Genomic DNA, 72,089 nt, shown 5'->3' with positions numbered 1-72,089 from the left:
ACATCAAGTTCAAAAAACTAAGGTAGCGTGTCTCTTATGTTTTCCATAATCCAGAACTTCTCCTAATTTGTGTGGTCCTTTATCCTTGTTACGTGCGAAAATGTGGGTTTTTAGTTTGCTGCATCTGCTATTACTACTGCAGTAGCTACCACCACTACTGCTATTGAGTTGCCTTTATTGAGGGTCTGCTGTGTGCTAGGCACTGTGAAGAATACTTTATAGGTTATCAGTCACGTCAGTTAGGAAAACAGACCTTATTCTGAGTATTCTGTAAAGAGAGGGATTTAAAATAAGAAATTAGGTTATTAATCTTAAGAAATAAGGTTACAAAATTATTGAATGGGCTTAAAGAGTGAAGGTCAGGAAAAGTCACTGGCTTTCTATTGGCTATAGATTTTCAGAGGATAAAGAAGTTTCTGCTTTTGCCATGTTAAAAAAAAAGATAGAAAACTTGTAGCATGAAGGTAGGTAATACTGGGATGGGAGATGGTGGGGGATACTTAGAGGTCGCTGTGAAGCACTGTCTGCCAAATGACAGACACAAAAGTCTGCCACCTGACTATCTGATGCTACCAAAGCAAGAGTAACGTGCTATACCTGTCTTCTTCTTCCAAAACCCTCACTCAGATTGTGTAAACTAGACTATATCTAGAATCATGTTGGCAAAGGAGTCTGATAAATATAGTTCTTAAAATTCTAGCTTCTGTTATAAAAGGAAAAGACTGAAGGGGGTAAAAACTCTGCCCAATCTCGATGTTTAACATGTAACAGAATAGTTGTTGTCTCCTTTAATTCTTTAAAAATTGTTGTTCAGTCTCTAAGTTCTATCTGAATCTTTGGGACCCCCATGCACTGCAGCACTCCAGGCTTCCCTGACCTGCACTGTCTCCCGGAGTTTGCTCAATGTCCATTAAGTCGGTAATGCCATCCAACCATCTCATCCTCTGTTGCCCTCTTCTCCTCCTACCTTCAACCTTTCCCAGCATCAGAGTCTTTTCTAATGAGTTGGCTATTCGCATTAGGTGGCCAAAGTATTGGAGCTTCAGCTTCAGCATCAGTCCTTCCAATGAATATTCAGGACTGATTTCCTTTAGAATTAATAGGTTTGATCCCCTTGCAGTCCAAGAGACTCTCAAAAGTCTTCTCCACACCACAATTTGAAATCATCAACTCTTTGGTGCTCAGCCTTCCTGATGTTCCAACTCTCAGATCCATACACAACTACTGGAAAAACCATAGATTTGATTATATGAACCTTTGTCAGCAAAGTGATATCTTTGATTTTTAATATGCTGTATAGGTTTATCATAGCTTTTCTTCAAGGAGCAAGCATATTTTAATTTTGTGGCTGCAGTCACCATCTGGAGTGATTTTGGAGCCTAAGAAAATAAAGTCTCTCACTATTTCCACCTTTTCCCCTTCTATTTGTCATGAGGTGATGGGACCAGATGCCAGATCTTAGTTTTCTGAATATTGAGTTTTAAGGTAATTTTTTCACTCTTCTCTTTCACCTTCATCAAGAGGCTTTTTAGTTCCTCTTCACTTTCTGCCATTAGAAAGGCATCATCTGCATATCTCAGGTTGTTGATATTTCTCCTAGCCATCTTGATTCCAGCTTGTGATTGATCCAGCCTGGCATCTCTCATGATGTACTCTGCATGTAAGTTAAATAAGCAGGGTGACCACATACAGCCTTGACGTACTCCTTTCCCAAGTTGAACCAGTCTGTTGTTCCATGTCCAGTTCTAACTGTTGCCCCTTGACCCTGAATACAGCTTTCTCAAGAGGCAGGTCAGGTGGTCTGGTAATCCCATCTCTTTAAGAATTTTCCACAGTTTGTTGTGATCCACACAGTCAAAAGCATTAGCATAGTCAATGAAGCAGAATTAGGTATTTTTCTGGAATTCTCTTGCTTTTTCTATAATCCAGCCAATGTTGGCATTTTGACCTCTGGTTCCTCTGCCTTTTTTAGATTCAGCTTGTACATCTGGAATTTCTCAGTTGACATACTGCTGAAGCCTAGCTTCAAGGATTTTGAACATTACTTTGCTAGCATATGAAATGAGCACAATCGTATGGTAGTTTGAACATTTTTTGACATTGCTCTTCTGTGGGATTGGAATGAAAACAGACATTTTCCAGTCCTGCAGCCACTGCTGAATTTTCCAAATTTGTTGGCATATTGAGTGCAGCACTTTCACAGCATCATCTTTTAGGATTTGAAATAGCTCAGCTGAAATTCTATCAACTCTACTAGCTTTGTTATCTGGGTCATTAAGACCTTTTTTGTATAGTTCTTCTGTGTATTCTTGTCACCCCTTCTTAATCTCTTCTACTTCTGTTAGGTCCTTGCCATTTCTGTCCTTTATTTTGCCCATCATTACATGAAATGTTTCCTTGGTATCTCCAGTTTTCTTGAAACGATCTCTAGTTTTTCCCATTCTACTGTTTTGCTCTATTTCTCTTCATTGTTCACTTAAGTAGGCTTTCTTATCTCTCTTTGCTATTCTCTGTAACTCTGCATTCAGATGGGTATATCTTTCCCTTTCACCTTTGCCTTTTGCTTCTCTTCTTTTCTCAGCTATTTGTAACATCTCCTCAGACAAGCATTTTGCCTTTTTGCATTTCTTTTTCTTGGAGATGGGTTTGGTCACTGCCTCCTGTACAATTTTAAGAACATCTGTCCATAGTTCTTCAGGCAGTCAGTCTGTCTACCATATCTAATCCATTGAATCTATTGTCACCTCCACTGTATAAGCATAAGGGACTGTGACTCAGATCATGAGTTCCTTTACGGATTATAGATGAGGAACTTGACACTTAGGACTTTTAAAGAACTTATATAAGTACCCCTGGATTACATAATAGTCTGGCTGACATGTGTTTAACACAGTAGAGATAACCCCTCAAATATAAGTGTCATGAAATAATATGATATTTGATATTTTAAAAAGAAGCACTGAGGCAGTAATCCAGGGATTTATATATGTGTATATATTTTATATATAATTATATATTTTTCCAATTTTAAGTATATAAATATATGCATATTTATCTTCTTTTTTCCTCAACTATGAAACTGGTGAGGATGTTGTAAGAAGAGCATCAAGCCTAAAGTCACACAGTCCATCAGTGGGAGAAGCAGGATGTAAAGTCTCTGGAAGTCTGACTCCAGTGCCTGCCTCTTTGCCACGAACCAACTGTGTTGAGTCACTGAGGGGAGCTCCAATTTAGTATGATTATTCTTTAACTAACATACACTTTAATGTCTTATCTTTTGCTCATCCTGGATCTGAAAGATATATTTTACTTACTGTCACCATATTTTAGAAGGAAAAGAATAGAGGAGGTATTATATTTTAGACCCACTGCTTTAAGCTGGAAAGCAAACAGTCAAGTCTTGTGCTCTGTGAGGAAATAAGGATCCCAAAGTAAATAGTTTTGACTTTTCAGGGTGAAGAGGAACCAAGAAAACACAGATGAGGATGAGGGAGTCCAGGTTTCTCATTATATAAGCTGGGCAGCTACTCAGATCTTGAGAGGAACCTGAGAAGGCTACATGTTTATGGGAAGGGCTGGCATGCCCTGAGTGAGCAGGCAGCACACTGAGGTCTTAATCCTTGTTCTTTCTGGAAATTAACTCAGACTCTGTAAGTATGTTGAACAAATGTGAAACACAGAATTTAGGTGGTTGCTTAGATTTTTTTCTGCTCTGAAATTCAGACTTTGCAGTTTGCAAAGCATTAGGACTGGTGGCTCAGACTGTAAAGAATCTGCCCTCAATGCAGGAGACCCGGGTTCAATCTCCTGGAAAAGGGAATGGCAACCCACTCCAGTATTCTTGCCTGGAGAATTCCATAGACAGAGGAGCCTGGCAGGCCTGAGTCCATGGGGTTCCAAAGACTCGGACATGACTTAGGTACTAACACTTTCACTTTTCATCATAGTATAAGGTGTACTCTTATTTGCCAGTAACTGCTGATGTTTTCCTTACACCTTTGAGATTTTGAAAGTTTAATAATTTTGAAATTCTTGGGCACATGATGTGATTAAGAGTTAACTTATGTAAGCCCAGATTTTTCACATTTATAAGTATATTTTCATCTGGTAAATTTTTCATTTTTAAGCATTTCTCTATCTGTTGCTCATATTTTTAGTCCCAAGAGACAACTCTCAAGTTATTTAAAGGAAAAGATTTTTACAGATAATTGCTAAATTTGCAAGTTTATTGGATGCATATCAGCCTCAGACCAAAGAAAACTAATTAGAACCTAAGTTGGAAATATAGCTGTGTCTGCTCAATATTTGATTATTTTGAATTTCAAAGCTTCAAAGTACTTTTATTTAAACTGAACTGCTTTTGTGTTTTTCTCTATTTTAGTTTTAAAATTGATAGGCTAGGAAACCTAACGATTTTAACCAGCTCCCATTGTAATGATTATTTGAGGTATAGCTTATTCTCATACAAATTAAATTAATGTAGTAGAAGAAGTGGATCACATTTTTGTTGATTACTTTTGATTGGTTTCACTTTAATAAGCAAACATTACTTTAATGAAGTTTTGGGGCTGATTATGATAGGAGGCTGTTCAGTACAGTTCCAGTATTAACTTGTCACCTTAGGGTATAGCTGCTTTATATTAATAAACTTTCTTGTCTTTCAGGGATAGAGTGGAAGTTTACTCACGTGTCAATTCTTATCCTGGGTAGAGGATGCATTGGGTACAACATAAAGAACTATTTGCATCTCTGAATTGGCTCAGTGAGTATGTGTACTGTGACAAACATTTGTCTAGCCCACGAGAGGGAGGGAAAGAGAGTGTACTGGGGAAGTAAGTGGCTATAAAAAGTAATAGGTAGCAGCCATTTGCCATCACTAGTGTTAGACACTGGGAAAAGCATGGCCCTGGAGGTAGAGGGAGCTTGGTTCTCGAATCCTTAGTTACCAGCTACACTTGTTTTATAGGACAGACACCTCATTTCTCTGCATCTCTGCCTCTCACATAAAAAAATAAGGGGTTGACCCTGGTGGTTTTCCCAGCTCTGAGAGTCGATGATCCTGTTCTGTTCAATTGTTTTGAAAATTGACCACAGTCCATTCAGTCCTTGGCAGTGCATTTCAAGCTCATCTTTTTGAAAGTTTTGGTAAGAAAAATAGGAAAGAAGTCTTCCTAGGAATTGACAGAGAGTCATTCAGGGAGACAATCATATTCTTTAATAATACCACTTCCATCCACTTCAGAAAGATCAAATTAGTTTGTCCTGAAACTCTTTGCTTGAGTTCTTCATTTTTTTCAAAAGTCCTACTTCTTGGTATTTGCTAAGAAGTTCCTCTATTCTTGTACTATCATTATATATTGAGAAAAGTGTCCTTCTTTTCCATGTACAAGTTTTTAAGGCACTTAACCACTTAATATTTGGAGGTATATCTTCACAGGATGCTATTTTTCTTTTTAAAAAATTCATAAATGTAAAAATATTCAATTTTGATTCTTACATTCTTTAAATTCTTTTTATTTCTTGTGATGGCTATTTCTGTTTCACAGACTTAAATTTTGCAATAGTTTTAGATTTACACCAAAGTTGTGAAGATAGTACAGAGTTCCTATAATACCTCATACTTGGTTTCCTCTATTATTAATATATACATAATACATTTAGCTCAACTGATGGACCAACATTGATACATTCTTACCAACTAAAGTCCAGATTTTACTCAGATTTCTTTAACTTCCGTGCCATTTTGACACACCCTCACCAATTTTGATTATATTTAAAATTCTTAGGAACAAAATACTCCATACTCATCTTGAATAACTTCTTCCCCAGTCCTAGAATCAGACATTTCTCCAGGTGGCTTTGATTTCTTTATTGAGCATGATATTAGAAATCAAGATTTGGGCTTTATGTGAGCTTGCTGCTACTGGCATATACATTTTTTAAGCCTTCACAAATGACAGAACAAGAAAATAGATGCGTGTACACTATCCTATCCATATACACATATCTGTAACTATTTCTATACATTTCCATCTATATTTTTATCAAGTTAAACATGAGTTTGTACTGCTGTCTCTTACTCTAATCCATTACCATATGATCATTCTGTCTTGTCCCCTTGCTTCTCTGTTATTTTCCACTCAAAAAATGAGAAACCTGTTCCCACCATCCACCATCCATTTACTTCATTATTCAATTCCAATATACATGTAAAGTTGTTAAGAATTGTTAATCTAAGCCTGAAAACAACTTTATCAGCTAGAATACTGCTTATGTAAAGTTTTTTTTTTTGCCTTCTTTTGGTCACAGTCTGCATTTTACATTTGAATGCTTTTTTAAAAATTGGGGCATTATAACTGTAATTGACATATATCATTATGTTAATTGCAGGTGTATAGCAAAATGATTTGCTATTTGTATATATGGCAAAATGATTAGCACAATAAATCTAGTTAACATCCATCACCATCACCATACATAGTTACAAATTTTTTTCTTATGATAGGACTTTTTAAAAATTTATTTTTAATTGAAGGATAATTGCTTTACACTGTAGTATTGGTTTCTGCCATACAACATTGTGTATCAGGTATAAGTAGTATACTTTATCCTCTCCCTCTAGAGCCTCCCTCCCACCCCCACCAATGATAGGACTTTTAAGACCTACTCTCTTAGCAATTTCCAACCTTGCAACACAGTATTATTAACTTTATTCATCATGCTGTACATTATCTCCCCATGAAATTTATTTTATAACTGAAAATCTGTGCATTTTTAACCCTTTATCCTTTTTCTTTCTCCTACTTCTCACCTCTGGCAACCACCAACCTATTTTCTGTATCTATGAACTAGGTTTTTTGTTTGTTTATTGTTTTTAAAAATTTCACATGCAAGTTATATCATACAGTGTTCGTCTTTCTCTGTTATGACATTTCACTTAGCATAATGCGCACAAGTTATATCCATGTTGTTGAAAATGGCAAGATTTCATTCTTTTTTTCTGATTGAATAGCATTCCATTGTGTGTGTATGTGTGTGTGAGTGTATAATCATGTCTTCTTTATCCATTCATTTGTTGATGGACACTTAGGTTGTTTTATATCTTGGCTATTGTAAAAATATACTGCAGTGAACATAGAGGTGCATATATTTTTTTGAATTAGTGTTTTTATTTTCTTCAGTTAAGTACCCAAGAGTGGAATTTTTGGATCACATGGTAGTTAAAATATTTTTTAATGTTTTCAAGAACCTCCATACTGTTTTCCATTGAGGCTATACGAATTTACATCCCCACTAACATACACTCATAATACACTCAAGTTCTGTCCACATTGTTGCAAATGGCAAGATTTCATCCTTTTGAAAAAGGAGCACAAGGGCTCCTTTTTTCCCACATCCTTGTCTTTTTGATAATGGTCATTTTAGCAGATATGAAGTAATATCTCATTGTGTTTTTTGTTTTTATACTTCCCTGTTGATTAATGATATTGAGAACTTTTTCATGTACCTGTTGGCTATTTGTATGTCCTCTATTCAAGTCTTCTGCCCTTTTTTAAATTAGATTTTTTTTCTATTGAGTTGTATGAATTCCTTATATATTTTGTATATTAACTCCTGATCAACTATATGGTTTACATAAATCCATTTCATAGATTGCCTTTTCATTTTGTTGTTTCTTTTGCTGTGCAGAAGCTGTTTCATTTGATGTAATCCCACTTGGTGATTTTACTTTTTGTTCATGTTTTTAGGTTCATATCCATAAAAAATCATTGCCCAAGACCAATTGCAAGGAATTTTTCTTCTATATGTTCTTTTTGGAGTTTTATTGATTTGTATCTTACATTTAAGTCTTTAATACATTGCATCTTTGTGAGTGGTATAATATCATGAGCCAGTTTCATTCTATTGCATGTGATTATTCATTTTTTCCCCCAACATCATTTATTGAAGAGACTATTCTTTCCACATTGAGTATTCTTGCCTCCTTTGTCAAAAATTAGTTGAACACATATGCAAGGGTTTATATCTGCACCTTTGATTCTATCCCTTTGGTCTATGTGTCTATTTTATACGCCAGTATCACAGTGAAAAAACGGGCTTAAAACTCAGCATTCAAAAAACTAAGATCATGGCAACCAATCCCATCACTTCACAGCAAATAGTTGGGGAAACAATGGTTACAGTAATAGACTTTATTTTCTTGGGCTCCAAAATCACTGCAGATGGTGACTGCAGCCTTGGAATTAAAAAGGCGCTTGCTCCTTGGAAGAAAAGCTATGACCAACCTAGACAGCATATTAAAAAGCAGAGACATTACTCTGCCAACAAAGGTCCATCTAGTCAAAGCTATGGTTTTTCCAGTAGTCATATATGTATGTGAAAGTTGGACCATAAAGAAAGCTGAGCACCAAAGAATTGATGATTTTGAACTGTGGTCTTGGAGAAGACTCTTGAGAGTCCCTTGGACTACAAGGAGATCCAACCAGTACATTCTAAAAGAGATCAGTCCTGTGTGCTCATTGGAAGGACTGATGTTAAAGCTGAAACTCCAATACTTCGACCACCTCGTGCGAAGAGTTGACTCATTGGAAAAGCCCCTGATGCTGGGAGGGATTGGGGGCAGAAGGAGAAGGGGATGAGATGATTGGATGGCACCACTGATTCAATGGACATGAGTTTGAGCAAGCTCTGGGAGTTGGTGAAGGACAGGGAAGCCTGGTGTGCTGCAGTCTGTGGGGTCACAAACAGTTGGATATGACTGAGTGACTGAACTGACTGACTGATCATAGTGTTTTGATTACTATAGTTGTATAATATAGTTTGAAATTAGGAAGTATCTTGCTTGTAGCTTTGTTTTTTTCTCAGGATTGCTTTGGTTCTACAGAGTCTTTTGTGGCTACATAGAATTTTAGAGTTGTTTTCTCCTAGAACTATGAAAACTGCCATTGGAAATTTGTTAGGGATTACGCTGAATCTGTAGATTGCTTTGAGTAGTATAGATATTTTAACAATATTAGCTCTTCTGAGCCACAAAAACAGGATATCTCTCCATTTATTTGTGGCTTCCTCAATTTCTTTCATCAGTGTATTATAGTTTCCAGTGTATAGATTTTTCATTTCCTTGGTGAAATTTAAGTATTTCATTGTTTTTGATTTTGTGGTAAATGGGATTGTTTTCTTTATCTTTTTTCAGACAGTTCACTGTTAGTGTATAGAAATGCAAATTATTTTTGTATGTTGATTTTCTATCCTGAAACATTTTCTGAATTGGTTTCTCAGGTCTCACAGTGTTTTGGCAGCTTCCTTTTCTGTGGCTACACAACACGGCTTGTAGAATCTTAGTTCCCTAACTAGAGATCAGACCTGTGCCCCCTGCATTGGAAGTATGGAGTCTTAACCACTGGACTGCCAAGGAAGTCCTTGTAGCTTCTTTAGGATTTTCTATATACAAGATCATGTCATTAGCAAACTAAGAAAATTTATTCTTCCTTTCTAATACGGATGTATTTTATTCATTTTCTTGCTAAATTGCTCTGGCTAGGACTTTCTTTCACCTAGTGAGACTAGGCAGCCGTGTATTGCTCCTGATATTAGAGGAAAAGCTTTCAACCTTTCCAATTTTCCCTGTTGAGTATAATGTTAGTTGTGGGCTTTTCATAAATGACCTTTATTATGTTGAAGAACATTCCTTCTATACCCAATTTGCTGAGAGTTTTTATCATGAAATGATACTGAGTTTTGTCAAATGCTTTCTCTACATCTACTGAAATTATCATATGATGTTAATCTTTCATTTTATTAATGTGGTATATCACAGTGATTGATTTTCATTTGTTGAGTCATCTTTTCATCTCAGAAATAAATCCTGCTTGATCATGGCATAAAATTCTTTTAATGTGATGCTGAATTTGGTTACCTAGTACTTTTTTTTTTTTTTAAAGAATTTTGGCATCTATATTCATCGGGGATATTGGCCTGTATTTTTATTTTATGGTTATTGTTGTTATAACATAATCTATCTTTGATATCAAGTAATGCTAGCCTAAGAAAATGAGATGGAAATGTTGCCTTCTCTTCAATTTCTGGAAGAGTTTGAGGATTGGCATTCATTTTTATTTAAATATTTGATAGAATTTATTAGGGAAACTCTCTGGTCTTGGGATTTTCCTTGTTGAAGATTTTATATACTGCTTCAGTCTCTTTATGGTTACTGGTCTGTCAGATTTTCTATTTCTTCATGATTCAGACTTAGTAAGTTGTATGTTTCTAAAAATTTAATTAATTTCTTCTAGATTGTCGAATTTGTTGGCATATAGTCATTCATATTAGACTTATGATCCTTTGTGTTTTATCAGTTGTGATGGCACTTTTATAATTAATAATTTTGTTTGTTTTTGTGGTGAGAATAGCTAAAGGTTTTTCAAATTTGTTTATCTTTTCAAAGAATCATCTCTTAGTTTAATTGATCTTTTGTTTTTCTTTCTCCATTTCATTTATTTTTGTTCCTGTCTTTTTTTTTATGTCTTCCCTTCTGCTAAGGCTCAGGTGGTAAAGAATCCACTTGCAATGCGGGATACTTGAGTTCGATCCCTGGGTTGGGAAGATCCCCTGAAGAAGGGAAAGGCTACCTACTCCAGTGTTCTGGCCTAGAGAATTCCATGGACTGTATAGTCCATGAGGTCGCAGAGTCAGACACAACTGAGCGACTTTCACTTCATTGCTAACTTTGGGCTTATTCTTTTCTAGTTTCTTAAAGTGTAAAGGTAGGTTGTTTGAGAGTTTTCTTTTTTCTTAATGTAGGTGTTTATTACTATTAACTTCCCCCTTAGCACTGCTTTTGCTTCATGTCATAAGTTTTAGTATACTTTTTCATTTTTGTTTGTTTTTAGGTATTTTTTTGATTTCCCTTTTGATTTCTTCTGTGACCCATTGGCTGTTCAATAACATCTTATTTAATTTCCACATTTTTATGAATTTTCCAGTTTTCCCCCTATTATTGGTTTCTAGTTTCATTCCATTGTGGTCAGAAAATATATTTGGTATAATTTCAGCCTTTTAAAATTTTCTGATACTTGCTTTGTTATCTAATATATGACTGATCCTGGATAATATGCCATGTGTGTTTGAGGACACTGTGTATTCTGCTACTTTTGGACAGAATGTTTGTATACGTTTGTCAGGTCCAGCTTGTCTATAGTTCAGATCCAATATTTCCCTGTTGATATCCTGTCTGCTTTAATCTATCCATTTTTGAAGTGGGATATTAAAGTTGTCTACTATTATCATTATATTATTGTTTATGACTCCTTCAGATCTGTTAATATTTGCTTAATATACCTAGGTGCTCTGATATTGGGTGCATATATACTTGCAGTTGTTATATTATTATGTTATATTTTTAATTGTTTGTTGTTGTTCAGTTGCTCAGTCTTGTCTGACTCTTTGTAACGCCATGGACTTCAGCATGCCAGGCTTCCCTGTCCTTCACCATCTCCCGGAGCTTATTCAAACTACCATCCGTTGAGTCAGTGATGCCATCCAATCATCTCATCCTCTGTCATCCCCTTCCCCTCTTGCCTTCAATCTTTCCCAGCGTCAGGGCCTGTTCTAATGAGTCAGCTCTTTGCATCAGGTGGCCAAAGTATTGGAGCTTCAGCTTCAGTATCAGTCTTTCCAATGAATATTCAGGACTGATTTCCTATAGGATGGACTGGTTTGATCTCCTTGCAGTCCAAGGGACTCTCAAGAGTCTTCTCCAACACTACAGTTCAAAAGCATCAATTCTGCACTCTTTGGGACCCCATGGACTACATAGTCCATGGAATTCTCCAGACCAGAATATGGGAGTGGGTAGCTGTTCCCTTCTCTAGGGGATCTTCCCAACCCAGGGATCAAACTCAGGTCTCACGCATTGCAGGAGCATTCTTTACTATCTGAGACACCAGGGAAGCCCCAAAGGGTGGTATGGTCACAAGGGGGAGGTTGGAAGGTGGCAGGCAGAGAGGACGAAGAAAGGCTTCCCTAACTGGGAATTCAACCCTGGCTGTGGCAGTGAGAGCACCGAATCCTAACCACTAGACCACCAGGGAGCATCTATTAATTATGGATATATTATCTTAATAAATTGACCCCTTATCATTATATAATGACCTTCTTTGTCTTTAGTTACCATTTTTTACTTGAAGTCTATTAATTTTGCTAAGTATAGCCACCCCTGCTGTTTTTTGTATCCATTTGTCTGGGATATCTTTTTCTATCGCTTCATTTTGGGTTGTACGTGTCCTTGAAGCTGAAGTGAGTCTCTCCTGGACAGTATATGGTTAGATCTTGTTTTGTACCCATTAAGCCACTATGTCTTCTGATTAGAGTATTTAATCCATTTACATTTAAACTAATTATTAATAGGTAAGCACTTACTGTAGCCATTTCATTAATTGTTTTCTTGGCATTTTGTAATTCATTTATTTCTTTGTTCCTCTCTTGCTGTCTTCCTTTGTGAATTAATTATTTTGCAGGGATATATTTTTATTTCTTTCTCTATTTTGTATGTATTTACTAGAGGTTTTTGCTTTGTGATTACCCTGAGGCTTACTTGAAATATAACAGTCTGTTTTAAGCTGATAACAGTTTAACTTCAATCACATATGAAAACTACTGTTTTATTTCCCCTTCCACATTTTATATTTTTGATGTTGCACTTTACATCTTTTTATATTGTGTATCCATTAACAAGTTATTGTAACTATAGTTATTTTTATTATTCTTTTCTTAAACATTTATACCAGAGTTAAGTGGCAAACACAATACTATATTCTTGCATTAGCATGTTCTGAATTTTACTATGTATTGCCTTTACTAGCGTGTTATTTATTTTCATATGTTTTCATGTTACTATTGGTATGCTTCCACTGCATTCTGAAGAATTGCTTTCAGCATTACGTACAAGGCAAATTTCATGGGAAATTCTTTATCTCATTCTCATTCCTGAAGGACAACTTTGCTGGATATAGTTTGAATGGCATTTTTTTTTCTTTCACCACTTTGAATGTATCTCCCCATTCTTTCTAGATCTGTAAGAGCTCTGCTGAGAAATCTTTTAGTAACCTTATGGAGATTTCCTTGTATGAAAGAAATTTTATATATTTTACTGCTTTTTAAACTCTATCTTTGAGTTTGATTTTAGGCAGTTTTATTATGTGTCTTAAAGAAGATCATTTTGAATTGAAATTGTAGCTTGCTTCTTGAATATCCAAATATCTCCCCATATTTGGGAAGTTTTCAGCCATTATTTCTTTCTTATCCTTTTCTTTCTTGCCATTTCCCCCTGCCAGCTTGAGAAAAAAGTGCAGTAATGTTTTGATAAATCTGTAATTTTGGTATTTTAAATGTACATCATAGGATGTCACTTCCTGTATGCATTATGGTTATTTGTTTATATATCTGTCTTATTTCCTGTCTGGCTATAAGCTCTTTTAGAGCTGAAAATAAATTGTCATCTCTCCAGTGCCTGATGTGATGTTTGTGTTCAGTTCAGCTCAGTTCAGTCGCTCAGTCATGTCTGACTCTGCGACCCCATGAATCCCAGCACTCCAGGCATCCCTGTCCATCACTAACTCCCGGAGTTCACTCAAACTGATGTCCATCGAGTCGGTGATGCCATCCAGCCATCTCATCTTCTGTTGTCCCCTTCTCCTTCTGCCCCCAATCCCTCCCAGGATCACAGTCTTTTCCAATGAGTCAACTCTTTGCATGAGGTGGCCAAAGTATTGGAGTTTCAGCTTTAACATCAGTCCTTCCAATGAGCACCCAGGACTCATCTCTTTTAGAATGTACTGGTTGGATCTCCTTGCAGTCCAAGGGACTCTCAAGAGTCTTCTCCAACACCACAGTTCAAAAGCATCAGTTCTTTGGCGCTCAGCTTTCTTCAGAGTCCAACTCTGACATCCATACATGACCACTGGAAAAACCATAGCCTTGACTAGATGGACTTTTGTTGGCAAAGTAATGTCTCTGCTTTTCAATATGCTATCTAGGTTGGTCATAACTTTCCTTCCAAGGAGTAAGCGTCTTTTAATTTCATGGCTGCAGTCACCATCTGCAGTGATTTTGGACCCCCCCCAAAATAAAGTCTGACACTGTTTCCACTGTTTCCCCATCTATGTCCCATGAAGTGATGGGACCAGATGCCATGATCTTCGTTTTCTGAATGTTGAGCTTTAAGCCAACTTTTTCACTCTCCTCTTTCACTTTCATCAAGAGGCTCTTTAGTTCTTATTCCCTTTCTGCCATAAAGGTGGTGTCATCTGCATATCTGAGGTTATTGATATTTCTCCAAGCAATCTTGATTCCAGCTTGTGCTTTTTCCAGCCCAGTGTTATATAGTGCTAATTAAGTGTTTGAATCAATGAAACTTTGAGTTTTATGTGAGCAGAACAACACTGTCATAGTGAACCAGGCTTATATAGATGGGATGCCTTCAAACAGAAAGTTAAGCTGTCTTTTAGGTGTTAACACACAATATTTCAGTTCAGTCACTCAGTCATGTCTGACTCTTTGTGACCCCATGGATTGCAGCACGCCAGGCTTCCTTATTCAACATCAACTCCCAGAGCTTGCTCAAACTCATGTCCATCAAGTCAGTGATGCCATCTGACTATCTCATCCTCTGTCGTCTCCTCCTCCTGCCTTCAATCTTTCCCAGCCTCATGGTCTTTTCCAATTAGTCAGTTCTCTACATCAGGTAGCTAAAGTATTGAAGTTTCAGCTTCATCATCAGTCCTTCCAATGAATATTCAGGACTGATTTCCTTTAGGATTGACTGGCTGGATCTCCTTGCAGTCCAAGGGACTCTCAAGAATCTTCTCCTAAACCACAGTTCAAAAGCATCAGTTTTTTGGCACTCAGCTTTCTTTATAGTCCAACTCTCTGATCCATACAGGATGTTGAGGCTGAAACTTCAATACTTTGGCCACCTGATGCAAAGAGTTGACTCATTGGGAAAGACCTTGATGCTGGGAAAGATTGAGGGCAGGAGGAAAAAGGGATGACAGAGGATGAGATGGTTGGATGGCATCATCAACTCAATGGACATGGGTTTGGGTGAAATCTGGGAGTTGGTGACGGACAGGTCATGCTGCAGTTCATGGGGTCACAAAGAGTCGGATATGACTGAGTGACTGAAATGAACTGGCAAAACCACAGATAGCTTTGACTAGATGGACCTTTGTCGGCAAAGGAATGTCCCTGCTTTTTGATATGCTGTCTAGGTTGGTCATAGCTTTTCTCCCAAGGAGCAAGTGTCTTTTAATTTCATGGCTGCAGTCACTATCTGCAGTGATTTTGGAGCCCAAGAAAATAAAGTCTGTCAATGTTTCCTTTGTTTCCCCATCTATTTCCCATGAAGTGATGAGACCAGTTGCCATGATCTTAGCTTTCTGAATGTTGAGTTTTAAGCTAACGTTTTCACTCTCCTCTTTCACTTTCATTAAGAGGCTCTTTAGTTCTTCTTCACTTTCTGCCATAAGGGTGGTGTCATCTGCATATCTGAAGTTATTGATATTTCTCCCATCAGTCTTGATCCCATCTTGTGCTTCATCCAGCCTGGAATTTCGCATGATGTACTCTGCATATAAGTTAAATAAGCAGGGTGACAATATACAGCCTTGATGTACTCCTTTCTCGATTTGGAACTAGTCTGTTGTTCCATGTCCAGTTCTAACTGTTGCTTCTTGACCTGCATACAGATTTCTCAGGAGGCAGGTCAGGTGGTCTGATATTCCCATCTCTTGAAGAATTTTCCAGTTTGATGTGATCCACACAGTCAAAGGTTTTGGCATAGTCAATAAAGCAGAAGTAGATGTTTTTCTGAAACTCTCTGGCAAACAATATTTAATCTGATACATAGTGGTATAATGTCTAAGGGTAGTGTCTCTGGGATCAGAATGTCTAGCAATGAATCTTGGCTCTATCATCATTAATTGTGTGAGCTTGAGAAAGTTATTTAACTTGTTTATCCCTCAGTTTCATGATCTGTAAAATGTGGGTAATAATAGCATCAAGGTCATAGCATTCCCATGGGTTGAATGAGAATTACTTTTAAAAGGACATGATCTATACACATTCCACTTTAAGAAGGTCAGCATTTTAATTTGATTTAAGTGGCATGTTTAAAATATTCCTTCCCCTTTTCCTTTCCCTCTACTAGAATATTTTTAACCTTAGCTCTCATCCTTAATTAATATAGACTTGATTATTTTTCTCCTAATGTTTGTATGTGTATTTTTTTCCCTGAGCAGTGAGCAGAATCATAGTTTCTCAGAGAGCACACACTAGCTTGGATCCTGGCTTGAGAAATAATTATTTTAGCATTATCTTCCATTGCCCTGAGTTTACCATCTGTTGGCAACATCATTGAAATGATCCAAGTTATCTGTTATCTGCAGTATTAATTTTTTTTAAATTTTCACTCTTACTTAGTTTTGTCTCTCAAAGTGGAGGAATTTGGCTAATATTTGAAGTAGACCTAAATATTTTCAGTTTTTTGGACATCTTGGATAAGGAATTGGCAACCCACTTCAGTATCCTTGCCTGGGAAACCCACTGGGCAAAGAAGCCTGGCAGGCTACAGTCCATGGGGTCACAAAGAGTTGGACATGAGTTAGTGACTGAAACATGTCTTGCGATTTGAAAAGACATCTATTTTACTTTTAAAAATCCTATTGAATATGAAAGAAAAGTGGAGAAGACAATGGCACCCCACTCCAGTACTCTTGCCTGGAAAATCCCATGGATGGAGGAGCCTGGTAAGCTGCAGTCCGTGAGGTCGCTAAGAGTCGGACTCGACTGAACGATTTCACTTTCACTTTTCACTTTCATGCATTGGAGAAGGAAATGGCAGCCCACTACAGTGTTCTTGCGTGAAGAATCCCAGGGATGGGGGAGCCTGGTGGGCTGCCATCTATGGGGTCACACAGAGTCATACACGACTGAAGCGACTTAGCAGCAGCAGCAGCAGCAGCAGCAGCATGAAAGAAAAGAGTAACTTGAAAAGAATGGCAGAATGTTGTTTTAATTTTGGTTTATGTAATTATTTTTATTAATTCATAACTATCCAAAGAATGGCCCATCTTTGTATTATCTACATTGGGAATGGTAGTGATCTCTGAACACTGAGATGCTTTAAAGATAATCTTTGCCTTAGAAATTTTATCATGCAGACTGTCTGGTTTTGGATTCTAAGCCAATTTCCCCATAGGTCTTCCAGTTGCTTTATGTTCTTTTAAATCTGCCATTCTTGAGAACTTTTCAACAGGCTGAGTTTGTAGCCCCAGAATCTCCGCTCCTTGGGGTCTTCCATGTCACATGAAGAATGTCTTCATCATGACCACATCCGTCTTCCCTTTGCACATTTGTATTATCTTTCATGTCGATCTAAGCCAAAGCCTCATGTAAATCTTAGCAGAGTGCCTCTTAACCTCTGAATTCTGTTTATCATTGGGGAAGCAATTCTTGAAAAGATTCCAGGAGGGCAGTTATAATGAGCGATCCTCTCATTTTTCTCATTCTTTCTTTCAGGCCTGCCAGAGAAACTGCTTATTTCACAGACGGATGTTGGGGCTATAGATGCTTTCTTGAAATGGAAGGATTACTGCCTTAGTCAGGTTCCCTTGAAGAATGTATTTTGTTTGTATTTTGATGCCTAGACTTAAAAAGCATGAGCATGGACTATCCTTAATTTGAGGATATTAACTCTGAAACTTTATCTGCATTGCTTCTGTTTGCATTCAGTATAGTGTGTTACGCAGAAACATAGCAATATCAACAAACATTAAATATTTACTTCTGATTATAAATTTCATTTGACTGTTCATTTGATAAAAGCTACACTTATCCTTTTGATAATAAGTAAATAGTAAAGAGACTGATAATGTCTGGTGTTGGTAAAAGTGTGGGAAAACAGTTACAGTCATTCTTATATATTGCAGAGTAGTAATGCTTGCTGCGACATTTAGGGAAGGTAACCTGGAAGCATCTGGCAACAGTTTGAAATCTTTTCCCCTTATTAATTCATTTAATGGAAACCTATTAAGCATAGACTATGAAACAGTCACCATCTAGTTACTAGGGATATGACAGTGGCAAAATAAAGTCCTTAACCTCGGAGATACTTTTATTTGGAGTGGGAATGGAGACAGAAAATAAAGGAGTAAATACAAAGTATGTCAGATGGGGACTAATGCTTGGGGCAAAATAGGGTTAAGGGGATAAGGATACCTGCTTCTTCTGGGGAGGTGTGTGATTTATTTCATGTAAAGTGGTCATGAAAGGCCTGACTGAGAAGGTGACAGCTGAGTATAAACTTGAAGCAAGTGAGAAAAATAAGGGTATCCAGAGCCCTGGGCAAGACAGTTCCAAGTAGGGGCAACAACTAATAAGGATTTCTAAGGTGGAGGCTTCTAATGGGATTAAGGGACTAATGCTGAGGCCAGTGTGTCTTTGGTAAACATTGATGATGGCATTTTATTATTCAAATTTCTAAAATGTTTATGTTTTCAAATCAATCAACCTCTTTCAGTTTTGAACTTTGAAAATATATTTAGAATGACTTTCCATGTGCTCACAATTATGAAAAGAATGTAGTTGGCCCTCTGTATCTTCTGGTTCTGCATCTGTGGATTTAATCTACTGTGTATTAAAAATATATTAAAAAAAAATTCCAGAAAGTTCTAAAAAGCAAAATGTGAATTTGCACCATGCATGCAGCTATTTACATATCATTTACATTGTATTTACAACTATTTACATAGCATTTACATTGTGATAGGTATTACAAGTTATCTAGAGATCATTTAAAGTGTATGGGAGGAGTGCATAGATTTTATGTTCTAATGCTATGCCATTATTATTTTTTTTTTTTAATCAGGGACTTGAGCATCCTCCAATTTTGGTATCTAAGGAGGAACCAGTCCCCACGATACTGAGGGTTGACTGTAGTTTCTTCTTTTAAACTCTGCTGATATGTGTGTTCACAGTTAGAATTTTTTGAAACTAGATGTTAACTATGAAAATAATTATGTAGTGATTGTACATCACTACAGTGTGTAATCTGTTTATGTTGACAAATTCTTTGCTTAACTGACCAAACTTTAATTAGGATCCCAAACTTTTTCCTGTGCTTACCTATACACTTCCTTGTAAAATCCAGTTTTGGCAAGAACCCTGCCAAGTCAGATTAGCAAGAGTCCTCCATCTTCAACATTTGATCACCCTCTATATCTGATCAGGTTCTTCATCCTTCATCATCCTCAGATGAAGTCTGATTACCCCAGCCTGTCTTCAGCAAAGAACTCTGTTAGGTCAGTTTATCTAAAATACTCCTTACCTCTGATGTTCCCTTTAATAATTTTCTATCCAGTGATGGCCCCCATTATACCCCCCACCCCACTCTCTTGGCTGTATATTTCCACTGGCCCTGTATTTGCCATACCTTATTGCAGTAGTCCTAAATAAAATCAATTTTTACCTCTTTAACTACTACCCATCTCTGGTTTTTATTTGAGAATGTTTGGTCTACAATGGAGTATCTGAATCACTCTGGATTTTTTGTATGTTTGTTAATATTTGGAAGGTTACTAGCCATTATAAATTGAGGAATCTGTGTGAGAGTAGATGACTTTTTTTTTCTTACATCAGTACGAATAAGCATTTTAATATGGTTATAATAGCATGTCTTTTTTGAGAAGATATTAATCATTAATTATGATGGATCAGTATTGGATGATATTATTTCCTGTGTTTACCTTCAGTTCAGTTCAGTCGCTCAGTCGTGTCCAACTCTTTGAGACCCTATGAACCACAGCACGCCAGGCCTCCCTGTCCATCACCAACTCCCAGAGTTCACTCAGACTCATGTCCATCGAGTCAGTGATGCCATCCAGCCATCTCATCCTCTGTCGTCCCCTTCTCCTCCTGCCCCCAATCCCTCCCAGCATCAGACTCTTTTCCAATGAGTCAACTCTTCGTATGAGGTGGCCAAAGTACTGGAGTTTCAGCTTTAGCATCATTCCTTCCAAAGAAATCCCAGGGCTGATCTCCTTCAGAATGGACTGGTTGGATCTCTTTGCAGTCCAAGGGACTCTTAAGAGTCTTCTCCAACACCACAGTTCAAAAGCATCAATTCTTCAGTGCTCAGCTTTCTTCACAGTCCAACTCTCACATCCATACATGATCACAGGAAAAACCATAGCCTTGACTAGACGGACCTTTGTTGGCAAAGTAATGTCTCTGCTTTTCAATACGCTATCTAGGTTGGTCATAACTTTGCCTTTAGACCCTTTGAAAGATCTGTTGACAACTTCCTTTTCTAATAGGAATCATGTAATTCATAGGATCTCAGCTCGAGGGACAGTAATATATGTGCATATATGCTAGAGGTGCTTTCAGTGTTGGAATTGTGTGACCTCTGCATGTGTGCTAAGTCACTTCAGTTGTGTCTGACTCTTTGGGACCCTATGGATTGTAGCCCATCAGGCTCCTCTGTCCATGGGATTCTCTAGACAAGAGTACTGGAGTGGGTCACCATTTCCTTCTCCAGGGATCTTCCCCACCCAGGGACCAAACCCAGAACCCAGGTTCTGCATTGGCAAGCAGATTCTTTACCACTAGTGCCACCGGGGAAGCCTGTGACCTCTGATATATAATCATTAAAACCCAGTACTTCTTCATATACTGCCTTAAACTGGATTCTGGGATGTTTCTATGTATACTAGTCTAATTCCTCACTGACATTAGAAGTTCCTTGAGGGGATTACACATGGGAAAATAGCATAACAAGTTTTTAAGTGAAGTAGGGAGACAAATATTATAACTTTCACTCATAATTTCAGATTAATATATCATTATCAGTTAGCTAGCATGTTTTTCCATTTCCAGTAAATTTAGGTCAATTGTTCCTCTAAACTTTTAAATTAAAAAAAAAAAATTCTCTTAACTTTTGTAGAAAATTGGCTCAGTAGTCTGTACATGAATTATTCCCTTGTCTGTTATAGCTAAACATAAAATGGAAAATGTTAATTAAAACAAGTCTGATTATTTAAACAATGCATTATTCAGGAAAAAAATCTCTAATATTTAATGTTAATTTTCTTTTTTTATATGTCAACAATCTCTATTATTTTTTATGTGAGTTAATAAGTGATTAATCAAAAGCACAAATAGGCATAAGAGTCTTAAGATCTAAGATCCTCATTCATAAAAATGCTTTAGTCCAAAGATATCAAATGTTTAATGTTTTACAAAACCTGGTAGTAACATCCTCTGTGTTGCCTAAGGACAGAAATTCTTCAACTGAATGTTTCTATTATGACATTTTTAAATTTCTTGTTGTGATGTAAGGTTAAAATAACTTGTGTTTTTAAAGTAATTCCTCTGAAAGGAAATGTAGTGAGCTAGAAGTTCATCTTCAAACCCAATGGCCAAAAGCAGCTCTTTAAAGTGATTTTTTAAAAGTAATTTATTTACGGTTGCTCTAGGTCTTCATTGCAGTGCTCAGGGTCTTTGTTGCTACACACAGGCTTTCTCTAGTTGCAGCGAGTGGGGCTACTGCTAGTCATGATGCATGGTCTTCTCATTTCGGTGGATTCTCTTGCTGCAGAGCACAGGCTGTAAGTCACAATGGCATCAGTAGTTATTGCCTGTGGACTCAGTAGTTGTGGCAAATGTGGTTAGTTGCCCCATGGTTTGTGGGATCTTAATTCCCAGACCAGGGATCAAACTGTGTCCCCTGCATTGGCAGATGGACTCCCAACCACTGGACCACCAGGGAATTCCCTAAAGTGATTTTATCAATTTCATTCTGATACACTAAAATGTCCATAAATACCTACATAGTTTCTGGGAATGCATGAGTGAAACTTTATAAACATTGTCTTTTGTTAGAATGGAAAACACTGATGTCTTTAAAAACTATTTTGTTTCAATTGGAGATGGCCAACTTTTAATTAAATAAAAATGATAGGGATAATGAATAAAGATGGAGAAATAGGATAAAAATGTACCAACCTGGCAGACCTAGTTGATTTGGCATTAAAGGAATTGTATTTAAGTCTAATTTTAACAACATTCTTTAATAGTGTGACACAGTAAAGAAATATTCTTCTCTTTACTTCTCATTTGCTAAATAATGCATTTCTAATTTGCTAAGATAACAGTCAGTGAAATGTGGAAATAATTCTGCTGTTTAATTTTAAAATAACTCAGAGTGTTTTCATTAGCATCTCCATTCTATGATATATCTCTCTATTTTCAGAACTGCTGCCATGATGTAGAAAATTTAAAAGTTTTTGAGTGAGATTCTTAGTAGTATTAAAATCATTTAAGCACCCATTAAGTTGCAAAACAGTTGTTGTTAAAATAGAAATACTGACCCATCTGAAAAAAGAAAAAAATAAATGATGTCTGTCAGTCAATATTTATTGTCTGGTGGTGGGGGTGGTTTAGTCACCAAGTCATTTTGACTCTTGCAATCCCATGGACTATAGCCAGCCAGGCTTCTCTGTCTATGGGATCCTCCAGGCAAGAACACTGGAGTGGGTTGCCTTTTCTTTCTCCAGGGGATCTTTCCAACACAGGGATCAAACCCATGTCTCCTGCATTACAGGTGGATTCTTCACCACTGAGCCACCAGGGCCCAGAATCTCTTTTTTCCTTAGATAACTATGCTTCTGACTCCCCAAAATATACCATTACTTTTCCACTTGCATTCCATATGCTTCTAAGGTGCTGACATAATCTTGGACTCCAGAAATGGACATGTGTCTCAGGTCTGTCCAGACAGCACATTCCCTTGGCCCCAGTTAGGAAGGGTACTTGTTCCTGTTAGAGCTGATAATAAAATATATAAGGAACTTATTCTATAGGAGGATATTCTTCCCCCTACCCCCCCCACCTCCTCCTCAAACTCCTTCTTTAAGAAAACACCCTTGACTAGGTCCAAGGGTGACTTATGACAGTAACACTAAAAATAGGTCACAACATTGTTAAATGGCATTGTATTATTGAAGTACAATATATGTTTAAAACAAGCATTTTACTAAATACTTAAAATTCTTTGATTACAGTCATTGTGGTGGTTTTAAACTACATCCTCCAAATCTTTGACAAGCCTTTCAGCAAAATATGGAGTCTAATTTCCCTCCTCTTGACTATGGGCTGAAGAAGGTAAAGTTGAACTGTTCTATGAAGACCTACAAGACCTAGAACTAACACTCAAAAAAGATGTCCTTTTCATTATAGAAGACTGGAATGCAAAAGTAGGAAGTCAAGAAACACCTGGAGTAACAGGCAAATTTGACCTTGGAGTACAGAAAGAAGCAGGGCAAAGGCTAATAGAGTTTTTCCAAGAGAACGCACTGGTCATAGCAAACACCCTCTTCAAACAAAACAGGAGAAGACTGTACACATGGACATCACCAGATGGCCAACACTGATATCAGATTAGATTACATTCTCTGCAGCCCAAGATGGAGAAGCTCTATACAGTCAGCAAAAACAAGACCAGGAGCTAACTGTGGCTCAGATCATAAACTCCTTATTGTCAAATTCAGACTTAAATTGAAGAAAATAGGGAAAACCACTAGACCATTCAGGTATGACCTAAATCAAATCCCTTATGACTATACAGTGGAAGTGAGAAATAGATTTACAAGACTAGATCTGATAGACAGAGTGCCTGATGAACTGTGGAAGGAGGTTCATGACATTGTACAGGAGACAAGGAGCAAGACCAACTCAAAGAAAAAGAAATGCAAAAAGTGAAATGGCTGTCTGAGGAGGCCTTACAAATAGCTGAGAAAAGAAAAGAAGTAAAAAGCAAAGGAGAAAAGGAAAGATATACCCATATAAATGCAGAGTTTCAAAGAATAGCAAGGAGAGATAAGAAAGTGTTCCTCAGTGATCAATGCAAAGAAATAGAGACAAAAGAAGATAAAGTGAAATTATATCAAGGCTATGAAAACACAAACCAAAATGGGGAGACGGCATGTCATACAGGGAGCTCTCTTATATGGGGATCAGTGTGAACACAGGGGCCAGCTCAGACTGGCTCTGGAGAACCAATTACATCCATCTCTTTCCAACTCCAGTGATGCAACAAATCAGTGTCTCCCTGCCACCAGAGCCAGTTGTTAAGCCTTTAGGAGCACACCACCAGATGAGGAGGTCTTTCTGAAGAGACACTAAATAGACAAGTCAATCTTGTGACCATCTTGGGTGGGGTCGGGGGGTGGGGGAGGAAGCAAGCCAAGAGACCCCAAAAGCAGAATTCACAGGAAACCAAGCAAGATAAAGCACTGTGTTTTAAAACACGAACAGAATTATTTTGTTAAAATGTTGTAATACATTCCAATTGGTCAAAATAAACACGCAATGTCAAAAGAAAAAAAAAAAAAAAAGAAATAGAGAAAAAGAATAGGATGGGAAAGACTAGAGATCTCTTCGGAAAAATTAGAGATACCAAGGGAACATTTCATGCAAAGATGGGCTCGATAAAGGACAGAAATGGTAGGGACCTAACAGAAGTAGAAGGTATTTAGAACAGGTGGCAAGAATACACAGAAGAATTATAAAAAAAAGATCTTCACAACCCAGGTAATCATGATGGTGTGACCACTCTCCTAGAGCCAGACATCCTGGAATGTGAAGTCAAGTGGGCCTTAGGAAGCATCACTACGAACAAAGCTAGTGGAGGTGATGGAATTCCAGTTAGCTATTTTGAATCCTAAAAGAGGATGCTGTGAATGTGTTGCACTCAATATGCCAGCAAATTTGGAAAACTCAGCAGTGGCCGCAGGACTGGAAAAGATCAGTTTTCATTCCAATCCCAAAGAAAGGCAATGCCAAAGAGTGCTCAAACTACTGCACAATTGCACTCATCTCGCACGCTAGTAAAGTAATGCTCAAAATTCTCCAAGCCAGGCTTCAACAATACATGAACTGTGAACCTCCAGATGTTCAAGCTGGATTTAGAAAAGGTAGAGGAACCCAAGATCAAATTGCCAACATCCGTTGGATCATGGAAAAAACAAGAGAGTTCCAGAAAAACATCCATTTCTGCTTTAATGACTATGCCAAGGCCTTTGACTGTGTGGATCACAAGAAACTGTGGAAAATTCTGAAATAGATGGGAATACCAGACCATCTGACCTGCCTCTTAAGAAATCTGTATGCAGGTCAGAAAGCAACAGTTAGAAGAGGACATGGAACAACAAACTGGTTCTAAATAGGAAAAGGAGTACGTCAAGGCTGTATATTGTCACCCTGCTAATTTAACTTATATACAGAATACATCATGAGAAACCCTGGTTGGATGAAGCACAAGCTGGAATCAAGATTGCCGGGAGAAATATCAATAACCTCAGATATGCAGATGACACCACCTTATGGCAGAAAGTGAAGAACTAAAGAGCCTCTTGATGAAAGTGAAAGAGGAGAATGAAAGAGTTGACCTAAAGCTCAACATTCAGAAAGCTAAGATCATGGCATCTGGTCCCATCACTTTATGGCAAATAGATGGGGAAACAGTGAGAGACTTTATTTTTGGGGGCTCCAAAATCACTGCAGATGGTGATTGCAGCCATTAAATTGAAAGATGCTTACTCCTTGGAAGGAAAGTTATGACCAACCTAGACAGCATATTAAAAAGCAGAGACATTACTTTGCCAACAAAGATCTGTCTAGTCAAGGCTATGGTTTTTCCAGTGGTCATGTATGGCTGTGAGAGTTGGACTATAAAGAAAGCTGAGTGCCAACGAATTGATGGTTTTGAACTTGGTGTTGAAGAAGACTCTTGAGAGTCCCTTGGACTGAAAGGGGATCTAACCAGTCCATCCTAAAGGAAATCAGTCCTGATTATTCATTGAAAGGACCTATGCTGAAGTTGAAACTACAATACTTTGGCCACCTGATGGGGAGAACTGACTCATTTGAAAACACTCTGATGCTGGGAAAGATTGAAGATGTGAGGAAAAGGGATGACAGAGGAATAGATGGTTGGATGGCATCACTGACTCAATGGACATGAGTTTGAGTAAACTCCAGGAGTGGTGATGGACAGGGAAGCCTGGTGTTCTGCAGTCCATGGTGTTGCAAGGAATTGGACAGGACTGAGCTTCTGAACTGAACTGAACTGACTGTTGACTTTCCTCTAATGAATCAAATGTGGTCAGAGTCATGCTTTGTCACTTTCAAGGGTGGTTTTAAAGGACATTGAAGCCTCTGTCTTCCTGTATTTAGGGTCATTTGTTTGGGTGGAATCTGGCTGCCTAGTTGTGAAGACACTGAAGCAGTCCTCAGGAGATCATTGTAATGAGGAACTGAGACCTTCTGCCAGGAAACAGCACTGAGTTGCCAGCTACCTGAATAAACCACCTTGGAAGGAAATCCTCCAGTCTTATTTAAACCTTCAGAAAACTGAATCCTGGCCAACATCATGGCTGCAGCCTTCTGTGACACTGAAACCAAGGATTATTGGGCTAAATAACTCTTACATTTCAATAGATAGAAACTGGTAGGTAATAACATATTTTTTTTTTTTTGCTGCTTTAACCCACTAAGTTTCAAGGTAATTTGTTAGGCGTAACTCTTTAATACTTTGAAATCAGCATGATGGAGAAACTTTTGGTTTAATTGAAGTGTCTTTAAAGATACGTTTCAGGATATTTTTCTTCCAGTAGTTGTAAAAGGCTCTGGACATTATTTTTCAGGTGTTGTTGTTCAGTCGGTAAGTTGTGTCTGACTCTTTGCAACCCCACAGACTGAAGCATGACAGGATTCCCTGTCCTTCACTATCTCCTGGAGTTTGCTCAAACTCATGTCCATTGAGTGGGTGATGCCATCCAACCATCTCATCCTCTGTCACCTCCTTCTCCTGTCACTACTATTTTTCAGTAGTGACTTTAAAAAACTTTTGATTCTCTGTACAACAGGTAATTAAAGGCAAGCAGAAGATACTACTGCTGCTGCTGCTGCTAAGTCGTTTCAGTCGTGTCCGACTCTGTGCGACCTCATAGATGGCCTCCTACCAGGGTCCCCCATCCCTGGGATTCTCCAGGCAAGAACACTGGAGTGGGTTGCCATTTCCTTCTCCAATGCATGAAAGTGAAAAGTGAAAGTGAAGTCGCTCAGTCATGTCCGACTCTTAGCGACCTCATGGACTGCAGCCTACCAGGCTCCTCTGCCCATGGGATTTTCCAGGCAAGAGTACTGGAGTGGGGTGCCATTGCCTTCTCCAAAAGAAGATACTACAAGGTTTTAAAAACAAATTTTGTGAAAGAGTTGGTCATTCAGTCGTGTCCAATGCTTTGCAACCCCATGGACTATAGCCTGCCAGGATCCTCTGTCCATGGTATTCTCCAGACAAGAATACTGGAGTGGGTTGCTATTTCCTTCTTCAGGGAATCTTTCCAACCCAGGGATCAAACCCAGGTCTCTGGCATTGCAGGCACATTCTTTACCATCTGAACCACCATGGAAGCTGTATTTATTTTTGAAATAGTCACTTTTAAGTCTTAGATGTAAACTGGATGTTAACCAGGCTTTTATTGATCTATAAGATTTTGATAAGATTACTAAAAATTTTGTTTTATATGTAACAGTATGACCATCTCTCCAAGATTTGCATAGTTCCCTAGGGGCTTACTTTCTCAGAATCACTGTTGTTTTTCAGATTCTTCAACTGATTCATTCATGCATCCATTTCTTCAACCAACAAATATTTATTCAGCACCTACTATACCCCAGACACTATCTAACATCCTTGAGATGAGTGATGAATAAAGTTGTGATTTTCTGATGAATAAGGTCAGTTAGAGGATGGTCTGTCCATTCTGCCTCTGTGTTTATTTCACACCTCATGGACCCAGAAGCAGAATTTAGCCTTTCCCCTCATTTTTCACCAAACCATTTATTGAAAGGACTTTGTGTCCAGATTTTCCTGAATTTTTGAGTATATGGAAAGGTTTACCATGTAAAAATACATGCAATTTAAAATTCACTGTAAGACATGCCTGTTTTTAGAAGTCCTGTAGCTATTTCCAGAAGTTGAGCTCCAGACTCCCTGCTGGGGTGTCCTGATCCTCTTTGCCCCTCCTCCTCTCTTCTCTGTTCTCCTCCCTTCCCTACTGTTGATTTTCAGTGTATACAACAGGTCATTAAAGGCAAGCACAAAAGGATACTTTATTTCTTCTTTTTTTTAGTGCAGAGAATTTTAAATATTTCTTCTGTTGTCCTGGTTTTTGCCAACCTGTCACCACTTGCACTTTTCCCAAACTCACTTTCTTATCAACGCATTTCCTACGCAAAGTTGTTTCCTTCTGCAAAAAGAAATCTGCTGCCATGTATTAAAGAAGTAATTTGCACACTGCTCCAAGAACTTTTTACCTGAAGTGATACATTGATGAATAACATCCAATAAACTGGTTGAACTAGTGGTAAAGAGGTTGAAAGATTATTTGCTGGCAGCCACATATAAACTCTAAATCTCCATTTACCAGTGACTTAGGGACAACTGGTGGCTCAGATGGTAAAGCGTCTGCCTACAATGAGGGAGACCCGGGTTCAATCCCTGGGTCGGGAAGATCTCCTGGAGAAGGAAATGGCAACCCACTCCAGTATTCTTGCCTGGAAAATCCCATGGACATAAGAGCCTGGTAGGCTACAGTCAATGGGGTCACAAAGAGTCGGACACGACTAAGCGACTTCACTTCACTTCACTTAGGGACAACTAATGATAGTCACACAGTCCAATAAGGCTATTATTTCTAGAGAAATGAAAAAAAAAATTAATCTTTACTTTAAAACCCCACATTGGCGTTTGTCAACATGTTCTGTTAATTGACACAGCAGTTTCATCCAGACCACACTTACACTTAACATTAGAATTGAGTCCATTAAAATTGAGGCTATAAATCATACTTTTATATGAGAAAAATGCCAGTAAGAATAGTTAGATTGAGAAATATATGCTTTGGGAAAAATCATTACAAAATCTTTGCTCATTTTTCTTCTTGCTGTGGATAGGCACAGATTCTTTACTTTTTAGAGGGTACAATTGTGGAATATCTTTGGAAGCTATAAAAACACAATGTTTTAACTTTCAAGTTAGGAGTGCAGAACACAGGTTATTCATACCACTATTGTTATCCCTAAATAAATCAAAAAACTTGTAAAGATGTAGGTTTTATAATGGATTTGTTTTCCCTATTAAGTGAAGAACACACACACACATATATGCATATATATATATTTGTGTATTTATAAGTTAGTTCAGTTGCTTAGTCATATCCAGCTCTTTGCCACCCCATGGACTACAGCACGCCAGACTTCCCTGATGATCACTAACTCCTGGAGCTTGCTCAAACTCATGTCCATCGAGTTGGCGATGACATCCAACCATCTGATCCTCTGTCCTCTTCTCCAACTGCCTTCAATCTTTCCTAGCATAAGGTTCTTTTCTAATGAGTCAGCTCTTTGGAATCAGGAGGGCAAAGTATTAGAGCTTCAGCTTTAGCATCAGTCCTTCCAATGAATATTCAGGGCTGATTTATATTAGGATGGACTAGTTTGATCTCCTTGCAGTCCAAGGAACTCTCAAGAGTCTTCAACACCACAGTTCAAAAGCATCAAGTCTTCAGTGCTCAGCTTTCTCTATGGTCCAACTCTCACATCCATACATGACTACTGGAGAAACCATAGCTTTGACTAGACGGACCATTGTCGACAAAGGAATGTCTCTGCTTTTTAATATGCTATCTAGGTTGGTCATAACTTTTCTTCCAAGGAGCAAGTGTCTTTTGATTTCATGGCTGCAGTCACCACCTGCAGTGATTTTGGAGTCCCAAAAAATAAAGTCTGTCACTATTTCCACTGTTTTCCCATCTACATGCCATGAAGTAATGGGACCGAATGCCATGATCTTAGTTTTCTAAAAGTTGAGTTTTAAGCCACCTTTTTCACTCTCCTCTTTCTCTTTCATCAAGAGGCTCTTTAGTTCTTCTTCACTTTCTGCCATAAAGGTGATGTCATCTGCCTATCTGAGGTTATTTGTATTTCTCCTGGCAATCTTGATTCCAACTTGTGCTTTATCTAGCCTGGCATTCTGCATGATGTACTCTGCATATAAGCTAAATAAGCAGGGTGACAATATACAGCCTTGACATACTCCTTTCCCAAAGTGGAACCAGTCCATTTTTCCATGCCCAGTTCTAAGTGTTGCTTCTTGACCTGCATACAGATTTCTCAGCAGACAGATGAGGCAGTCTGGTACTCCCATCTCTTTTAAGAATTTCCCACAATTTATTGTGATTCACAGTCAAAGACTTTGGTGTAGTCAATAAAGCAGAAGTAGATGTTTTTCTGGAACTCTCTTGCTTTTTCTATGATCTCTTGCTTTTTTGATGATCATAGTATATACGATGATGTTTGTGTATACATATACATTAATCATTGCATATCATGGCATGGTATGGTTTCATATTGCATTGATTTAATATTGCATAGAGTATTACTTCTGGAAATATTCTGCTGTTGATGTTGGCAGAAATAGAATCCAAAACAATATAACATTTTTTTTAAAGTCAGAAAACCTTGAAAGATTTGCCTTTGACAAAATGTGACATCTAGTAATTAGTTATTTCTTTCTCATTCATTCTCTTCCCTTTTCATCCCCTTTCCTGTTTCTTCTTCTCCTTTCTCTTTTCATATATTATAGGCTGAAGAACTTGAAAATATATCAAGCCAGATGACATAGCTATGTGGAATCATAGCATATGTCCAGGCAGATGTACAGACTAATACCTATTTCCTCCCTCAAGCAGGGATCCATCAGTTGTCTTCTCTTAGGAGTAGTTAGAGAATGCAAGTCTAGTTTAAAAATGACTCTGTGTTATATCAGTCTAATTTTCTCTATACAGTTTGAGGTTTGTTTTGTATCATTTTTTGAAGCTCAGTTCACTTCAGTCACTGAAGTTCAGTCACTTCAGTTGTGTCCGACTCTTTGCGACCCCATGGACAGCAGCACGCCAGGCCTCCCTGTCCATCACCAACTCCCAGAGCCTATTCAAACTCATGTCCATTGCATCAGTGATGCCATCCAACCATCTCATCCTCTGTTGTCCCCTTCTCCTTGTGCCTTCAATCTTTCTCAGCATCAGGGTCTTTTCCAATCAGGTGGCCAAAGTATTGGAGTTTCAGCTTCAGCATCTCTCCTTCCAAAGAATATTCAGGACTGATTCCCTTTAGGATGGACTGGTTAGATCTTGCAGTCCAAGGGACTCTCATGAGTCTTATCCAACACTGCAGTTCAAAAACATCAGTTCTTTAGCACTCACCTTTATTTATAATCCAACTCTCACATCCATACAGGGCTACTGGAAAAACCATAGCTTTGACTAGATGGACCTTTTTTGGTAAAGTAATGCCTCTGCTTTTTAATATGCTGTCTAAGTTGGTCTTAGCTGTTCATCCAAGGAGCAAGTGTCTTTTAATTTCATGGCTGCAGTCATCATCTGCAGTGATTTTGGAGTCCAAAAAAATAAAGTCTCTGAGTAGACAGATATGGATTACAGGAAAGGAAATGGCAACCCACTCCAGTATTCTTGGCTGGAAAATCCCATGAACAGAAGAACTAGCGGGCTGCAGTCCATGCAGTCCCAAGAAATTGGACATGACAACAACTAAACCACACCACCCCCACTGCTGCTATTTTACCCTTCAATTCTTTAAACAAACAAGATGTTAGAACCAGTTTAGTGGACATTTTATGATAGCTTCTTTGATTACCCTCTCCTCAATCCCTTTTTAAAACAATTGGCAGTTTCTTTTGTAGGTGAAGGCAAAATCCTAGGTAGACAAAGCCAGTTAGGTCAGTTCATTTCATTGGTTGTATTCTTTGGTTTTGCTTTGGTTCTCATGTCTCCTTAGTCCTAATAGGAGTGAAATTCAGGGTTTTGCTGAGAATTCAGGAGTAATATTCTCTTTTCCTGCTACATATGGATAAGAAAGTGATGGATATGTATTAGCAGCTATATTGGGAATCATAAAATATACTAGTTTTAGGAATATGTAATTATCTTAGCGTGCAGAGTGAAATGTGGAACACACACACACAACTTTTGTGATACAACTGAGCCTAAACTTTTTAGATATTTCTTTTATTGGTGACAAAAGCCAATGTTTAGCATTCTAAGTGTTCCAGCTAAAGAAATTCATGGGATTAATCATAGTTATATGGAGAGAAAGCAACTACATGATATAACAAAATGAGGAGAGATCATCATGAAGAATACTCAGTTGGTTAAATGAGTGGCAATACAATGGGAAAAGCATGAGTTTCTGAGGAAGGTAAACTTTAATTTAAATCCTTACTCAATTACTTAGCATAAAGATTTAGTTCAGTTCAGTTCATTTCAGTCGCTCAGTCATGTCCGACTCTTTGCGACTCCATGAATCGCAGCATGCCAGGCCTCTCTGTCCATCACCAACTCCCGGAGTTCACTCAGACTCACGTCCATTGAGTCAGTGATGCCATCCAGCCATCTCATCCTCTGTCGTCCCCTTCTCCTCCTGCCCCCAATCCCTCCCAGCATCAGAGTCTTTTCCAATGAGTCAACTCTTCTCACGAGGTGGCTGAAGTACTGGAGTTTCAGCTTTAGCATCATTCCTTCCAAAGAAATCCCAGGACTGATCTCCTTCAGAATGGACTGGTTGGATCTCCTTGCAGCCCAAGGGACTCTCAAGAGTCTTCTCCAACACCACAGTTCAAAAGCATCAATTCTTCGGGGCTCAGCTTTCTTCATAAAGCTGGAGGAAGCACAAGCTGGAATCAAGATTGCCGGGAGAAATATCAATAACCTCAGATAGGCAGATGACACCACCCTTATGGCAGAAAGTGAAGAGGAACTGAAAAGCCTCTTGATGAAAGTGAAAGAGGAGAGTGAAAAAGTTGGCTTAAAGCTCAACATTCAGAAAACGAAGATCATGGTGTCTGGTCCCATCACTTCATGGGAAATAGATGGGGAAACAGTGGAAACAGTGTCAGACTTCATTTTTTTGGGCTCCAAAATCACTGCAGATGTTGATTGCAGCCATGAAATTAAAAGACGCTTACTCCTTGAAAGGAAAGTTATGACCAACCTAGATAGCATATTGAAAAGCAGAGACATTACTTTGCCAACAAAGGTCCGTCTAATCAAGGCTATGGTTTTTCCAGTGGTCATGTATGGATGTGAGAGTTGGACTGTGAAGAAAGCATAAAGATTACGTGGCATTTATTGATCATTTACTAAGTACTGAGTGCTTTTCTTTAAATGTAATCCTTTAAATGATTGTATTACAGATCCTATTTTTAATCTTTATTTTACAAGTGAGAAAACAGATTAGAAAAGCTAAGGACGTAGTTGTTACTGGCATAGTTAAGTTCTAAGTGTGGAGAATCTTCATTTTTACTTATCTGTAGGTATTTTATTTGACCTATATATTCTATTTTTAAGTTGTTTAAGCCATCATTTAAAAATTGGAGGATTTTATGTAAAAATCCAGACTTTCATTTTTCCTTAAAAAATGTGTTTATATCCTAGGGGAACAATCAACTGGAGCATTACTCTGTCTCCTCCATTTAGTCAAGACATGCCCTCTAGAGTTTGCCATAGTTTCATTTCTATCCTTCTATATTTTGTCCTGACTTCAAAGCTGGGACAATAAGCATTTCACATTGTTGCTTTTCTTATAATAGAGAAAATGTACCTTTGAAAATAAAGACTGGATATAGAGGGTGGAGATTTTCAAGGAAAAGGAGACAGTGTTCTCTTTTTATTTCTTCAAGATTTATTGAGATATAACTGATACGTAACATTGTCTAAGTTTAAGAAGCCTGCCAGGCTCCTCTGTCCATGGGAATTTCCAGGCAAGAATATGAGAGTGGGTTGCCATTTCCTAATTTGTATACAGAGTACATCATGCAAAATGCTGGGCTGGATGAAGCACAAGCCAGAATCAAGATTGGCGGGAGAAATACCAACAACCTCAGATATGCAGATGACACCACCCTTATGGCAGAAAGTGAAGAACTAAAGAGCCTCTTGATGAAAGTGAAAGAGGAGAGTGATAAAGCTGGCTTAAAACTCAACATTCAAAAAATAAAGATCATGGCATTTGGTCCCATCACTTCATGGCTAATAGATGGGGAAACAATGAAAATAGTGAAAAAATTTTATTTTCTTGGGCTCCAAAATCACTGCAAATGGTAACTGCAACCATGAAGTTAAATGATACTGGCTCCTTGGAAGAGAAGCTATGACAAACCTAGACAGCATATTAAAGACCAAAAACATTACTTTGCCAACAAAGGTCCATCTAGTCAAAGCCATGTATGTATGTATGTATGTATGTATGTATGTATGTATGTATTCAGTAGCCATGTATGGATGTGAGAGTTGGAGCATAAAGAAGGCTGAACGCCAAAGAATTAATGCCTGTGAACTGTGTTGTTGGAGAAGACTCTTGAGAGTCCCTTGGACTGCAAGGAGAGCCAACCAGTCCATCCTAAAGGAAATTAATCCTGAATATTCATTGGAAGGACTGATGCTGAAGCTGAAGCTCCAATACTTTGGCCACCTGATGCCAAGAGCTGATTCATTGGACAAGACTCTGATACTGGGACAGATTAAGGGCAAGAGGAGAAGGGGATGGCAGAGGACGAGATGGTTGGATGGCATCACCGACTGAATGGACATGAGTTTGAGCAAGTTCTGGGAGATAGGGAAGACCAGGAAGCCTGGCAGGCTGCATTCCATAGGGTCACAAAGAGTAAGACATGCCAGAGTGACTGAGCAACAACAACTCCAGGGGGATCTTCCCAACCCAGGGATCAAACCTATGTCTCTTGCATCTCCTGCACTGGCATGTGGATTCTTTACCACTACTGCCACCTGAGAAGCCCATCAGATAAGCGCCCTTTATTTTTCTGTGGTGAAAACATTTAAAATTATAGTTGATATTACTGTATTGTATACTTGAAAGTTGTTGGGAGAGAGTGTATTCTTAATTGCAGAGGCAAAGAAAATCTTTCTTGTTTCATATGCAGAGTGCACAGTAAAGAATCTGCCTGCAATGCAGGAGATGCAGGAGATGAAGTTTTGATTCCTGGGTCAGGAAGATCCACTGGAGAAGAACATGGCAACCCAGTTCAGTATTCTTGCCTGGAGAATTCCATGGACAGAGGAGCCTGGTAGGCTATAGTCCATGGGCTCACAAAGAGTCATACATGACTCAGTGACTAACACTTTCACGCCTAATTTATTCATTTGTTTTGCCTGCTTGGCTCCTTTGAGCATTTGAGTTTGTGAAACTTGCACTCAACAATGCCCCCCCACCTCTTTTTTTTCTGTGTAATTTGGGAAACTCATTTTCAAGCCTCCTTTTCCTCATTTTGAGAATGGAGATTTTATGACAGGATTAAATGAGATAACCTATTTAAACAGCTTAATACCTGGTGTTGGGTAGTTGCACAGAAAAAGAAGCATTAGCTTCTCTAGTCATCCTTTCCCACGTATGAATCTGGCCTGCATTACTGTAGTAGTTTTAACACACGATTCATTTTACATTAAAGACCTTGCTGTCTAACTCATTTGCAAACTATTATCTACTTGGTCTTTTGCCCCATGGACCTGTGGATAGTGCTTTTTGAGTCTGAGGACTATAAAGGGAAAACTAATTAGTTGCCAAGTGGATGGGGTTTCAGTGGGCTGACGCTTCCCATGGCATGAGAGAAATCAAGCAGTGGTATCTATTTCTTCAAACTGCCATCCAGGAGAGAAGATTTATGACAGAAAGAGGCCAAATTGCACATCTAGAATAAAATGGGTACTGGCTGTCAGGAAAATAGGTACTTTAATTGGTGATGATACTGTCAAATTTGCCAGAAGCTGTCACTGTGGGAGTGACCCCTCCAGAGGAATGTTTGGTCAAATGAGGGAAGGAAAATATATCCTTCTCAGTGCCTTGCCCTTTTGGAGCCATTCAGTATGTCAGGTAAAATAAGAGTTTCATGATAGGAGAGTCAGTCTCAGTATCTATCTTTCTTTAACTTTGGAGAAAAACAAATGTTATTTATAGCCATCAACATATCCTGGGATTTAGCCCATCATTGAAAAGATCCAATTATAAAAATATAAATCAACAAAAACAGCTTCTACTGTACATTGTACAGTGCCTTTTATTGTTGTTCTTTTTTTGAGCTGATGCTTTAAGATCAGATGGGATCAACATTTTAAAAAGTATAGAGAGCGTGGGTGGGTGCTTCTTTGTGATCTTCCTTGTGGTGAGCAGGTCATGCTTTCTCCACCCACATGGATCAGAGGGAGCTGCTGTGTTTGTATACTATGACCTTGCTCTCTAACCACAACTGGTTTGTTGAATGGTGTGTGTATGAACCAAAGCTGTCAAATCAACCCTTTCCATGAAAATTTGGAACTGGGATTGAAAAGATCAGCTTTCTTTTGATTGGTTGAATTTGTAACATAGAAACCCAGTAGACTGTGGCTGCCAAATAAACTAAGAAACATAAAACTAGTTGTAATGAATAAGATATTAAATTAATTGCAGAGGAAAGCAGCAATGAGAGCAAGAATGAGCGAGAAAGAGAGAGAGAGAGAGGAGGGTTCCTTGGTTCCCTATGTCTGGTCTTGTGTTCCATGGGATACCACCATAAATTCCTAATGGAGTCCCTCTTTTATTTAAAGTAGTTTGAGAGCGTTCTTTCTAAAAATATTTTACTTTTTATAATCAAATAAGATTCCAAAATTCTCTTTTGATATTTCATAGCTTTACATTTGGGGTTCTCTTGATGGTAAGCTACATCTTGTTTCTTATCAGCGGATGATATATAATATTATATACTATTTACAAAGCACTTTCTGTGTGCCAGGCACCATGGTGGGCACATTTTAAAAATTATCCCTAAGCCTTAGCCTGAAAATAAGGAAATAATATTGACATTTTAGAAGCGCCATTTAGAATGAATAAGTAACTTGTTCAAGATTTGTCATCTCATAAATGACAGCAAATTTTGTACCTATTTCATTTATTCCTTGAAAAACATTTCATTAAATATCAACTATCTTCCAAGTATTCCAAAAACACTGAAGAAGCGTAAATGACCAAGACAGACAAGGTCTCAGTTCTCATGGTTCTTTTAACACATTCTCATGTAAGATGCAGGTAATAAACAGACAAATAATATAAATATAAAGCTGTGGTAAAGGATATAATGAATACAATATGAAGTGGGGAACAAATGAGAGACTGGGGACTATTTTACATTAAAATATCAGAAAAGTACTCCTTGAGAAAAGACTTAAATGCAGAAAATATTAAGCAAGGAAGAGACCCACTGGAGATGCTTTCCAGGAAGAAGCAACAGCATGGGCAAAAAATGCTAACAGATAAATTAATCAATGGAAAGTTAGAAATACTGGAAATAAATCCATATATCCAAATATCTAATGTTTATATATGAAAACATGATATTATATTAATAGAAGTACTGTACAGATAATGGGAGAAAGGTAGGTTTAACAATAAAAATGTTTTTGACACTCATGTTTATATGGAAAGCACAAAATTGAATCCTACTTCACAAAGTCCACAGACCCACACATAAAAATCAATTCTTGGTGACATTAACTATAAAAGATGTAATTTTATATTTTTAGAGAAACATATTCTTTATTATATGAAATACGACACAAAACCTCAAATTATACAGGAGACAATACAATAACTTTATAAAACGTAAGACCTTACATTTATCAAAAGACTATAAACCATGAAAATGCAAACTAAAAACTATGGTTTATTTACAATACTTATGAATGTCATAGGATTAATATCCAGACTGTCTTGCAAATGATATTCTAATATTGAATGCTTAGCTGATGATGACCAAAAAAAAATCTTAAACAGTTCTTTCCATATAGTTATTAGATTTGGAAAGAAACAACAGACGGGTTTATTAACTGTACAATACGATGATTATTTACTACATTAAGTAGAAATGGATCATCATAAAGGTCTTCATCCTTTTTCTCTTTGTTGAGTAGGATAAGGAGGAGGAGAAGGCAAGGTTGGTTTTGCTGACTTAGGGATGGCAGAGCAGAAGAGGTGAAGGATGTGAAAGGGTTGACAAGAGGGGCAGGCACACAGGATGCTCTTTATAGATAGACACTGTAATTTCGGTCTGACTTTTTAATTTAAGTTTTCTAATATGGCCCCAATTCTTTGCTGGAATCAAATTCTCCAGCTTTATATCCTTTTTGCTTTACACTGTCATATATTGACTTCACTTTTTCTTCAATCATAATAGAGTCTTATAGGTACAATTTCTTGTAACAATTCTGCACCCACATAAAAGCTGAATCATCGACGATATGAGATTAAAAGGTATTTTGCAAAAAGTGCAAGGTTTTTGTACCTGCTGGTGTAGCTGCAGGGATGGCTTCACAAATTTGCACTACTTTTTTTTTTTTTTTTACAGTGGTCCTTACACAGGATTCACTTTTCTTGAAATGGCAGCAATCACAATTGCCGATTGCAATCTATGATACATATCAAGCAATTAATCTTTTTTCTTTTAATAGCATGATTTTCCCCTGCTTCTTGGGAGCACACCCAGCATCACTAGTGGTACTTTGTATTTGGGTTCCATAGTGTTATTCGAGGTTTAAGGTACTTCATTAATGATGGAAATTAGACGAGAACCGCGAGAGATCACGAGAACCGCGAGAGATCACGTTCCCATGATGCAAGATTTACTGGAGCGACACCTGGTAACCTGAGGATAATTGGCGTCTTCAGCCTTTGAAGCTGAGGCTCACAACACCCAGTCTCTCCACAGTAGCAACAAGAAGCGGCTACAGCATTACCACAAGACTATGGTATGCACTTGGAGAAGGTAATGGCACCCCACTACAGTACTCTTGCCTGGAAAATCCCATGGACAGAGGAGCCTGGTAGGCTGCAGTCCATGGGGTCGCTAAGAGTCAGACACAACTGAGCGACTTCATTTTCACTTTTCACTTTCATGCATTGGAGAAGGAAATGGCAACCCACTCCAGTGTTCTTGCCTGGAGAATCCCAGGGACGGGGGAGCCTGGTGGGCTGCCGTCTATGGGGTCACACAGAGTCGGACACAATTGAAGCGACTTAGCAGCAGCAGCAGCAGCAGCAGCATGGTATGCACTACAATTAATTTTTTGCAGTTATGACTTAATTCTGCATGTTTACCTTTGTTTACATTTCTCTTGACTGTGAATGGCCCTATGCACAGTCTGTGTGCATAAGTTTTGATAAATTTTAACTTGTGATAATATATTTCTGTGTAATTTATAGGGGTAAATGATAAATAGACTGGTATCTACATATATTTTATGCATTTATGGCATACCTAACTTTTTCTTCTTATTTTTTGATATTCTAGGCTACCCGGTTCATTTGTGGGTTTTTTCAAATTGTTGCAAATCTCCAAAAATTTTTTAGTGTATTTATTTTTTAAAAAAATCCCTGAATAAGTGGACCCTGGTTGTTCAAGGGTCAACTGTATAATCTTATGTGAAGCAAGTTAGTATTATCTAGCAGAAAAACAGATATGTGTATCCTAAGAACAAGCAATTGTATACCCAGGCACACCTTGAAAAAACTCTTACACATGTCTGAGTGAGAAGGTATGTGTATTTGTCACAGCTTTTTCTTAATAGAGGGAACAATCCAAATTCCATCATTTAAAACAGCGGATAACCAAATTGGGCTTGTGCCTACAGTGGTTTTCTATTTAGTAATGAAACACAGATGGATTTCAAAAACACAATGCTGATCAATAAATAGATAAATAAACACTGTGGGAATATCTGTCTAAACATTAAACATGTGTAAGCAAGCCTTTCAACTTGGCCATATCTGTTTGTTGGACAAGCCTAAGAAAAACCAAATGATAATGAAAAGAAATTTAGTTCAGCTGTTACCTCTCAGGGTTTATGAAATGCCTCTGTTTAGGAAGGAACATTCAGAGATCTTAAGAATATCCATACGGTTATCTTCCTTAAGCTGGGTTCTGGGTGCTAGATGTTGTTTTTGTGATTATTGAAACCATACATCTAAAAAAAAATTAAACATTGTGTGTGTTATTTTCTAAGTATGAAATAGTTCACAGTTGAAAAATAAATAAAATATAAATATAGCACAATGCCATACTTCCACAATGCAAACAGAAAGCAATCATTTTCCCACACTAGTACAATTGAAATTGATTCTATTTATTTTTTACTTTCAGATCAGATCAGATCAGATCAGTCGCTCAGTCATGTCCGACTCTTTGCGACCCTATGAATCGCAGCATGCCAGGCCTCCCTGTCCATCACCAACTCCCGGAGTTCACTCAGACTCACGTCCATTGAGTCAGTGATGCCATCCAGCCATCTCATCCTCTGTCACCCCCATCTCCTCTTGCCCCCAATCCCTCCCAGCATCAGAGTCTTTTCCAATGAGTCAACTCGTCGCATGAGGTGGCCAAAGTACTGGAGTTTCAGCTTTAGCATCAGTCCTTCCAAAGAAATCCCAGGGCTGATCTTCAGAATGGACTGGTTGGATCTCCTTACAGTCCAAGGGACTCTCAAGAGTCTTCTCCAACACCACAGTTCAAAAGCATCAATTCTTCAGTGCTCAGCCTTCTTCACAGTGCAACTCTCACATCCATACATGACCACTGGAAAAACCATAGCCTTGACTTGACAGACCTTTGTTGGCAAAGTAATGTCTCTGCTTTTGAATATGCTGTCTAGGTTGGTCATAACTTTCCTTCCAAGGAGTAAGCGTCTTTTAATTTCATGGCTGCAGTCACCATCTGTAGTGATTTTGGAGCCCAGAAAAATAAAGTCTGACTCTGTTTCCACTGTTTCTCCATCTATTTCCCATGAAGTGATGGGACCAGATGCCATGATCTTCGTTTTCTGAATGTTGAGCTTTAAGCCAACTTTTTCACTCTCCTCTTTCACTTTCATCAAGAGGCTTTTGAGTTCCTCTTCACTTTCTGCCATAAGGGTGGTGTTATCTGCATATCTGAGGTTATTGATATTTCTCCCGACAATCTTGATTCCAGTTTGTGTTTCTTCCAGTCCAGCGTTTCTCATGATGTACTCTGCATATAAGTTAAATAAGCAGGGTGACAATATACAGCCTTGACGAACTCCTTTTCCTATTTGGAACCAGTCTGTTGTTTCATGTCCATTTCTAACTGTTGCTTCCTGACCTGCATACAAATTTCTCAAGAGGCAGGTCAGGTGGTCTGGTATTCCCATCTCTTGAAGAATTTTCTACAGTTTATTGTGATCCACACAGTCAAAGGCTTTGGCATAGTCAATAAAGCAGAAATAGATGTTTTTCTGGAACTCTCTTGCTTTTTCCATGATCCAGCGGATGTTGGCAATTTGATCTCTGGTTCCTCTGCCTTTTCTAAAACCAGCTTGAACATCAGAAAGTTCACGGTTCACATGTAATAGCCCTAAAATTCTTTCATAGGAAAGCAGTTTATTCCTCATTTATCATTTTATATCCCATTTAAAACCTTTATAATTTGGTGAAAGAAATACCAATTTCATGTTTGGATGTGGGTGATCGAATGTGCAGCTGGTAAGTAAAATGTAAATTGTTATTGTTAAATACCATTGTGGACTTTTTTTTTATCAACGAAACTTTTTTTTCTTGTTAGATGCTTTGAAAGCCCTTCAGAATTTTTATAAGTGGCAATCTGTAAAGAATATTTTGAGCTTTTATTTTTTTCTATAGAGATGAACTAGAAAAAACTCTTAGAAGTGGATGAAATTGAAGGTTGGGAGATGTGTAGTAAAGGAAAATAATAGGAATTTATGTGCATAGCTTTCTATTTTTTTTCCTAAATATTCTTCTCTTTTATTCATGGCTGGCTCCTTATTCTTTGATAATACAGCTCAAGCATTTTGATCAATGAAGTAAGAAAGAACTTCTGATCCACCTATTCAAAAGAAGTAACCTTCAACTAATGCATCTTTTAGTTTCCCAGTAATTGTAATTTATAGTTAATACAGGAAGAAGCCCAAAGATTAGGACCATTTAGGTGAAAGGTTTATTTTTCTGTTTCCTTGTAAGGTGCCACATGTAATATAAAGAGAGTTAAAGATTAAAGCTAGTTGGGTTCTAGGAACAAAGTTCCTTTTACTGTTTCTTTTTCCCTCTTATTTCTTTTTGTGGTTCAGGTCAGAACATATAATTCTTTAAAAACTAAATACTTAAAAATACAACAATGCTGCAGTTTAAAAACAGTGGTATGTTGGTTCAAATCATTACATTTCCTGTGTGCATCAGATAATTAGAATTACATTATTTAAAATATTTGTTTGGCAAACATGGTCGTGAAGTACAGAAGTTCTGAATTATAAGTCAAGCTTTAAGAACTTTGTAGCACTTTTTCTGTAGAGTTAACTTATATTTTTCTTTCAAGAATTGGGAAGGATTATATTCACACCATTTACTTTAGAAGCACAGTACTCAGGGATGTAAAGAGATTTTGGGGGCTTGTGCTGTTATCACAGTTGGTCTTTGCTATTCATATCAATTATGGTTCTTTAATCAAAAGCAAATGAACTTCCATAAGCCTAAGCAAAAAAGGTAGCTGTTGAAAGAATATAGAGTACTTCAGAGAAGAGTTGAACAATAGTGTAGAGATATAAACTTTATAAATGACCACAGTTGCTCTGAAAATTCAGGGAACAAGTATGGATGGTCCTTATGTTGGGACTTCTGTTGGATGAATGAACTTGAACTTTACAAAAAAATTAACTAGTTAATTTATTTTTTAACATTTTCTAATTTTTAAAATTAATTTATTTTAATTGGAGGCTAATTATTTTATAATACCGTGGTGGTTTTTGCCATACATTGACATAAATCAGCCATGGGTATACATGTGTCCCCCATCATGAACACCCCTCCCACTTCCCTCCCCATACCATCCCTCTGGGTTGTCCCAGTGTGCCAGTTTTGAGTCCCCTGTTTCGTGCATCGAACTTGGACTGATCATCTATTTCACATATGCTACTTCACATGTTTCAATGCTATTCTCTCAAATTGTCCCACCCTCGTCTTCTCCCATAGAGTCCAAAAGTCTGTTCTTTATATCTGTGTCTGTTTTGCTGTCTTGCGTATAGGGTTGTTGTTGCCATCTTTCTAAAGTCCATATATGTGCAGTAATATACTGTATTGGTGTTTTTCTTTCTGATTTACTTCACTCTGTATAATAGACTCCACTTTCATCCGCCTCATTAGAATTGATTCAAATGCGTTCTTTTTAATAGCTGAGTAATATTCCATTATGTATATGTACCACAAATTTCTTATCCATTTGTCTGCCAATGGAAATCTAGATTGCTTCCATGTCCTAACTATTGTAAACAGTGCTGTGATGAACATTGGGGTACACGTGTCTCTTTCAATTCTGGTTTCTTTGGAATGTATGCCCAGCAGTGGGATTGCTGGGTTGTATGGCAGCTCTGTTTCCAGTTTTTTAAAGAATCTCCACACTGTTCTCCATAGTGGCTGTATTAGTTTGCATTCCCACCAACAGTGTAAGAGGGTTCCCTTTCCTCCACACACTCTTCAGCATTTATTGCTTGTAGACTTTGATAGCAGCCATTCTGACCAGCATTAGATGGTACCTCATTGTGGTTTTGATTTGCATTTCTCTGATAATGAGTGATGTTGAGCATCTTTTCATGTGTTTGTTAGCCATCTGTATGTTGTCTTTGGAGAAATGTCTGTTTAGTTCTTTGGCCCATTTTTTGATTGGATCGTTTATTTTTCTGGTATTGAGCTGCATGAGCTGCTTGTATATTTTTGAGATTAATTCTTTGTTAGTTGGTTCATTTGCTATTATTTTCTCCCTTTCTTAAGGCTGTCTTTTCACCTTGCTTATAGTTTCCTTCATTGTGCAAAAGCTTTTAAGTTGATTTAGGTCTCATTTGTTTATTTTTGCTTTTATTTCCATTACTCTGCGTGGGGTGGGTCATAGAGGATCTTGCTGTGATTTATGTCAGAGAGTGTTTTGCCTATGCTTTCCTCTATGAATATATAGTTTCTGGTATTACATTTGGATCTTTAATCCATTTTGAGTTTTTTTTTTTTATGTATGGTGTTAGAAAGTGTTCTAGTTTCATTCTTATATTTACAAGTTAAGAACAAAACTAATTAAAGCACAAACTGGAAAACAAAACTAAAGCAAGGTGCCAAGTGTGGAATTATGCAATGAAAACAAAATTAACAAACATGTTGAGAGGAAAGGAAAGAAAGAAAGAATAGATATGCAAAGTTAAATAAACGTAGATGAAGACTATTTATATACATTAAAGATTAACTCCAAGGGGAAAAGAACAGTAGGAAAAGCAAACAAAGGAATGAATGTAGAAAAACTAATAATAGGTTTAAAAAATTAAAAAAAGAGAAAAGAAAAAAAAAAAAAAGACTTCACAGAACTGCAAAAGGCCAACGTAGAGGCAGAGGTTTATAACAATGATAAAAAATGTGACTGAGGAGAAAAAAAAAAGCTCAAAAGCTTAACTGGATTTCATAGTGCCAATAAAATTGACAACTACAACAGAGGGTGAGGAAAAAAGGGAAAAAAATCCCAAAGAATCTACAGAACAAGTCAAAACATAAGAATAATAAATATTTTTCTTGAGTCATTGCTGTCAGAGTCCTTTCCCTCCCTGGGAGTCACAGTCCATCTCACCTTTCTAGGATGCCCTCCAACACTGTACTGATCTCTGGACTTGCTGTGGGGGCAGCTCAGATTCTAATCTGGTCCTACTCCTGTGTGTTCTTGCCTCCAATGTTCATTGCTATCAGAACTAGTGCATTTTCTTTTGTGGGAGCTCTCAATATTCTTTTATATATTCCATAGGTACAGAGTCTGCCTAGTTGATTGTGTGGATTTAATCTTCAGCTTGTACAGGTGCTGGGAAGGTTTTGGGTCTTCTTCCTAAGCCACACTACCCCTGGGTTTCTGTTGTGGTTTTGTTTCCGCCTTTGTATGTGGGTCGTCTACTGGGGTTTGCTCCTGAGCCTGCCCTGGAGGAACTTGGGTTTGCTCCTGTGAGGGTCAGGTATGGAGATGGTACAGCTGCTTGGGTTGCAGGGGTTCTGGCAGCACTAGGTACTCAGGGGAATTGATGGCTAGGGCAGCAAGAAATACAGTGCTCTAGAAGGGTATGGCAACCAGTATTGGCCAATATGCTCCAGTATTCTTGCCTGGAGAACTCCCCTGACAGAGAAGCCTGGCAGGCCACAGTCTACAGCATCACAAAGAGCTTGACGCGATTGAAGCAACCCTGTGTGTATAGACGCAAGATTTTTTTTTTGGCCTGTGGCAGCTCTGCCCCAGTGAGAGTTGAGTGTGAAGGTGGCACAGCTGCTTGGCTTGCAGGGACCCTGGTGGTGCCAAGTGTTCAGGGACATGGACTGCCTCTACCTCAGGGGTTATGACCCTATCAGTCTTTTTTTGAGCCTCTTGTAGCTGGCAATCAGAAGACCTCTGGCCAGTCTTTCTCTGTAATTCCACCTGTTCAGGCACTTAGAGGGCTCCCTTGCCTGGGGTCCTTCTCTGTTGTTCGTTGCATCAGGCATATTGAGGGCCACCCCTCCCCCCCAGCCCCCTCCCCGGCTGGGGTCCTACTCTCTAGATCGGCCCATCAGGCACTTAAAGGGGCACCCTGGCTGGGGTCCTAGTCTCTAGTTAGTGTATCAGGCGTTTGATGGGCCAGCCTCTCTGTTGTTCAGCTGCCGATGCTGGCGTGTTGGGAGAGAGAGGCTATGGTGACGGCTCCACCTGCTACGCTGACTCAGCAGTTATCGCCTTGCTTCCATGGCTGCCCAGCTTTCCTCCAGGCATTTCCCACCACAATCTCCTCCCTCATATCGCCTCTATACATCTCTCCACAGTCAACAACAGCCCTCGACCTGGGATTGTTCCAGTATCTCTTAACTCCAGCTCCCAGCAGCTGCACCTTCCAGGGGACCTGTGTCCCTATCTGAGATACATATGGCTGTGGCAAGGACTGTCTGATTCTCATTCCATTTAGGCTGCCACAGATCAGCTGTTTCATGCTTAGCCTTAAATGTTTCTTCTCTGACTCAGACAGTTGCCCCAATGTGGGGATGGGACCCCTGCTTCAGTTCCCCCACCCACCGAGGGCAGGTCCAGTCCTACTAACACTCCTGTTTTTCCCCCTAGTTCCTTCCTCCTACTGAGTTTTGCATGGTTCTATATATTCTTTTTTTGCTGGTCAGGTACTCCTGTCCACTCTAAGCTGGTGTTCTACATGCACTTCTGTGTCTATAGGTGTGTTCCTAATGTATCGTGGAGAGAGATGTACTCCACGTCCACCTACTCCTCTGCCATCTTCGTTTCCTCAAACTTGAACTTTTTAATCTGTGGGGGTTTTCTGTTTAAAATTCAAGTTCCAGTAAAAGAGCATCTGGCCTCTTGCCCATCCTTGGCCAGCAGTTGAGGGGGCCTTGATCTATTTTCCCACTGTATTTATATTCAAAGAAAAATTAGGGTCCTGTGACAAAAAGGGAATTGACGCTGGGACAGCAATAAACTACAAGCAAAACAAATTATGAAAATACATTGGCACAGCATTAATTGTGGGGATGCATGCCTAACAGACTCTTTTGCTTCTCTCCTACTTTTAAAATGATATAATTTCTGTGGACAACCCATTTACAATATTAAAAATGGGTGATGTTAGTAACTTTCCAATTAAAATAGTTTGCATAGGAGGCAAAAGTAGAGCAACTGTGATTAGTCTGGAAAGCATTAGTGAATATAGCAGTCGCGACTAGATATTCTTAGAATTAAATGACTAAGTCTACAGTTTGTTCTTCATTAAATGGATATTTATACCAAGGGAATGGTTGTTTCACCACATTTTATTATGCACTACTGTTCTCTCAAATTAATAATAAGTTATCTTGCCTCTGTTGAACAGGAAAACACAGACAAAATCTGGTGGGCTCAGGTGAAGAATATGCCCTGAGCTCCAATGAAGTGAGATTAATAGCAAGTCAGGGAACTGAGGTACCCATGTTACTGTATAAATGAAAGGCTTCCTTAGATTTCTCATCTGATAGCAGAGAACTAAATGACTGAGTGCTCAATAACAAGACAGTGTTATCTCTGTCTGGGATTTGTGTTAATAAACCTTTCCCCTTGGATAAATTGGGAATGCATAATTACCCATTTATACTGTAGTGGTTCTACTTTATGGTACCATTATCTTCTAAAATATGGGCACTTTTATTCATTAAATTACTCCTTAATGTTTATTGTCTAATCAAACTGGATGAAATTAAAATCAAATTGATTTTCATTTTAATTTGTGGGAGGCTTTATCAAGATTTGTCCTGGAGAGTTTCTTAAAGAAACAATCAGTTGCTCATGAGTTGGAGTTTTCACTTTGTGGAGTCTCAGGAACCCATGGATACTCACTTATGGTGAAGACTGTAAGTCTTCTATTTAGTATTTACTTTTTCTTTTTTCATTAGTAATGTTTCAGTGAATTGTGGAGATAAGGAAGAGAAGCACTGTGCCCTGCTCAATAAGCAAAAAAAAAAAAAAAAAAAAAATCAGACTCCTACAATTTCAAGTCTCTCCTATAGATAAGAATGACTGACGTGTAAGCAGAAGTCATTGGGTTGAGACCCCAGGAAAAATTTGTAAAGGGAGCAACTTGGTGGGGAAATGGATGCTGTCTTTCCTGCCCTTATTTACCTTATTCCAGCCTCCCCTGATGGTTGAAGCTGCATCTGCTCTGTTTTGATTGAGACAACCTTGAGAATGAAAGCCACATGCTAAAGAAATGCAGCAGTATGATGGAAGAGGTGTAGGGCATTGAGAGTATTGTCTATCTTTCTCATCAGCCCTGGTTGGCTTAATTCTTCTGGGCTTCCATATTAAGAGAAAAATAAAACTTTATCTGACTCAAACAACTGTTATTTCAGTTCTATTCTAGCAGCTGAATACAATTCCAAATTCACTTGATGCTCTTATTAGTTCATTGTATGTTCTTAGTCTGCTTTCCACTACACCATTTTAAGCTCATTGGAAGATGGTAAGAAAGCGAAACTACAGAGAGCAAGGATGAGAGTGTGATGTGGAAGTAAAGGAGACAAAGAAATGTGGAGCAAGGCCAGAAGCTATAAGAACAATAAAGAATTTTAAAAGTACCCTCAGGGAACTTCTACTTTGATTAATATAATAACCATATGAGCAACCCTGGTATCAGGTGTTAAATCTTCGTCATCTAATTTCCCTTCCTCTTGCTGCTGCTGCTGCTAAGTCGTTTCAGGTGTCCGACTCTGTGCGACCCCATGGACTGCAGCCTACCAGGCTTCTCCGTCCATGGGATTCTCCAGGCAAAAACACTGGAGTGGGTTGCCATTTCCTTCTCCAATGGATGAAAGTGAAAAGTGAAAGTGAAGCCGCTCAGTCGTGAGTGGGGTACTGGAGTGGGGTGCCATTGCCGTCTCCGTCCCTTCCTCTTAGCCACTGGCAACCACGGTTATGTTCTCTGCTTCTATGAATTTGATTGCTTTTTTTTTCTTTTTTTTTTTCCTTTTTTAAAAAAATTTATTTTTAATTGAAGGATGATTGCTTTACAGAATTTTGTTGTTTTTTTGTCAACCTCAACATCAATAAGACATAGGTATACATATATTCCTTCCCTTTTGAACCTCCATCCCATCTCCCTCCCCATCCCTCTAGGTTGATACAGAGCCCCTGTTTGAGTTTCCTGAGCCATCAGCGAATTCCCGTTGGCTGTCTATTTTACATATGGTAATGTAAGTTTCCATGTTACTCTTTCCATACATCTTACCCTCTCCTCCTCTCTCCCCTTGTCCATAAGTCTATTCTCGATGTCTGTTTCTCCATTGCAGGGCTGTAAATAAATTCTAAAGAGCCATTTTTCTAGATTCTGTATATATGTGTTAGAATGCAATATTTAACTTTCTTTTTCTGACTTACTTCGCTCTGTATAATAGGTTCTGGGTTCATCCACTTCATTAGAACTGACTCAAATGCATTCCTTTTTACGACTGAGTAATATTTCATTCTATATATGTGCCACAGCTTCCTTATTGTTGACTATTTTAGATTCTATATATAAGTAATATCATGTAGTATTTGTAGTATTTGTCTTGTGTCTAACTTATTTCACCTAGCACAATGTCCTCCAGGACTATCCATGTAGATCTTACGTTCCATGTTCTTGCCAGGCATGGAAAATAAAAATAATAACAAAGGTAGTGAGCAGAAAGTTTGGGAGGTGACAGATATATCTGTGGCCTTGGTGGTGATGGTTTCATGGATGTATACTTATTCCCAAACCCATGGAGTTGTATACATTAAATATGTAGAGATTTTCACATGTCAATCATACCTTCATAAAATGGCTAAAAAAGAAAACAAATAGGTTTCACTTCTGCCCACCAAGGTGAAAAAAATGTTGACTCTGTTGGGGAGAACTCATCTCTTTCCATTGTGTGTGGGTTTTAAAATAGCAGATGTTTGATCTTAAATCCTTCTTAGGTCAGAAATGTTACCCATAAATACATAAATATCTAAAAAGTAACTAAGTGAACATATATAAACTGCCTCATAAAAGGCATTTCTTGTTTTTGCCAGGCCAGTATCTAGTTTGCTGTCTTTTAGTAGCTGCAGCCTGATTTTGAGGATTAACCACCCCTCCCACAGTCTAAGATTTGGATGAGACTGACCTGGCGTGCTGCGGTTCATGGGGTCGCCAAGAGTCAGACACTACTGAGCAACTGATCCGATCTGATCTGATCTGACCTGTCTTGGCACTGTGGTTAGACAGACAACCCAAGTCTGGCCATATGTCATCCCCTCCCACACCGACTGGTGCAGGAATCATCAGTGTGACGTAAGTCGGACCAATTGGATGTAATCTAGGAAAGGCTGGGACAGAGGAGCTTCTGTTTTGCTACTCGTGCAGAACAAGGACTTTTAGAGCTGTCTGTGGCATCCTAGGAGAGAGACTACCCGAAGATGATGCCAACCCAGGAAAGCAGACTTGAGAGACAGAGAGGAACATACTTCAGACTACATCACTGTAAACAAGTTCTCCAAGTGATTTTGTGCAGGTGGTCCAAGGCTGCACTTTGGAAAACATTCTTTTATACTTCAACCTTAGTCAAAGGCTACCTAGAAAAACACCCCAAAAGAATCAGAGACCCATTTTTGTAACATCCCCTGATACTTGCCTATTGCTCATATACATTAAACTCATATTTTCATTGCTTGAAATGTATTATGTTTATTAGTTTCAGGTGTGCAGCATAGCAATTCAGCATTTTTGCAGATTATACTCCATTATAGACTAATACAAAATAATGGCTATACTTCCCTGTGTTATACAGTTACATCCTTGTCACTTATCTATTTTATACAGAGGAGTTTGTTATATGTTAATCTCATAATTCTAATTTGTCTCTCCTCACTTCCCTCTTCCCTTTGGTAACCGCAAGTTTAGTTTTCTATGTCTGTGAGTCTGTTTCGCTTTAGCATATGTATTCATTTGTATTATTTTTTAAATTCTGTGCATATGTAATATCATGCAGTATTTGTCTGACTCTCCCGGTTCTTTATCACATGAGTCTAGGTGTGGAGCACTTCATTTGTCTTCTCTTTCTACCTATGAGAAAATGGCCAAAGCTGATGAAACGGTGTTGGAACTAGTGACTGTGTGGAAAAGGATGAGGATTCACCTTTTCTTAGAATCTGTTACCCTGGTTACTGTGCTTTAGGCATTGGTTCCTAGAAAACAGAAAAAGGCTTTTGGTGCATTCACGGAAGCCCCAGATTCTAAAACACCATCCAGAAATCCCCAAAGTACTATAATCTATATTCAACTAGCACACAGAAACAATCTCTTTTTCCCTAGCTGAACGTTCTTCAGCAATATTTTCTCAAAAACTGCACCTTGGTGGGCCATTCTGCTCTGCCACTTTAGCTATTGAGCCTACAATATGGCTTTGTTGGCACCAAAATAAGTCTTCATGTCATAATCATTGCTATAATAAATGGCATAACAGAGTATCTATTGAGTAAGGATTTTGTGGGCCCACAGGAGTTGTATATTGTATAAAAAACAAAAATGAATTCAAGACTGTAAAACATAAAACTTCCTTTTCCAGAAGCAATGTGTCAAACTATAAAATACAGTCATAGGTATTGTCTACAACCAAAAATGTAATGTCAATCCCTATCATTATTCCAGTTTCCTAAATGGAAGTATTTCTTCTGTAAACAACCTGAAAAGATAATCTTTTTCCCTAGAGGGAAATACCACAATTCTATGCTTTCTGTAGAATAGTATGAAACTTGTACCCTATTCTTAGGAATATATATTTTGCTAATTTAATAGCATGCTGGGTGAGCAGGCTAGTAAAATATTGAAGAAATTTTTAAAATGTAAGTTCAATTGCCACTTGTTTTCAGTTTACTTACCTGAGATAATAACTGTATTTGCTATTATCTAGTTCAAAACAATATTTCAGACTAAATTTAATATTTTTCAATTCAAGTCGCTCAGTTGTGTCTGACTCTTTACAACCCCATGTACTGCAGCATGCCAGGCTTCCCTGTCCACCACCAACTCCTGGAGCTTAATATTTTTACATGAAATTATTTGAAGATGTTAGAATATATTCTCTTAGGAAAAGCAATATTGTAAATTTTAGGAATGGGTAAATTCCCAAGCCAATGTTTTCCTCCTTCTGCCTTGTTTTTGTTCAAAGAAAATACCAAGAGTACAGATAACTCCCAAGCCACTGCTTAAGTTTCCACTTGCCTTCTGTTTATTCAATCAATCATTTGGTTATATAACACATATTTGAAGGACCTTCCTTCACTCCTTCCTTCTTCCCTTCCTTCACTCCTTCCTTCTTCCCTTCCTTCTTTTCTTCCTTCCTTGAATATTTAATTTCTACTCTCTCAGAAAATATCAATTATATATGACAGTGTCATCAACTCTAGTCACTATGCTTTACATAAAATCCTCAGAAATTTTTTGGTGTACAGCTGAAAATCTGTACCCTTTTACCAATTTCTCCCTATTTCCTCTACTTCCTGGCCCTTGGCAACTACTTTTGTACTATTTGTTTATGTGGGTTTGGCTATCTTAGATTCCACATATAAGTGAGATCAGCATTTGTCTTTCTCTGTCTGACTTACTTCATTTGGCGTAATGCCTCAAAGTTCATCCAAGTTTTTGCATACAACAGGATTCCCTGCTTTCTCATGGCAGAATAGTATTTCATTGTGTGTGTGTGTGTGTGTGTGTGTATGTACACATCTTTATCTGCTCTGCTCATCCATTGACATACATTTAGTTCATTTTCATAACTTTACTAGTGTGAATAATGTTGTAATGAACATGGCATTGCAGATCTCTTTTATGTTCTGTTGTCATTTTCTTTGGAAAGATTCCCAGAAGTGGAATTGCTGGATCATGTGTAGTTCTATTTTTAATCTTTTGAGGAGCTCCATACTGTTGTCCATAGTGGCCACACCAATGTATATTCCCATCAAGAGTGCACAAGGGTTCTGTTTTCTCCACATCCTTGCCAGTGCCTGTTATTTCTTATCTTTTTGGTAATTGCCATTCTAAAGGATACGAGGTGTTATTTTATTGTGGTTTTAATTTGCATTTCCCTGATGATTCCCAATGGTTGAGCACATTTCCCTGTGCCTGTTGGACATTTGTATATCTTCTTTGGAAATATGTTTATTCAAATCTTCTGCCCATTTTTAATTAGGATTTTTTGTTATAGAGTTGTATGAATTCTTTATATATTTTGGATTTCTTAATTCCTTACCAGATACATGATTTGAAAATATTTTCTCCCATTCCATAGTTTGACTTTTCACTTTGTTGATGGTTTCCTTTGTTGTGCATAAGTTTTTTCAGTTTGATGTAGTCTCACTTGTTGCTTTTTGTTTTTGTTGCCTTTGCTTTTGTTATCAAATCCAAAAAATCATTGGTAAGACCAATGTCAAGGAGTTTACCCTGTATATTTTCTTCCAGGAAGTTTATGATTTCAGGTATTTCATTCATGTTTCTATTGTATTTTGAGTTGATTTTTGTGTATAATGTAAGTAGGAGTCCAGTTTCATTCTTTTGTATTCGAGGATCTATTTTAAAATGCATTAGAATCATCCCAAGTGACTATAAATGAAAATTACTAGGCTTCATTCTCTGAGCATCTCTCTCAGCAAATTAAGGATTTGGTATTAAAAAAAAAAAACCTCAGTTTTACCAGGTTTTGAAAGTACTTCTGAGTCAGAACTGTAAACTACACTAAGGAAAATATTGCCTTCCTCTATACTATGCATCATAGTATCAAATGTGGTTGAAATGATCATAAACCAAGGCTGGGTGCAGCATGCAAGGAAACCAAGGTACAAAATTTAGGGAGGCACCCTTGGCCATGACCCTGAGCTTAACCTATAGGTTCAGCTAACCCAGCACTTATTTTGAATTGTTGAATCCCCATCCCCACCCTTTGCCCAACTGGGAGCTTATGTTGGATCATGACTTTGGCTCTTTGTCCTCTCTCTTCTCGGAGAGAGCTAATACAGTTCACTTGCTTGTTTCATAAATGGGCATTATGTAACTCTCTCTAATACCAGATTTACTTTCGGAGCATCATTGGGTTAACTGAACAAATGGCAGAGATCGTGCCAAAATCTGTGGACTTGTCCTCTGACCTTGCAAGTAGTTTAAGTGTAATTTCATTTAAATAGTCCAAAAGCTTTTAAATAAATACAGCTTGGCAGATAAATGATATTTCAGGAAGGTAAGAAGAGAAATTGTATAAAACTACCAAATGAAGTGAATAATTTTTTTTTTCTTATGGAAAAAAAAAAGTCATACTAATTTGTGCTTTTCAAAGGTATTACTGTCCATACTGTCATTTACCTGTCATGATGTTTATAATTACCCTAACATATCTTCTTTATGGTATGCTGATCCCAGATGTATGCAAAACATGACATGATGTGACCTGTACACAGAGGGGCTCTGGATGTAGCAAGTGGACTGATGATGTGTTGCTCCTACAGATGACACTGCAGTGATTAATTGCTAAGTGCATTAGAATATATGTGAACCTCATACTTCAGGGGTGTTTGTTTTTTATGCTTGAAGTTCTTCGGTTCAAAAATGTTAAAGAACTATTTCCTGACCAAAGAGAGTCAGCCATCTTCAGGTTTGCTCTGCAATATGTACTAAATTTTGGGGCTTTCTAGGTGGTGCTAGTGGTAAAGAATTTGCCTGCTAATGCAGGAGACATAAGAGACGCGGGATCGATCCCTAGGTTGGGAAGATCCCCTGGAGGAGAGCATGGAAACCCACTCCAGTATTTTTGCCTGGAGAGTCCCATGGGCAGTGGAGCCTGGCTGGCTACAGTCCATAGGATCACACAGAATTGGACACAACTGAAGCAACTTAGCACACACGTACATGTGCTAAATTTAAATCTTCTCTTATAATTTAGTTGGGAACAGACCTACACACTTAAATCTCTGATGCCAAGACTTTTCTTAAGTCTGTTTCTGAGGATGTTGTCTGCTCCTCAGCATTTCAATTGTTGCTAATCTTATTCAGCATCACACATAATTAGAATTGCTGCAAATTTCAAGTGTTCAATCATATCTTTCCTCCTTTATGAAACGTGCTAACAGACTATGAAATGGAGGTGGGCTCCTTGTGCTTTTGCTTTGAGTCTAAAGGAAGTTAAATATAAAAACCCAGGAAATGTCTGGATGCGCCTCCCTTTCATGTGATCTTCGGTTAGTATTATACATTTCCCTTGAGGTTGGCAGAGAAATGTGAATACAGTTTTTGTTTAAAACTATCTGATTTCAACTTAAAATTTCATCTTAAAATGTTCCTCCACCCATCTAGTGGGTGCCCTAGATTATAGAGGAATGGAGAAAGAGGGGAAAAAAACTTGCTGAATTATATGCTGTTTTGTGATAATTCATGTCATATGCTGTTAATCTTACCAGAAATAAATATATGTAATTCAGATATTCAGATCAGGAAGAGGGCATGACATGGGACAGGCTAAGCTAGGTTGAAGACACCTACAAATATGCTGCACTTTGGAAAACATCTGGGTTTTGGAATACTGGTCCAAACCTATATTAGCTTTAGGGGGTCTCCCATAGCTGTGAGGAAAAAAAACCTATGCTGTGATTTTTATTATTTCCTGATTCAGGAAAAGAGTAGAATTCATTTTCTTAGTCTAACTCAAACCTGGGATTTTGGCTCTACCATGTAGCCCAGTTTGTGAACTTGACCTTTTCTAGAGTTTTTGGAAATGCACGTGAATAGGGAAACTTGCTGAGCACCGAAGAATTGATGCTTTTGAACTGTGGTGTTGGAGAAGACTCTTGAGAGTCCCTTGGACTGCAAGGAGATCCAACCAGTCCATTCTGAAGGAGATCAGCCCTGGGATTTCTTTGGAAGGAATGATGCTAAAGCTGAAACTCCAATACTTTGGCCACCTCATGCAAAGAGTTTACTCACTGGAGAAGACTGTGATGCTGGGAGGGATTGGGGGCAGGAGGAGAAGGGGACGACAGAGGATGAGATGGCTGGATGGCATCACTTACTCGATGGACGTGAGTCTGAGTGAACTCTGGGAGTTGGTGATGGACAGGGAGGCCTGGCGTGCTGCAATTCATGGGGTTGCAAAGAGTCGGACACGACTGAGCGACTGAACTGAACTGAACTGAGGGAAGCTTGAAATTATGAACCCCTGATTGTCAATGGTGTCTTCTTGCGCTTCCTCGTATTTAAGAATTTTCTGTAATCAGTTGTGACATTGGCTCCATAAAACTTCTGTTGAAGTGCAAATCATTTTCCACTAAGGCCACTGAACATTAAAACACCTGTCAGAGCTTTATGTTTGTAGCAGAGACCTGGTTTTCATGAAATATTGATAAAAGTCTCAACGTTTGAGAACTTCCAAGGAGGTAGGGAAAACTGCTTGCTGTCCAGGGTGGTCCTGGGTAACTTAGGCCTAGGCAGAGTAAGCGCATCGAGCTCAGAGACAGGGGGACTGCCTCAGTTCAGTTCGGTTGCTCATTCGTGTCTGACCCTTTGCTACCCCATGAACTGCAGCACGCCAGGCCTCCCTGTCCATCACCAACTCCTGGAGTTCACCCAAACTCATGTCCATTGAGTTGGTGATGCCATCCAACCATCTCATCTTCTGTTGTCCCCTTCTCTTCCTGCCCTCAATCTTTCCCAGCATCAGGGACTTTTCAAATGAGTCAGCCCTTCACATCAGGTGGCCAAAATATTGGAGTTTCAGCTTCAACATCAGTCCTTCCAAAGAACACCCAGGACTGATCTCCTTTAGGATGGACTGGTTGGATCTCCTTGCAGTCCAAGGGACTCTCAAGAGTCTTCTCCAACAACACAGTTCAAAAGCATCAGCTTTGGTGCTCAGCTTTCTTTATAGTCCAACTCTCACATCCATACACGACCAGTGGAAAAACCATAGCCTTGACTAGATGAACCTTTTTTGCAAAGTAATGTCTCTGCTTTCTAATATGCTGTCTAGGTTGGTCATAACTTTCCTTCCAAGGAGTAAGCGTCTTTTAATTTCGTGGCTGCAGTCACCATCTGCATTGATTTTGGAGCCCCCCAAAATGAAGTCAGCCACTGTTTCCACTCTTTCGCCATCTATTTCCCATGAAGTGATGGAACCAGATGCCATGATCTTAGTTTTCTGAATGTTGAGCTTTAAGCCCACTTTTTCACTCTCCTCTTTCACTTTTGTCAAGAGGCTCTTTAGTCTTCACTTTCTGCTATAAGTGTGGTGTCATCTGTGTATCTGAGGTTAATGATATTTCTTCCAGCAATCTTGATTCCAGCTTGTGCTTCTTCCAGCCCAGCGTTTCTCATAATGTACTCTGCATATAAGTTAAATAAGCAAGGTGACAATATACAGGTTTGGCGTACTCCTTTTCCTATTTGGAACCAGTCTGTTGTTCCATGTCCAGTTCTAACTGTTCCTGACCTGCATATAGGTTTCTCAAGAGTCAGGTTAGGTGGTCTGGTATTCCCATCTCTTTCAGAATTTTCCACAGTTTATTGTGATGCACGCAGTCAAAGGTTTTGGCATAGTCTCAGATACTGCTTATTTTAAGTTTTCTTAAGGCTGCCCACACAAAGTTTTCAGGCAGTGATTCATCAAATTTCATTCTCCTGAGTTGATGCTATTTTCTCTAGCTTAAGAAGTTCCAAAAGCATTTTCTGCCAGAGAATATATTTGTGGTCAGCAGAAGTTCTTAAGCATCTTTGTTCCCTCTTAGGGGACATGGCAAAGCTTGCAGACCTCTTTTGTGAATAATGTCATTAAAGTTAAAAATAAAATACCTGAGGTTAAAGAAAGCCTATTATGTTTAAATATAATTCTCAAAAGAGAATAAAAACTAATCTGTGACATAGTAACACATAGGCTTCTTCAGCATACTTACAATGAAATTTATTATTATCTAAACATTACCATAGTGGCTTCCCCAGCGGCTCAGATGGTAAAGCATCTTCCTGCAAAGCAGACCTGGATTCAATCCCTGGGTCAGGAAGATACCCTGGAGAAGGAAATGGCAACCCACTCCAATACTCTTGCCTGGAAAACCCCATGGACAGAGGAATCTGGTTGGCTATGGTCCATGGGGTCGCAAAGAAACAGACATGACTGAGCAACTTCCCTTAATCATTACCATAGTTTTGAAGTAGTAGTGAGCATTAAAGATATTTTGAACTACTTCAAGCAACTGTGATGTAATATAAAAATATCTTGATTCCTCCTTATGGGGCCATAGATTCTGTTAACAGACCTGGAATTTGTTGCCTACATTCATCATTGAAGGAAAAGCTAAATCAGATACAGATTAATGGGGAACAAAGGATATAATTTTATTCATTGTGGACTTCCTAAATTTTACCTGTGGTCTCCTTGATGGCCTGTGTTCTCCAGGTTAGACATTCTTGCTATGTAAATTAAGAAAAGATAAATCAGATGTCCCCTTACATATCAAATAGTTTTGATGCATTTCTCATTAGATGAGTTATAACACTGAAAAATTATTCTTGAAATGATATTTAATAGGGAAATTGGAAGCAGACTTTATTCTTTTTTCTTTTTCATTACTATGAAACAAAGTGCCTCCTTGGCATGCCCATCTGGGTTAAATGCATTTAATAAAATCCCTATGGTATTTGTATATTCTGACATTGCTGGGAAAGGGTGCCTGTTTATAAAAAAATAATGTTGTTAGGATAAAAACCTAAATATAAGAATCTGATGAGTCAGAAATAAATTTATATGAGAATAGGACATTTTTAAAAAGTAAATTTTGATCAATAGCATTTTACCCTAAGATGTTATTAATCTCTCTCAGTCAGGACCAAAACAGCAAGCCATTTCAAATTGATCACAGGACAAAAATTGGCACCAAGCTACTTGGCTTCTGCTTGAGCATGCTACATGGCTCATTTCATGAGTAATGAAAATAATGATAATAATAGCAACTGTGAGACTACCATCCAAAATGTAGTAGAGAAAGAAACCAAAGGTGGAAAACCATACTTGTTTTTAATACTGTGTTTAAAGTTCTTGGAATTTGAATTTCTATACTTCAATAAAGCCATCTTTAATAGCAAACAAGGTACAACATCCCTAATATCCAAGTCATGTTTTGTGTCTGTTTTCTGAAAATTTACATTCCCAGGGAACACAATGAGAAGAAATCAAAGGAAATCATAATTCCAGATCAGGGTTCTGACTCAGATGTTTACTGAGTTTGGGCAGGAAGCATACAAGCCTATAACAGGCTAGGTGCAAAACAAAGGAAGGGCTAATAGGATGACCAGAGGTCACAAGGAGTGGGGTGAAGTGGAAAGGAAATTGTGCAGCCAGTGAGAATTTCACATCTAACTGTGAGAAAGATGGTCATGCCTGTATTCGTAAATTTCTGGGTCTTCCATAGGGGCAAACAGATGCCCTTGGTTCTTTGCTTTCTAAGTGTATGGATTCTTAGAAAGAAGTTTCTGGATCCAAGTACACTGGCCACCATTTGACAGAATGGATGGAGAAAGGAAAATATGCTTTCTCAAAAAAAGCAAAATTCAATTTTTCTATCCCACTGCTTTATATTTTCTGCTCCACTGTCCTCCGGCAACATCTCATTAATTGATCTTTTGTTTTGGTACCTTCTTACAAAATGATAATTATGATAATTAATAATTCTGATAACTCTTACCACTCATAATTCTACCTTGATTTATTATATAGAGTTAGACTGCCACACAATAGTTTATCTTTTGGTTTATTCAAAAACATCGTGTATCATATATGTATGACTGTAAGGGGTTTTCCTGATGGCTCACTGGGTAAAAAATCTGCCTGCAATTCAGAAGATGTGGGTTCAATCCCTGGGTTGGAAAGATCCCCCGGAGAAGGAAATGGCAACCTACTCCAGTATTCTTGCCTGGGATATCCTATGGACAGAGGAACTTGGTAGGCTACAGTCCATGGGGGTCACAAAGAGTCAGAGGAGACTAAGCACAGCACACAGCATATGATTGCAAAATAAAGCACAAATAATGATTTACTAAGCCTCAAGTTTATGAAATTTCTCTTGATTTGAACTGGGCTTAGCTGACTTGGCTCTGCTTGATTGATCTCAGCTGGGCTCACTGAGTGTCTGTATTCTGAGCAGGTCAGCTAGGTAGCTCTGCTCATCAGGGCTGGGCTCATTTGCATGTTCAAGGATCAACTGTTTATTACCTAATCTAGGATGGTCTTGTCAGAGAAGGCAATGGCACCCCACTCCAATACTCTTGCTTGGAAAATCCCATGGACAGAGGAGCCTGTTAGGCTGCAATCCAAGGGGTCGCTAAGAGTCGGACACGACTGAGCGACTTCACTTTCACTTTTCACTTTCGTGCATTGGAGAAGGAAATGGCACCCCACTCCAGTGTTCTTGCCTGGAGAATCCCAGGGACGGGGGAGCCTGGTGGGCTTCTATCTATAGGATCGCACAGAGTCAGACACGACTGAAGCGACTTAGCATAGCATAGCATAGGATGGTCTTGTCTGGGATGACTACAGCACCTCAGCTTTGTTCTTCATGTCCCCTCCTCCCATAAGGTGAGCCTGAATGTGTGCTTGCCATGTTCTTGGCAGAGGGCTAGGAATAAACACTTTTTAAGCCTGTTATCAAGTTGCTGTGCTAATATTTCATTGACCAAAGTTGGTCCCAAATTTAGTAAGATTCAAGAGTAAGGGAATAAATTAAAAACCACAGTGAGATACCATTTCACACTCACTAGTTTTACTTTAATCAAAAAGGCAAAGATAACAAGTGTTGGCAAGGATGTGCATAGCTGGAAGAGAGGTACAACGGTGTATCCACTGGAGAACAGGGTATGGTCATTCCTCAAAAGATTAAATGTGAAATTACACATCTCCGTCTGCATCCAAAAGAATTGAAGAAAGGACCTCAAAAAGATATTTTTATACCCATGTTCATAAGTGTTATTCACAGTGGCTCAAAAGCAGAAGCAAGTCAAGTGTCCACTGACACATGAGTGGATAAACAAAATGTGGAAAACACACACACACATAATGAAACATTCTATCTTGAAGGAAATTTTGACACATGCTATAAAATGGTTGACCTTTGACCATATTAAGCTAAGTGAAATAAGTCATAAAAAGGATAAATATTATAAGATTCCACTTGTATGAGTTTCCTAGAATCATCAATTTTGTTTAAACAGAAAATAGAATGGGTAGTTGCCAGGTGCTGGAGATAGAGAAAAATGTGGAATTAGTGTTTAATGGGTATAGAATTTCAGTTTGAAAGGATGAAAAAGCTCTAGAGATAGATGATGACGATAATTCCACAACAATGTGAATGTACTTAATGTCTTTGAACTGGGCACTTAAAAATGGCTATGATGGTAGAGTTTATGCTATGTATATTTTATCACAATAAAAATACATAATAGGAATAAGGGAATAGATTCAATCTCATTAATAATTATTGTTGCAAAGTCTTGTAGCAAAATAGGCATGGATGCGTAGAAAAGCAAATAACTGGGGACATTCAACCAATCAGTGTATCAACAGAGGGGATTTTAAAAGACAGTAACATTTTTTTTAAAGCACTGTGAATCATTGCAAAATTTAATTTTCTTCAAATGGCTTTGACATTTATAACAGATTTTAAAAATTGTAATGAGGTATTATATCTGTCTTAGCAGAAGACTGTGTATGGAACAGGGACTTGGATTTTGGAGCTGAGTTCAAGAATGTCTGCAACAGGATGCCCAGTCAGTCCCTTTATCACACAAAATACTAGCTACAATGATGAGCTTGAGTTGTAGGAAAGGAGTCAAACCCCATTTATTATATTTTACAGTATTGCATATAAGGACTTCCCTGGTGGCTCAGATGGTAAAGAATCTGCCCGCAGTGCAGGAGACCTGGGTTCAATCCCTGGGTTGTGAAGAGCCCCTGGAGAAGGAAATGGCAGCCCACTCCAGTGTTCTTGCCTGGAGAATCCCATGGACAGAGGTGGGGTACTGTCCATGTGGTTGCAAAAAGTCAGACACAACTTAGCGACTAACACTTTCACTTTTCACTTTCTTTCATACTGCACATAATAGGGCTTCCCTGCTGGCTCAGTGGTAAAGAATCTGCCTGCCAATGCAGGAGACATGGGTTTGATTCCTGGGTCAGGAAGATCCCCTGGAGAAGGAAATGGCAACACACTCCATTATTCTTGCTTGGAAAATCCCATGGACAGAGGAGCTTGGTGGGCTCCAGTCCGTGAGGTCGCAAAGAGTCAGACACGACTTAGTAACTAAATAACAACAATGCTGCATATATATTATATATATACATAATATATATATAATAGCTAAGCAATTAAAGTCTTTTGTATCAAGTGGGTGACATTAAGATTTTTAAAAAGTTAAGTGCCAAACACTATTCAACTTCATTTACCTTTCTGCAGTTGTATAAAGATAGAAATCTAGAGTTGCTGATTGGAGAAGGCAATGGCACCCCACTTCAGTACTCTTGCCTGGAAAATCCCATGGACAGAGGAGCCTAGTGGGCTACTGTCCGTGGGGTCGCTAAGAGTCAGACACGACTGAGCAACTTCACTTTCACTTTTCACTTTCATGCATTGGAGAAGGAAATGGCAACCCACTCCACTGTTCTTGCCTGGAGAATCCCAGGGACGGGGGATCCTGAAGGGCTGCCGCCTATGGGGTCGCACAGAGTCGGACACGACTGAAGCGACTTAGCAGCAGCAGGAGCAGAGTTGCTGATGGAACATTATTTGCTATGTGTCATTTTTTTAATTTAAACTTATAGTACTTCAGTGTTAATTAGAATTATGTGCTATTCATAATTTCTTTCATAATGTATGCTATTTCCAATTTTCTGATAATGAAATGCTATAGTACCCAGCAGTAAGACATCTGCTGGTATTTGCCCATAAGCATCACTGAACATTTCCTATTTATTGAAATTCCTGTGCATGATCTTTTTGAAATATTGGATAATGACTCTATTCATAGGTGACATTTATGTGAGTTATGATTTCACTCTGAGAAAATTAAGCATCACATATTGTACATTTTAAAAACTATTACAGTATAAATACTAATATTATTAGTTATAGTAACAGTAATCTTTTTGAATGCTTTGTTTTTATTATTGATTACTGATTTAGGAAGGATAAAAATTATAAAAGTAAAGTATGATCAAAGTCATTCCTTATATTGTGAAATATATATTGAATTACTTTAAAAGTTATTCTTTTATTTTTATAACTTCTCAAGGCAGATACAATGGATACTATTCTCATCTCACAGATGATGAAATGAAACAGTTTAACTGACATTTTCAATGTTACCTAGTTGTTTAGTGATGGAGTCAGAACAAGATTCTAAAACTACTTTCTCCTATAACTGTGATGTACAATACAGCAACTACCTGCCATGAGTCACTATTGAACAGGGTGTATAAAAACTGAATTTAGATGTGCTATGAGAGTGAAATACACACTAGATTTCAAAGACAGTACTAGAGAAGAAGTGTAAGATAGTGCATTAATTTTATATTGACTGAGTGTTGGAATGGTAAGACCTGGGATATGTTGGGTTAAATAAATAAAACATGTTAAAGTAGTTACACTTAAAAAAAAATCCTTTTAATGGGGCCAATATAAAATGTAAAAATTTTATATGTTACTCTCATTCTATTACTCATGGATAGTTCTATCTTAGAATTTTACTTTTTCTACTGATTTGGGTTAAGTATCTGAATATGGGATATGAATTACGGGTCTAAGCTCATATAGTGTGATTCACAGTTTAAAAGTTGGTCAGGTTTAATTGAGTATTCCTGTGTTGGCATAAACATCATTACTAGGTATTGTTCAGTGAGTTCATAATTGTTGTAATGAGAAATGTACTGCCTAGAACTACAAATACTAGTGAATAGGGTTCTTTGGTTTTTATCACAGATTTGTTAAGTTCCTTGAGATTATGCATTTTAACATCTTCATTTTTGGTTGATCATCATCTTTAATATGCGATCCCTTGTTGTTTAATAGTATTCGGAATTTTTAAAAAATAATTTGTGTATTTATTTTTGGCTGTGCTGCATCTTCAGTGCTGCACAGACTTTTCTCTAGTTGCGGGAGCAGGGGCTAGTCTCTAGTTGTGGTGTGTGGGCTTCTCTTTGTGGTGGTTTCTCTTGTGGAGCACAGGCTCTAGGGTGTACAGGCTTCAGAAGCTGCATTGCGTGGGCTCAGTAGCTGTGGTTCTCAGATTCTAGAGAGTGGGGTCAATATTTGTGGCACACGGGCTTAGTTGCTTTACAGCATGTGAGATCTTCCTGTGCCAGGGATCGGACCTGTGTCTCCTGCATTGGCAGGCAGATTCTTTACCACTGAGCCACCAGGGAAGCCCAGTATGCAGAATTAAAAAAAAAAATTATCAGATAAAGAAAAAGCATTCTGATTTCTCACCAGTTGATTTTTCTCCAATGCTTAGCTCAAAACAATTAGAGCTAAGCTTTGGAGTGCTAGAATAGCACTGTCAATGAGAAATATGACAGCCACATGTAAATTTTTAAATTTTCAAGTAGACACATTAAAATAGTAAAAGAAAGTAAAATTAATGTTATAATATATTTTATTTGATGCAATATATCCAAAGCAATCAGAGTAGCAATCTTTTAAGCAAACCTACCCGTGTCTCCTCACTTCTTGTAACCCACTTATGCCTTTCTAAATGTTCTTAGGTTCATTAAAAGTCTTACCACGGAAAGGCATTATCAAGATTTATCCAGTCTTACGTGCTCACTCTCTCTGTCTCTTGCTACACTTTCTTCCCATGACCAGGCCTAAGCTGTTTTCTTTCATAACGTCCAGCTCTCCAGCATCCTCTCACTTAGCCTAGGGACCTGTATGCTGCTTCCACCCTCTGGAGCGCTGTTCTCTTTTTACATAGTTAAGTCCTATTAATACTACAGGTCTCAGCACGAGGCTATCATTTCCTTGTGGACCATTTCCTCGACTCCCAAAGGTAGGTCAGTCATTTGTCATTATATGTGCTTATAAGAGTTTGTTTTTTAACTTTGGATAAATTATTTGAATTTAGAATGATGTAACTATAAACATGATTATTTCATTCATAACTTTGTTCCCTGGTGGACTCTTAAGATCCATGAGGGCAGGGTCCATGTCTGTTTTTGTTCAGTATTTTATCCCCAGTGCATAGTCCTTGATGTATAGTACGTACTCAATAAATATTAGTTAAATGAAGGAGCAGTTCAGTCACTCAGTCATGTCCGACTCTTTGCTACCCCATGGACTGCAGCACATCAGGCTTCCTTGTCCATTACCAACTCTCAAAGCTTGCTCAAACTCATGTCCATTGAGTTGGTGATGCCTTCCAACCATCTCATCCTCTGTCATCCCCTTCTCCTCCTCCTTTCAACTTTCCCAGCATCAGGGTCTTTTCTAATGAGTCAGTTCTTCCCATCAGGTGGCCAAAGTATTGGAGTTTCAGCTTCAGCATCATTCCTTCCAATGAATATTCAGGACTGATTTCCTTTAGGATGGACTGGTTGGATCTCCTTTCAGTCCAAGGGACTCTCAAGAATCTTGTCCAATACTACACTTCAAAAGCATCCATTCTTCGGCTCTCAGCTTTCTTTATAGTCCAAATCTCACATCCATACATGACTACTGGAAAACTATAGCCTTGACTAGATGGACCTTTGTTGGCAAAGTAATGTCTCTGCTTTTCAATATGCTGTCTAGGTTGGTCATAGCTTTTCTTCCAAGGAGCAAGTGTCTTTTAATTTCATGGCTGCAGTCACTATCTGCAGTGATTTTGGAGCCCCCAAATAATAAAGTCTCTCACTGTTTCCATTGTTTCCCCCTCTATTTGCCATGAAGTGATGGGACCAGATGCCATGATCTTAGTTTTCTGAATGTTGAGCTTTAAGCCAACTTTTTCACTCTCCTCTTTCACTTTCATCAAGAAGCTCTTTAATTCTTTGTTTTCTGCCATAAAGGTGGTGTCATCTGCATATCTGAAGTTACTGATATTTCTCCTGGCAATCTTGATTCCAGCTTGTGCTCATCCAGCCTGGCATATCGCATGATGTATTCTGCATGTAAGTTAAATAAGCAGGGTGACAATATACAGCCTTGATGTATTTCCCAGTTTGGAACCAGTCTGTTGTTCCATGTCCAGTTCTAACTGTTGCTTCCTGACCTGCATACAGGTTTCTTAAGAGGCAGGTAAGGTGGTCTGGTATTCCCATCTCTTTAAGAATTTTCCACAGTTTGTTGTGATCCACACAGTCAAAGGCTTTCATGTAGTCAATTAAGCAGAAGTAGATGTTTTTCTGGAACTCTTGCTTTTTCTACAATCCAGTGGATGATGGTAATTTGATCTCTGGTTTGTCTGCCTTTTCTAAATCCAGCTTGAACATCTGGAAATTCATGGTTTACATACTGTAAAAGCTTGGCTTGGAGAATTTTGAGCATTGCTTTGCTACTATGTGAGATGAGTGCAACTGTGTGGTGGTTTGAACATCTTTGGCATTGCCTTTCTTTGGGATTGGAATGAAAACTGACCTTTTCTCATCCTGTGGCCATTGCTGAGTTTTCCAAATTTGCTGGCATATTGAGTGCAGCACTTTCACAGCATCATCTTTTAGGATTTGAAGTAGCTCAACTGGAATTCCATCACCTGTACTAGCTTTATTTGTAGTGATGCTTCTTAAGGCTCACTTGACTTCACATTCCAGGATGTCTGACTCTAGGTGAGTGATCACACCTATTTGATTATCTGGGTCTTGAAGATCTTTTTGTATAGTTCTTCTGTGTATTATTGCCACCTCTTCTTAATATCTTCTGCTTCTGTCAGGTCCATACCCTTTCTGTCCTTTATTGTGCCCATCTTTGCATGAGATATTCCCTTGGTATCTCTGACTTTCTTGAAGAGATCTCTAGTCTTTCCCATTCTATTGTTTTCCTCTTTCTTTGCATTGATCACTGAGAAAGGCTTTCTTATCTTTCCTTGCTATTCTTTGGAGCTCTGCATTCAAATGGGTATATCTGTCCTTTTCTCCTTTCCCTTTAGCTTCTCTCCTTTTCACAGCTATTTGTAAGGGCTCCTCAGACAACCATTTTTGCCTTTTTGCATTTCTTTTTCTTGGGGATGGTCTTGATCACTGCCTCCTTCGTCAGTAGTTCTTCAGGCACTCTATCAGATCTAATCCCTTGAATCTATTTCTCACCTCCACTGTATAATCGTAAGGGATTTGATTTAGGTCATATCTAGATGGGGAGAAGGAAATGGCAACCCACTCCAGTGTTCTTGCCTGGAGAATCTCAGGGACGGGGGAGCCTGGTGGGCTGACGTCTATGGGGTCACACAGAGTCGGACATGACTGAAGTGACTTAGCAGTAGCAGCAGCATACCTAGATGGTCTAATGGTTTTCCATACTTTCTTCAATTTCAGTCTGAATTTGGCAATAAGGAGTTCATGATCTGAGCCACAGTCAGCTCCAGGTCTTGTTTTTGCTGACTGTATAGATGTTGTCCATCTTTGGCTGCAAAGAATAAAATCAGTCTGATTTTGGTGTTGACCATCTGGTAATGACAGACTGAAAACCACAATCACAGAAAACTAACCAATCTAATCACATGGACCACAGCTGTGTCTAACTCAGTGAAACAATGAGCCTTGCCGTGTAGGGCCACAGGAGACGGATGGGTCATGGTGGAGATTTCTGAAAAAATATGGTCCACTGGATAAGGAAATGGCAAACCACTTCAGTATTCTTGCCTTGATAACCCCATGAACAGTATGCAAAGGCAAACAGGACACTGAAAGATGAATTCCACTGGTTGGTATGTGCCCAATATGCTACTGGAGACGAATGGAGAAATAACTTCAGAAAGAATAAAGAGATGGAGCCAAAGGAAAAACAACACCCAGTTGTGGATGTGACTGGTGATGGAAGTAAAGTCTGATGCTGTAAAGAACAATATTGCATAGGATCCTGGAATGTTAGGCCCATGAATCAAGGTAAATTGGAAGTGGTCAAACAGGAGATGGCAAGAGCGAACATCGACATTTTAGGAATAAGTGAACTAAAGTGGACTGGAATGGGTGAATTTAATTAGGATGACCATTATATCTACTACTGTTGGCAAGAATCCCTTGGAAGAAATGGTGTAGCCCTCATAGTCAACAAAAGAGTCTGAAATGCAGTTCTTGGGTGCAATCTCAAAAATGACAGAATGATCTGTTTGTTTCCAAGGCAAACCATTCAACATCACAATAATCCAAGTCTGTGCCTCAACCATAATGCTGAAGAAGCTGAAGTTGAGTGGTTCTATGAAGACCTCGAAGACCTTCTAGAACTAACACTCAAAAAAGATGTCCTTTTCATCATAGGGGACTGGAATGCAGAAGTAGGTAGTCAAGAGATAACCTAGAGTTAGAGGCAAGTTTGACCTTGGAAAACAAAATGAAGCAGGGCAAAGGCTAAAACAGAGTTTTGCAAAGAGAACACACTGGTCATAGCAAACACCCTTTTCCAACAACACAAGAGAAGACTCTACACATGGATGTCACCTGTTGGTCAATACTAAAGTCAGATTGATTATATTCTTTGCAGCTGAAGATGAAGAAGCTCTAAACGGTCAGCAAAAACAAGATTGGGAGCTGACTGTGGCTCAGATCATGAACTCCTTATTGCCAAATTCAGACTTAAACTGAAGAAAGTAGGGAAAACCACTAGACCATTCAGGTATGACCTAAATCAAATCCCTTATGATTATACAGTGGAAGTGAGAAATAGATTTAAGGGACTAGATCTGATAGAGTGCCTGATGAATTATGGACGGAGGTTCGTGACATTGTAGAGGAGACAGGGATCAAGACCATCCCCGTGGAAAAGAAATGCAAAAAAGCAAAACGGCTGTCTGGGGAGGCCATACAAATAGCTGTGAAAAGAAGAGAAGCAAAAAGCAAAGGAGAAAAGGAAAGATAAAAGCATCTGAATGCAGAGTTCCAAAGAATAGCAAGGAGAGATAAGAAAGCCTTCCTCAGCGATCAGTGCAAAGAAACAGAGGAAAAAAAGAGAATGGGAAAGACTAGAGATCTCTTCAAGAAAATTAGAGATACCAAGGGAACATTTCATGCAAAGATGGGCTTGATAAAGGACAGAAATGGTATGGACCTAACAGAAACAGAAGATATTAAGAAGAGGTGGCAAGAATACATGGAAGAACTGCACAAAAAAGATCTTCACGACCCAGATAATCACGATGGTGTGATCACTCACCTAGAGCCAGACATCCTGGAATGTGAAGTCAAGGGGGCCTTAGAAAACATGACTACAAACAAAGCTATTGGAGGTGATGGAATTCCACTTGAGCTATTTCAAATCCTGAAAGATGATGCTGTGAAAGTGCTGCACTCAATATGCCAGCACATTTGGAAAACTCAGCAGTGGCCACAGGACTGGAAAAGGTCAGTTTTCATCCCAATCCCAAAGAAAGGCAATGCCAAAGAATGCTCAAACTACCACACAATTGCACTTATCTCACATGCTAGTAAAGTAATGCTCAAAATTCTCCAAGTCAGGCTTCAGCAATACATGAGCTGTGATCTTCCAGATGTTCAAGCTAGATTTAGAAAAGGCAGAGGAACCAGAGATCAAATTCACAACATCTACTGGATCATGGAAAAAGCAAGAGAGTTCCAGAAAAACATCTATTTCTGCTTTATTGACTATGCCAAAGCGTTTGACTGTGTGGATCACAGTAAACTGTGGAAAATTCTGAAAGAGAAGAGAATACTAGACCACTTGACCTGCCTCTTGAGAAACCTATATGCAGGCCAGGAAGCAACAGTTAGAACTGGACGTGGAACAACAGATGGTTCCAAATAGGAAAAGGAGTATGTCAAGGCTGTATATTGTCACCCTGCTTATTTAACTTATATGTAGAGTACATCATGAGAATCGCTGGGCTGGAAGAAGCACAAGCTGGAATCAAGATTGCTGGGAGAAATATCAATAACATCAGATATGCAGATGACACCACCCTTATTGCAGAAAGTGAAGAGGAACTAAAAAGCCTCTTGATGAAAGTAAAAGAGGAGAGTGAAAAAGTTGACTTAAAGCTCAACATTCAGAAAATTAAGATCATGGCATCCGGTCCCATCACTTCATGGGAAATAGATGGGGAAACAGTGGAAACAGTGTCAGACTTTATTTTTGGGGCTCCAAAATCACTACAGATGATGACTGCAGCCATGAAATTAAAAGACGCTTACTCCTTGGAAGGAAAGTTATGACCAACCTAGATAGCATATTCAAAAGCAGAGACATTACTTTGCCAACAAAGGTCCGTCTAGTCAAGGCTATGGTTTTTCCAGTGGTCATTTATGGATGTGAGAGTTGGACTGTGAAGAAAGCTAAGCACCGAAGAATTGATGCTTTTGAACTGTGGTTTTGGAGAAGACTCTTGAGAGTCCCTTGGACTGCAAGGAGATCCAACCAGTCCGTTCTAAAGGAGATCAGTCCTGGGATTTCTTTGGAAGGAATGATGCTAAAGCTGAAGCTCCAGTACTTTGGTCACCTGATGCGAAGAGTTGACTCATTGGAAAAGACTGTGATGCTGGGAGGGATTGGGGGCAGGAAGTGTAGGGGACGACAGAGGATGAGATGGTTGGATGGCATCACCGACTCGATGGACATGAGTTTTGTTGAACTCCGGGAGATGGTGAAGGACAGGGAGGCCTGGCGTGCTGCAATTCATGGGGTCACAAAGAGTCGGACACGACTGAGCAACTGAACTGAACTGAACTGAAATTATGTCTGCTAAGCATTATGAATTAAGAATGTAGACCTCTCTCTTTTAGAAAATTTTTCATCAGAAAGTTAAACTGGTTAAAATTATGGTAAATTTTCTAGTTAGTCAGTAACAAAATCTACTAAACTAGACTAATAGTTTTCAAAATGTTAGGGTTTGCATTGTTTAGTCATTAAGTTGTGTCTAACTCATTTGTGACCCCATGGACTGTAACCCCTCCCAGACTCCTCTGTTCATGGGATTTCCCAGGCAAGAATACTGGAGTGGCAGCCATTTCCTTCTCCAGGGAATCTTCCCAATTCAGAGATTGACCTCATGTCTCATGCATTGACAGGCAGCTTCTTTACCACTGAGCCATGATTCAAATAGTTTTCCTAACTAGGAAATAGGCATCATTCTGGAACTTGTTAGAAATGTTAATTCTCAAGCCCCAGCTCAAATCCACAGAGTCAGAAATTCTCAGAGTAATTCTCAAACCAGGAATTTGTGTTTTAATCATTTCTCTGTATGATTTTTATGTGCTTCAGTATTTGAGAACAACTGAACCTAGACCATTATATTTAAGGAAAATACTTGAGTGGAAAAAACATTATAGATAAATGCTACACAAAGGGAAAATTATAAATATTAGAAAACTGCTGTTCTTTAAGAAAACAAAATTATACCTAATTTTTCAGTTCAAAAATCTCTAAAATTTCTCTTTCAAGTGCTAAGTCCTCAAACATCTTGATACAAGTGGGAGGGTTTAAACTATAGGAAAGAATTGGAACATATATAATTAGGGTTAACAAATTGACAAATTTGTTGACAAATAAATTCTCTTAAAAATGATGCCTGCATTTGTAGTGTTTTTTGATTTCCATGGTGTATATTTTCCAAGCATAGTCAATTTCCAGCCTCTTAACATAATGTTAATATGTTAGAAATATATTTTTATAACTCTACTAAAAATAGAGTTGAGGAGAAAATCTCAGAATAGGTGTTCTACTTCTTTGGACAGCAAAGCAGACTCTTTAGAAAGGTCTCTCTTTTCTAGTCCTGTCACTTTTACAATCAGTATATTCTTTTTTTGCCTTGTTAAAAAGAAGCAGATTTTTGACATTGGGTTCTTATGTGAGAATGTATTTTTTTTTAATGGGCTATCAAGCACTTGATTACAGTATCCTTTATCATAAGCAGTGTGCTGTTCTCAACACCTTATTCGTGTAGACGTGTCCTTTATAATGGAAAACATTCAGAACATTTAATCTAGGTCAGATTTTAGATAGATACTCCAACTATTCTATTTTTCTTAGGGACTCTTTGGTAACCAGAGTCAGTCCTCAGTAATTTCAGACTAAACAAAGACAAAAACATTTGAGTAAATAAGAATCAACATTTCAATTTTTCAAAATATTATTGAATATATTTGTAACTGAA

General features: G+C 38.4%; 1 long non-coding RNA gene across 4 annotated transcripts; it reads left to right on the top strand.

Moving 5' to 3' along the window:
- Positions 1-38,848: 38,848 nt before the first annotated feature.
- Positions 38,849-50,458, top strand: LOC147369836 (uncharacterized). Of its 4 annotated transcripts, none has more exons than XR_015168582.1 (3): positions 38,849-38,984; positions 48,896-48,967; positions 49,817-50,458. It is a non-coding gene; the product is annotated as an uncharacterized LOC147369836 (long non-coding RNA). The 4 variants fall into 4 exon arrangements; XR_015168580.1 differs by having other exon boundaries at positions 48,896-48,972; XR_015168583.1 differs by having other exon boundaries at positions 38,865-39,001.
- Positions 50,459-72,089: the final 21,631 nt, after the last annotated feature.

This window comes from Bos grunniens, chromosome 7, assembly GCF_055505025.1.
Source record: "Bos grunniens cultivar Pamir isolate PY7600 chromosome 7, Bosgru_T2T1.0, whole genome shotgun sequence".
Lineage (NCBI taxonomy): Eukaryota > Metazoa > Chordata > Mammalia > Artiodactyla > Bovidae > Bos > Bos grunniens.
This window is presented reverse-complemented; position numbering and strand designations above follow the sequence as displayed.